The sequence below is a fragment of the Cupressus sempervirens genome, chromosome 5 (assembly GCF_028749045.1).
Source record: "Cupressus sempervirens isolate cs-2001-9-10 chromosome 5, ASM2874904v1, whole genome shotgun sequence".
Taxonomy (NCBI): domain Eukaryota; kingdom Viridiplantae; phylum Streptophyta; class Pinopsida; order Cupressales; family Cupressaceae; genus Cupressus; species Cupressus sempervirens.
This window is the reverse complement of record NC_143122.1, coordinates 709,581,484-709,653,572: the sequence shown is the minus strand read 5'-3', so window position 1 is coordinate 709,653,572 and position 72,089 is coordinate 709,581,484. Positions and strand designations below refer to the sequence as shown.

The window sequence follows — 72,089 nt, the reverse complement described above, 5'->3', positions numbered from 1 at the left end:
ACTTAGAAGAAGAAAAAATCATAGAACTCCTACTACATTTATATTTTTTCTTATTCAAAAAAATAATATTTAAGTGCATATTATAATTTACAAAAATTGTCACCAAATCTAGTCACTCCATAACCAAATAAATTACCAACCAATGAGTCTCTATTCACCTTAGATGTAGTTTTGATTTCTTCAATTGAGTCAACCTTTTTGTCATAAATAGGAGGAAAAGATCTTTTCATCTATATTCACTAGTTATCTTGTGCATGTAAAACTTGTGATAATAAAATTGTTGTAACATATAAATCTGATATATCACATGCATGAAAATAAACACATAACACAATATTTGTTACCCAAACACCCTCCAAGGTGAAGGTGAAACTGGGGTGGGGATGACAGCCACAAATGTTCACTATTGTAGTAATAAAGTTAACCTATTAAGGTTACAATTTTTTATCATAATATATGATCTACCATGTAAGGGGTCTACCTTGTAAAAAGAATTTGAGACTACTAGGTCTCACCTTGTTAGAGGATTTAACACTTACAATAAAGAAAGGACTTTGTCAAGAGATTTACAAAGATCTGTTAAGACCACTTTATTAAGAGATTTTTTCTAATTTAAGTTAGTTAGAACTTATTCAGCACCTAACTCTCGATATGCTTTGTAAGATGATTATGAGTCTTCTCCTTGCTAACTGATCCTTTCTTCTGATCTAATAATACTTTTCTTCCCCTTCACTTCTCTAAATAGGTCACTTTCTCTATTAAGAGATAACATAACACTTCCACTTACTTCTAATTTAATATTGATGTTTCACTTCACCATTCACATATTTTTCCTTGTTCACACACTCTCTCTTCTCCTCTCATCCCTTCTCTTCCTTCATCATTATATAATCTAGGTTAATATCTTCTCTATTTAAAGAGTTTTGTAAAGAGTTTTCTAGATGCTTCCATAATTAGCCTCTCCATAAGAATAAGTGATCACAAAACATAGGGATCTATGATCCATGTCATTAATGTGTAAAACTCTTTGTAATAGCCTATAAAAATATTAAACATTCTTTCCATGTCATATTGAATATGATTTACCTCAAAATATGTATCATTTATAACTTTCATGTAAACTCTAAATTGCTCGACACTTACTATTTTCTGATACTTGGCATTATTGTTGCTCAGCTTATATTATGCTTGACACATACTATGTAACTTGACACTTGTATGCTTTGAAATTGATTGATAGGTGTTGAGCTCAACTTGTATAGAAAATACTCAGTGACCACACACATACCTTGCTCCTATAGAGCTTAGTACATACATACTTATGTACATGACTTGACCTCTATAGAGTAGCTCAGTCATAGTGATGGTCGTCTCACTCTACCTTGTAAATGAGTATGTGTTTAAAATTTATATACAACAATAGTTAGAAATACCAACAAATATCATCTTCATCCATGGTTCACTGATACATATGATTCTATCTATATCACCTTCTACACATAGGTACTAATAGTATTATCTTCTCACTAGGAGGTTTGTAATCTTTTTCTGCAACCTCCCAAAATTTTATTCCCACGTATATAAAATAAGTAATATTTTTTCATTTTCATAATATGTAATTTATTTCATCAAAATGTGGAATTTCCTTCTTAAATGTTGTCATCAGATCTCCTCAAGTGATCAAGCTTCTAAAAGAGGACTAGGATTTGATACCAATTACTAGGAATAATAATGTGCAAAAATAGCAACTTTGGTGGGCAGGGGGTCAGGGGTGTGTTTGGGAGAGGTGAATTAGTTGTGTAATATAAATTAATCCATTAAACCATCATAAAATAGGCTAAACATTAAGGTATCAAAATTAATAGCACCATAACACATAATAGTAGATTTTTTGCGTGGAAGCCTTGTAAGGAAAAAACCATAGTGGGGATCAAAACCACTAGATAATGTAATAGCACATAAACCTTGTTAAAGGTACAATGGGAATCCACTTTCATTTAGGATCACTACCTAGATCTCACTACTCAAAGGATAAAATGGAAACAACCTCTAAGATAAAACCCTATAATGGACAATTGATGCAGGCAAGGGATGAATAACTAGGGCCAAAGGCACACCTAGCTATCCAAACCACCCTGCAAGAGTTAACACAATGGAACCAAACACGAGGAACAACACCAAGGAGTGAGAGAACAAGGATATATTTATTGATTCATCAAATATTCAGCATACATGCCCAGCTGTAAGGCCTTCTGGGTTATGGCCAATTACAAATGTACAACTTTCGAATCTCCAAATCAACTTTTTAAATCCACATATCTCTTTTCTTTTGAACTCTCCCCAAAAATTTTCCCTAAACCTAAACTTAAACACCCTACTTATACTTGCCAAAATGGCTTATGAATAATTCTAGAACATAGAGAAACCACAAGTCGGCCCTCATCAAATATAATTAACTATACCAAAATTAAATGTGAGCAAAGTTGGCCCAATTGGAACTAGGCAGAATGAACTAATGTGCAGGATTACAAAGAAACCCAGGATGCTCTTGCATCAGACAACCAGGGTTGGGAAAAATGATTTTCCTAAATCATGCAAGTGTCACACCCTGAGCTAAATCCAACTCAGATTGAGAAATCCATGTAGCATCTTCAACTGGTCTATTCTTCCACTTCACCAAATATTCATAGCAATCTTTTCCTCCTATGCTCTTACTAGCTCTTTGATCCGATATCTGTTCAACCTCTTCGATTTGCTTCTTAGGATAATCATCAGGTACAACAATTTCATCCTTTCACTCATGATACTTATACAATTCAGAAATATTGAATATAGGAGATGTACCCATGTCATTAGGTAACTCAACTTCATAAGCATTACCACTATCAAACTTCTTCAAGATCTTACAAGGTCCAAATTTCTTCATCTTTAGCTTACTGTATGTTCTAGCTGGGAATCTTCCTTTCTTCAGATGAACCATCACCTCATCACTAACCTGAAAATCATGGTGTCTTGTAGACTGATCAGCATTCTCTTTTTACTTCTAATTACTTTGTTCCAATCTCAACTTCACTTCCTTATGCAAAGACTCCATAAAATCAGCAAATTCTTCTCCTACAACACTTCTCTTTTCTTCACCAACAACATCTCTCAAATCTGATATGCCTCTAGGATTCATTCTAGTAACAATCTCAAAAGGTGTCTTCCGTGTACTCCTATTCACAAAATTGTTATATGCAAATTCAGCTTGTGCCAATACCATCTCCCAATTACTTGGCTTATTTCCAACCAAAAATCTTAGCAAATTCTATTCACAACCTATGTCTGTCCATCTGTTTGTGGATGGAATGTAGAACTAAACTTCAACTCAGTACCCATCTTCTTCCACAAAGTCTTCCAAAAATATCCAACAAACTTACTGTCTCTGTCAGAAATAATACTTCTTGGTAATCCATGCAATCTCACAATCTCTTTAAAAAAAAGTTCAACAACATGCTCAGCATTTGATGTCTTCTTACATAGTATAAAATGAGCCATCTTATAAAATCTATCCACTACCAAAAATATGGAATCATACGCTTTCATTGTCTTAGGCAATCCAAGAACAAAATCCATACTAATGTCAGTCCAAGGTTTCTCAAGAACAATAATAGGTGTATACAAACTATTATTTTGACTCACTCCTTTTGCAACTTAACAAACTCCACAACTCTTTACAAATTTTTGAACATCCTTATACATTTGTGGCCAATAATATTTTTTTTCCAGCAAACCCAATGTCTTATCAATTCCAAAATGTTCAGCTAATCCCCCACTACGCTTTTCCTTAATTAGATTCAACCTCATAGAGATTCTAGGAATACACAACTAAATGCCTTTGAACAACATACCTTCTTGAATGAAATACTCATCATACATACTTATGTGATATATTAGATTTGGTGCCTCTGCACTCTCTCCATGCCTCAGAAAAATCAGGATCAACATCGTATAACTCTTTCATCTCATCAAAACCAAGAACTTCAACCTTCATTTCAGTCAACAAAGAACGTCTTCTACTCAATGCATCAACAACTTTGTTAGTAACTCCACTCTTATGCTTAATCACAAATGTAAAACTCTACAAATATTCAACCCACTTCATATGTCTTTGATTCAATTTATGTTGACTTCCCAAGTATTGTAAAGCTTTATGATCAGTATACAACACAAACTCCTTAGGCATCAAATAATGTCTCCACTTCTTCAATGCTTGAACAATAGCATAAAACTCTTGATCATACACAGAATATTTCCTTCTAGCATCATTCAACTTTTCACTAAAGAAAGCAACAGGCTTACCTTCTTGACTTAATACAGCTCCTATTGCATTACCACTTGCATCACATTCAACTTGAAATACTTTTTTGAAATTAGGCAAAGCCAATACCGGTAATTTTGCAACCTTTTGTTTCACAGTCTCAAAACTCTTATCAGCTCCATGTATCCACTTAAATTCCTTTTTATCTCCCCTCATTGTCTCAGTCATAGCATTGCAAAAAACACCTAAATTCTTTATAAACTTTCTATAAAAACTAGCTAAACCATGAAATGATCTTACCTCACTCACATTCTCAGGTGTAGGCCATTCCAAAATTGCTTTAACCTTCTCAAGATCCATCTTTAAACCATTAGCTGAAATCAAAAATCCCAGATACATAATCTCCTCTTGCATAAAAGAACAATTTTTCAGATTAATCAGCAACTTTTCCTCTTTCAACCTCTGCAATACTTGTCTAATATACTCAAGATGTTCTTCCTTAGTCTTACTGAATATCAAAATATCATCCAAATAAAAAATCACAAACTTACCCAAAAATCTTTTCAGAAATTCATTCATTAACCTCATGAAAGTACTAGGTGCATTAGTCAAACCAAAAGGCATAACCAACCATTCATACAAACCATCTTTTGTCTTGAAAGCAGTCTTCCATTCATCACCTTATCTGATTCTAATCTGATGATAGCCACTCTTCAAATCAATCTTGGTAAAATACTTTGCTCCACTTAAACAATCCATTATGTCATCCATCCTTGGCATAGGAAACCTATATTTCACTGTTATCTTATTAATGGCTCTAGAATCAGTACACATTCTCCATTCTCCATTCTTTTTAGGTGCTAATACAGTAGGTACAATACATGGACTCAAGCTTTCTCTGATAAAACCTTTCTGCAACAACTCATGCACTTGTCTGTTAAGTTCAATCTATATGGTGCTTTGTTTGGCAAACTTGCTCCAGGAATCAAATCCATACAATGACTTATACTTCTTACTGGAGCTAATCCATCAGGAAGATCATCAACGATAATATCTATATATTTATTGAGCAATTCTGCAATTTCTTCTGGCACTTGGTCAATACTACCATCTGTCACTCAATCACCACTATCTGGCACTCGATTAGCATTATTCTCTTGCACTTGGCCTTCATTAACAAAACTTGGTTTTCTTGAAATTATGGCAAAGCAAACCTAATTCTTCTTCACTTCCTTTTCAAATTGTTTCCAATTAACCATACAAATCTTTACATTAGTACAATTAACCTCATCTGGGACTTCAATCAAAGGCAACAATGTTTGTTTTTTCCCATTCACCCAAAGAGTATATTGATTCAATCTTCCATCATGTACATCATGTCTATCATATTGCCAAGGTCTACCCAACAAAATATGATAACAATCCATGGGCATAATATCACACAAAACTTTATCAACCTAATGTCCAATTTTAAATTTCACAAGGCATTGCTCATTTACTAATATCTTATGCTCATCTTTGATCCATGAAACATGATAAGGTTTGGGATGTTTCAGCCTCTCTAACTGCAACTTGGTAACCAACTCTTCTGATGCAAAATTTGTAGAACTCCCACTATCAATGATCACTTTGTAGCATTTTCAAGCCATCTTACATCTTGTCTTGAAAAGACTTCTCCTTAAAATAGGTTCCTCATCACTTTTATTACATAAGGTTCTTCTCACCATCAGATTTTCTCCAACTTCAGGTCCACTTGGTGAACTTTCAATGTCTTTTGAATCACAACATTTCTATTATTCTGTCCACTTTCAGAGGATCTACATTCAAAAGATCTATGCCCTTCTTTGCCACATCTAGAACAATTACCATGAAATCCACTTCTAGAATAGGAATTACCTCTTCCCTAGTAAGAATTAGTGCCTCCTTGGTAAGAATTACCACCTTTCCATTCGGTCTTGCCTTTATCATCACTCTTCCGTTCAGATTTTCCTTTAACTTGCATAGAATTTTAAGATCTACTACTTTCTCCATAAGATCTACCTCTACCTCTTTGGAATCTACGACCTCTACCTCTTTGTCTTTGTTCATGCTTCTTTGTCAAGATCTCCTTAGACTTCAAGGCATACTGGTATGCTTCTTCCACACTTTCCAACTTCACAAAACTTATCTCATTTTGAATTCAATATCTCAATCCATTAATGTACCTTGCAATTTTCTCAACATCATCATCCACATGTCGAGATCTGATGTCCAATCTATAGAATTCCTCGATATATTCTTTCATAGTCATGTCCTTTTGTTTCAAATTTTGCATCTTTCTCAATAAGCTAACTTGGTAATTAGTAGGAAGGAATTTGTTCTTTACCTTGTTCACCATCTTTGGCCAAGTTCTTATCTTCTCCTTTCCTCTCCTTTGTCTATCAGTTTGCAGGTGCTCCCACCATAATGATGCATGACCTTTCAACCTAGTGACTGCAATCTTCACCTTTCTGTTATCAGGAGTGTTTTCATACTCAAAGAACTTCTCCATATCTGAGATCCAATCCAACACAGTATTTGTATCCAATTTCCCATCATAAAGAACAACTTCTATAACAGGCTTTGAATTTTCCCTAGACAATAATCACAACAATCTTTCCTTATCTCGATCTTCTTCAAGTTTTGGATTATGGTTTGGTGCTGCTACTTCATCATCATTTACATCTTCAAGATGCACTCCTCTCCTCTGGGCTATCTCCACAACATCTAATCTGGCTGCAATTTGTCTTAACTAATCTAATATAGCATTATCAACATTATTTCCTCTACCATGAACCATCTTTACAAATCAGGTTCCTGCAAGATCGTAACCCTCTGCAAGTTATAGGTCAAATCTACAGATCTACCACCCTACAACCAGATCCAAATCAGGGTTCTACACGATCCAATCTCCACAAGGATGAACTTCAGGCTCTGATACCAACTGATGCATGCAAGGGATGAATAACTAGGGGCCAAAGGCATACCTAGCTATCCGAACCACCCTGCAAGAGTTAACACAACGGAAGCAAACACGAGGAACAACACCAAGGAGAGAGAAAACAAGGATATATTTATTGATTCATCAAATATTCAGCATACATGCCCAGCTGTAAGGCCTTCTAGGTTACGACCAATTACAAATGTACAACTTTTGGATGTCCAAATTAGTTTTTTAAATCCACACATCTCTTTTCTTTTGAATTCTCCCCAAAAATCTGTCCTAACCCTAAACCTAAACACCCTACTTATACTTGCCAAAATGGCTTATGGATAATTCTAGAACATAGAGAAACCACAAGTCAGCCCTCATCAAATATAATTAACTATACCAAAATTAAATGTGAGCAAAGTCAACCCAATTGGAACGAGGTAGAATGAACTAATGTGCAGGATTACAAAGAAACCTAGGATGCTCCTGCATCAACAATAATCCACTATGGAAAACAATCCACTGAACTATGAAATGACTTATAGAATATTTGATAGGCCAATACAACTCCAATAAAGTACATCGAATATATATCTCAATAGATTCCACTCACACTCATTTAGATCATTGATATAACATCCTTTCACACATCTGCATCTTATACACTCATTGCATCATCAATCACTTCTAATTAAAAACAAAATTTCATAATTTTATATAATTCCTTAACATCAACTAGGTTAGACAAGAGTAAGATCTTGATTACAAAAATGTGTTACAATAACCAATGCTATCATAGATTTGTCAATTAAGACATAGTTAGGACGTAAACAAATAATCTCCAACATTCCATGATCTAATAGTCACACTCACAATCCACAACACACTAACTCACCAAGTCAATTAGAAATACATCAAAATACATTTCATGAGATCTTTTGATCTAATCACATAACTCAATGTGATCCCAAATCAAGAATTGGGAACCATTAAAAAAATATAAATGAGCATCATGTAGTACCACAAAAACAAGAATAATGTCTCTACCTCATAAAGCACAAATAAATCTACACTATTCCTCATGAACATCACATAGAAATATGTGCCATTAATGAAAAATTTCTTGAACATGTCTAAACCATTAACCATTACAAATGAAGGAACATAAATAATTCCTAAACAATTAACTAGTTTAGAAACAAGAATAATTCATATGTGATCTACATCAATCCAAATACCACAATACTATCATCGCCAAAATAACCAGATAAAATCTATTAACTAGAAAATAATCAACTTGTTGTAGCTCATTCAAATCACAACACCAACCTCTATGATCCAAGAATGATCATATATAGACATCTATGAAACAATTTTCAAATGCACATAAGTTAATTATCAATACAAAAAAAATAACAATCTATTCTCACCATAGAACAAATGATCAATAATCTTACCACAAAATTTCCAAAACTGCCAAAACATATTATGCAATATTCTCTAAAATAAACTAAATAATATAACATAAACATATCAATCAAATGAGAATATAGGATCTCTTTTAGCATATTTTGGTGCAAATATAAAGAGAGGATGATGATTCACATGGCTTTTCAATGTACACATCCCTTTTTTTATCAAATGCTCATCTTTTTTTTTATAGTGGATTTCTTTGGTGGATTTATCTATTGCTAATCTATTAATAAAAGAATATATTATCCATGCCTTAGTGTAAACATGTTTGCATTTCATTGGTTAATGTGTATGAGCTAGGCTTTCTCTTTGGCATACAATTTTTTTTTGGCCCATCTTCTAGAATAAAAGGCCCACCATTTTCATTTGGTAAAAGGCTCTCTTTTATTTTCTTACCAAATAATTTCATGCACTACAATTTTACTATTGTAAACAAGCTCAACATTGTTGGGTAAATTGAAATTTCATTATTTTACCTCTTTTCAATTATTTTATTTTGCATAGTTCTTCTTATCTTTGTATACAAATAGTTTTACTCCTTTCTAAAATTGTATGTTATAAAAAAATAATTTGTAAGATATATCTATATTTTTCACTCTTCTTGGTGTCTACGAAATTCATTACCTACATACATGTAGGAGTTGTTAAATGAAGACTTGTATTAATTAAGGTCCTAAATTATGATGTAACCAATATGAATTAGTCCATGTGAAGTATTATATTACAAAATTTGTATATGACATTTTTATCATCTAGTAGAGAAGTGCCAAATAAATTTAGAAAGATATCTCTTAGAACTTTTATTCCCTATTTTCAAAAGTATCACGAATCTAGCCAATAATTTCACAAACTCATACAGTATTCAATCAACTAGATACTTATGCTACTCCCTCCAATGAGATAAATAAAATTGAGACTATAGTATAAAACCTATAAAAATGATATATAAGATTTAAATAGGTAACAAGAATAAACAATATAGGTTGCATCACCTATACAATCTAGCCTATAAAATATACAAACAACCTTATTTTGATAATTTTGAAGAGTAAACCAATTAAGCAATGAAAGGCCCTAAAATGTCATTAATCTAATTACTATAACAATATCAAAGACTCTTGCTCTATTAATTTTTTTTTTAATCTTAGGAACAAGAGTTTTATTATTCATGAAATTTGGTCTTATAAAAAAATCACCTCAAAATGGGGGCTTAAGCTAAGCTCTAATGAGGTCAAAGAACAACACCCCTATAATGACAAGTGACATAAAATTAGGGAGAAGAGGCAAGATTGGAATATGTATTAGATGCACTAGTATTAATAGATCAATATAATGGTGTAAAATATCTTCTTGTTGTGTATTAGAAACCTGTGGATTAATAGGGTTTTATGTGCACAATAGGACATTTAGATGGAATAGTTTGAATACAATTGATTATTTGCACTTCATATTAGCTTGTGATGAAGGTGAATTGAAAATTTATTTTCCCCCATTTTTATATGTTTCCTTTGATTTTTTCCTCATATTTTTCATGTTGAGGGCAGCAAAGATATTTTTGTACATGTTGCCATTGTGAACACTATTGTATATGAAGATAAAATCACAAAATTCATGACCTAATTCTGGTAATAGACATGGAACATAATTTATGATATGGGTTTGGATGTGTAATAATTAGTAATCAAGAAGAAGAAATCAAAATAATGAGATAACTTGAAGAATTTAGTTCTTCATCTAAACTATCTTGAGGTTCTATTTGTTTTTGTTGGTGAAGGTTTTCATAAGTATGAATGAGAATGGTCTATGCTAGCTACTTGTTATCCCTACAATTGATAAGAATAAGTAAGAGGTATTCATACAAAATGGATATGTCATGTATTGCACTAGTAATGACAATGTGCCTAAATTCAAGTGCAATATTGAGGAAATCGAGTATAATTACATAAATAAAGAAGAAGATCAACACATTACTTGACCTGATATTGTTGGAGAGTTTCAATACTTTCATTTAAAGTGAAGATATTCCATGTGTAGATTAAAATGTATTCATGACATAATAAATGCACACTACCATATGATTTCTAGTCCACATTTCTTTTTTAATTTAGCTCATATCATATCAAGGCCAACTATTACAATAGTAATGTAGGTCCCATGTGAATTTTTTTGTTCCTGTATAATTATTTTTAAATTTTTATGTCAACTTATCTTTAAATATTCTATCCATGTTTCTATGTATACACATGATGTATGATCAAATATATCTTTCACTTATTTTCTACAGATGTTAGGTGTAATAATAAAATTGAGAGTAAGAGGAACCTTTACTATGTAGTATTTATAGTTTAATGTTGTATACATATGAATTTATTGTTTGTAAATGGTCATTGCATATAATATTTGTATGAGGGAGATCAAATCCTTAGGTAGGATTCTCTTAGATAGAGGATAGATATGTCAAATTTGACATTTAATCTATAAATCATGTACATTTATTTTTCCCATTTTGTTGTGTTCTAGGTATTTGTATTTTTTTAATAAAAAAATTCCTATTTGTTTGTTGGGCCCTTTTATTGTGTGTCTAATGGAATGATAAGGCTAGTGATCAAGTTTTTTTTTTTGTAGATATCACCAAAAATAATATCATTGCATGACTCTTAATTTCTCATTAGTGATAACTAATCTAAGAGAGGCCCTAGATGATTTTCCATGATTTTGTGCCTTTTGTTTCTATAAGTGTCTCCCTTTCCAAAACTAATCAAATATCCCAAATTGAAATCCCTAAATTGTTGATATCTATGTATTGTTGAAGTTCCAAATTTTTATGGTTACTTATGTCATGATGTTTTTTCTATCATCTTTGAACCCTCATCTCGAACCTTAATAAAACTAGCTAAGTATACATTTTTTTAAACATTCAAGCTATTAGTATCTTTGTTACTTTAGTATTATTTTTAAGCCTCTAATACTAAAAGTTTGAAGTTACTAAATTATGCCTCTATTTTTTTGTTAACTTTTGACTTGTTAGTGATTCTTTTAATCATTCCAAGAACTTCTAATTAATTTCTATTCCACCTCGTCGACCCTTTATCCTTCCTAACATAATGATAATGGCATGTTAATATCATCATGATAACATGATTATGTCATTAAATTTTACTTTGCATCTTTCCTTTTATGGTGTCATTTTGGCATCATCGCCATCTTTTTGTTGATGTTATATTAAAATCATATGCTTTTTAATCTCTAGTTTTTAAAATCCTTTTCATTCCTATAGTTATTTTGGATCATTTTATCTTATTACATATTCTCATATTTCTCTAGTATATTTATTCTTAATTTCCATTTCTTAAAACATCCAATATTTTGGGTTTTGACATTTCAACATTCTCTTGATTTCTTGATATGTATTTTATTGATCCTAAAAAAATGAATCATATTCTTTTATATGTGTTATATTTGTTAGTCCATCAAGTTATGCTTCCAATTCCTTATTCTCCTCCCTCTTTAGGCATTCCTTGCATTGTCTTGTCAATCTCCAAAGCCTAGAATGATTCATCATATTTTAATTTAAAAAATTCCTTCATTCCCATTAGACCTGTCACTCTAGCATTAACACAACTAAAAGTTTAACATATGTATCCATTTATTTATCTATCTTTAAAAGTTCAATTTTTCTCTCATTTCTACCAACATTTTTCTTCTCCCTTGTTTAGATTCATCTAAGTTATTCAAACATTCAAAAAATTCTTTGCTTCACACATTTTCTTCCATCCTCAAAAGCACATAGCTCCATCATTTTTTAATTGAAATCTTCATAATATCATCCATCCTAAATAATTTTTGTCCATGTTAATGTCATGCTTATGTCATCTTCTATTGAAATCATCATCAAGTGTCATGATTTTAGAGTATCTCTTTCTCTATTTATGGTAGGTGATAAGAAAATTCCTTCACACTAAATGCACTATAACTGGGTGCTTCTCAACACATTGGAGATTGATGCTCTTAAATACCAATTCAAATCAATAAATAATCCAATAGAAACCAAAGGCTTTAAACTTGATAAATAAAGTTTTTATGTCATCTAATTTACTTTTTAAAGGTTTGGTGGACAAAATGGTACACGAAGGCTCAAAACACTATTGGTAGCTCTATGAATGCTTTTGACGATTTATTTTATCTCACACACTTTGCAATGCTCTCAATTTATATAGATCCATTAGATCTTGATTCAAGGATACTATAGAACGGGTTTTTATGCATTTTGCCACAAATCTAAAGGGAGGAGAATTCCACTCATAAGTTTTTGAATTATGTGAGAGCCTCATTCACAAGTCATGTCCTATGATAGATTTCTTCTCCATACCTCTATCAATTGGATCAAGTGCTCACATATCTACATTTTATTTGTTAACTGGTTTCTCTTAGTTTGCTATATCATCTTTAGTTTGATGCCTATTTTACAATGAAAGGCCTACCATGATTATTTTGTAAAAGCATCTTCTTTTGCTTCTTTCCAAATGCTTGCATGCACTATAAATCTATTACCTTCATGTTTTTTATTATCTCTTCTCAATTCTTGTATGTTGTGTAATTTATTATCATTTCAACATAGGCTCATTTGGATTCTTTTCCTTTAATGCATTTCATCCTATCCCTTATCCCTATTAATATAGTAGAATGCGATTTTATCTATGCTAATTATTTTACATTTAGAAAAAATAGTGATTATTGTCTTTTTTTTTTGTTCATGACTCTGTTAGATAATAAATTATATTCATTTTATTATTTTTCTTTACTTTAATTCCTTTCACTATTGACAAAATTACATTACATTATATATATTATATATTATTTTTAAAATAAAAAATGATTGAAACAAGGGGGTCAGCCCTTACAACCAAAACGCTGGATATCAACACACTGCCAACATAAACAAGCAGAGAGCAACCACTACTATAGAGAACAACAACTAGTTTGCAAAAAACACCTCACGATAAATCACAACTAATAGAGTATCATCTATACTAATTCTAAAACTATAGTACTAAACATACTATGATTGTTCAAAACATAAACTGTTGGCATAAACAAGCCATCCCAGCCAAAAAACAACACATGATCATTTACAACTACTACAGTATCATCTATACTAATTCTAAAGACTTTAGTACTAAACATACTATGAATGTTCGGAACATAAAAATGTTGGCATAAACAAGAGAACCCAAGTTTGAGAATAAGCTGTAAACCAACAAACAAGGCAATTGCAAAAACAAATAAACAAACTAGGGCTAAAAACCCCTAGAGACCACCACATTATTTGTCATCCTTATCTTTTCCTTTCCCAGCCAAAAGCATCCTAGCTCAATCCTCTGCAAGAAACTTATACAGGAGTTTTTTGTCCTCCATGTCCAGCCCCACCTCGTCCTTCTCCTATGCTAATAATTGAAGGGTAGTAGCAGCAACATGGGTGACCTTCAAGGAAAATTTTGAGTAAAACCCATCCTCTAAAGATTTGACCCTTTTCTCCATCTGTGCATTCTTCTTGTTCTGTACCTCCTTCTCCTTGTTTCCTTTTTCTACATTCTAAGGCATCTCCTTAATCTTTGTCAATGGCCGGTTCTCGTCCTGTAAAACTTGGGGGTTAGTAAAAAAATTGGTTTTTTCCTTTGCTGGAGAGGAGATGGTGATAGGGGAGGTAACCACTTTATTGCTGTCCTCACAGAAGGTGATAGGCTGCAAGGTAAAAACTAGCTGACACATGAGTAGTCTCAGTGGTTTTGACATTACTAGCAGACACCCAAGCGTTATCAACAGAGTTTTCACTTTTCTCTCTCTCCTCATTCCCCTTTTCTCTCTTGGAGTTAGAATGTTTCTCCTCCTCCAACTCTCTCCCATTGTTCTCAAAATTCTCCTCCTCCACCTCCTCGACACTAAATCTATTTGCCTTTTGTTTACACCTTGCTTATGCCTTGGCTAACCTCCCCGATCTTCTCCTACCATTTCCTCCCTCCTCCTCCTCATCCCCAATGTCCACCTCCATTGACTTTTCAATATATTATATATTGTTATTAAATATTGTAGACAAATATTCTAATAAACACTTACAACTAGTTAACCTAGAATAATACTTTCAATTTTAATGAACTAATATTATTCGTTAAGTACATTTTCTCAACTGAATATTTTAAAAAAATAAAATTATACCTTTATCCATACATCAAGAATTGAAACCATCAAAACGAGTGAAAAAAACAATACTCCAACGACTTTATATCTATAGTTAAACTTATCTATACCCCACGAGACAAACAAAAATGTTGTAAACATGCAAAAGTCCAAAATAAATACGATGAATTTCATTGATTCCAATTTTTGTTTTCACCTTCAAAACAATCAAGCTTTAGGAAGACTAGAGTAAGAGATCAAATCAATTGTTTTAAAAACCATTTTAAAGGCAACCAATGACAATAGCCGATTTGTCAAGGTCAATGACAATTATATATATTAATGATTACCTTAACGACTTATTCCGGTTCAAAAAGATTTATAGATACACATTCCAAGACTTATTAAAAAAACAAAAAACATTCGAAGACTTTAAAAGTTCAAGTCAACCACATTTAGATGTGCTGATTAGAACATGTCAATCACAAATTTCTTTTCGTGATTGTGATATCTTCACACCGACCATTTGGCCGCCCACAAATGATCACCGTCTTTTATTAAATCTCTAGATTTTTTTAAATTTATATATTTGTTCTTTTCAATTTGTTTTTCTTTTAGAGCTAGTTTACCTAGCACAATGTAGTGGCACAACATCAAGCTGGTTTTCATCAACTTCATATGAGAACATATTGGCATCTTCTAAAGAGAATATACTATACATATGATGCTTTTATTTTTCATATATTTATTGTTTTAGAACTAATTTATTTGGACATAACATAGAGCTGTTTCATCAACTTTACATGAAAACATATTGACATCCCTTTTAGAGATACTCTAAAATATAGTAATGATTTTGTTTTCATATAGATGACTTAATTTCAAATGAGAATATATTTAAAGTTGTTTTAACGAACACTTCATTTTCAAAGTAATATATTATATATTTTATAAACATCATAAATTAAGTTTGGTTGGTAGGAATGTTAGTTATCAAATATAAGTTCTATATATAAGGATAATGTTTGACTTTAATTAATGTCTAGTTAAAGTTGTAAGAGAAAACATAAGGGTTCACAAGAGTCAAGTATTATTTGCAGTACCATTGACATTCCATACACTGGAGGGAGGAAATGATTATACATTTTTTTTTTCTCAAAACACAAACAAGGTATACAAAGATTGATTATATTACACAACTTGATTTAGAATAAGAGAACCCTTATACCTATAGATAGGGCTAAGACATAAAACAAACCAAAATGAAGAAGTGTGCCTTAATCTTATGAGATGAGACACAAAATACAAAATTTGTAGTACTTCTCCAATTTGTAGATTCTTGTGGTGCTTGTTTTGATTTTGATTTTGGGATTAACACTTTGGATTTTTCATATTGTTGCTTCTTATGCTTGGATTCTTATTTTATGTTCTACTCTTATATGTATTATGTAATCACAATGGCCTAGTAATGTGTATGGATTTTTCCATGGTGATCATTATATTGTTGTTGTATTAAGACACACACATTTGTTCTAATACCTAGTTGTGAGAACCATTATGTTGTTGTCAAAATAACATTCCTAATTTTAATACTAGATTTATTGGGATTTTTCATGTTATAGTTATCATAAACTAATTGTGTGCTTTAATTCAAATGATTGTTGAGTTTGAATTATGTCTAATTTGTAATTATCATATTGAGATGCACATCAATATAACTTGATAATGTAATTTTGGACATATTAACCTTGATGTTGAAATGTAATGTTAATATGATTAAATGATAATTAATCATTCTCATTTATATTTAACCATATTTCATCTAGTTAAGGTGTTTAATAATTATTGATGTAGATAGAAATGCATGTTAGGATAGTAATTATTATATTCATGATGTTATGGTCATCTTATGATGTTGACCCTAATTAGGTAATATATATTTATATGCTTTGGTTATATATGTGTTAGATTAAATCATTAAATCAATTATTAAGTTATCCTAACTTGATCATTAAATGACTTTCCCTCTTAAGATCTCACTTTATGCATTAGGGACTTTTAATAATTATATTAATTATCAAATGTCTTCCTTTTTTAGAGCTTCTTGCTTTAGGTTACTTGATCTCCCATATAAGTATTGATCATTGTATATTTTATCCATTTGTTTGATCTAATAATATAATATTTCATATTTTTAGAGCCCAAATCCTTGCTTTGTTATTTCATTATTTTTAGTGACAAGTTATCTTTGCATGTAGGTGCTCTTGGCTTCATGATGTTGGATCAAAAACTTCTACATGACATCAAAGTGTTGACCTGCTACAATGTATTCTGATTTTTTGAAGATTTTGGATAATAAGGGTTTGCTCGGATGGATCATAGTTTCATTTATTGTTTGTTTATGAAATAGGGAGCCACTGACTTTTTTGTGCACTTTGAGTCTAATTAGACCTCACAATTGAGCTTATAGCACCTAAAAATCCCATTTCCATTTAAAAAGTATCAAATTTGTACATCGTTGACTACTGAGGAAAAATAATAATTTTCCCCCAGGCAGTATGATTTGGACACAATTACCAAGATGACGAGTATTAAAAAAGAAAAAAAAGAAATATCGTGCCTTTTTAAAATTAGGCACATGACTTTTTTGTTTTTATAAATTTAAAATAAAGTTGCTACATGTATTTTTTTTAAAAAGGATGATGCCCTTTTATTTCAAAGGTATTGCATGTACCTTTCATACTCTGTGGGTACTCTATCAATGCAATACTTCCTACCTTGGGCCTTCCTCCTTATGGTCCCTACTCATTAGGCCCTTCACTAGACACTTTGATAGATTCAACCACTCACTACTAACAACACAACCTCAATGCTTGGAAGTGCCATCTCATCACTTGCAGTGCCACCTCAACATGCCCATGTCATGTAAACATTACAAGACCCCCAAAATTGATTTTTGGCCACCCTGTTTCTTTTGATGTATAACACAATTTTTTGGCTTACTTTTTTTTTTCGGTTATGATTTTTTGGTGACCTAATTTTTTTCCTATAACGATCATAGGGCCATCAAATTTAGGTTAGTCACTTTTTGATGTCAACACCGCATCATTACTTTTCAAGCACTTTTGGCCCTTAAGGATCACCTTTCAAATTTTTGGTTGTATCTTGCTCTTATTGACTCCATTTCTTGCGAACAAGATATCATGGGAAATATGGTTTTGAACCCACCATCGTGGTGCAAATATTTTAGATATTTTTTCTATTTGGTTGCCCTTATAGGTTGTCAAAGTCAAAGAAGTGTTTTGCATTCCCAAGGCCATATCTTGCTCATTGTTTCTCCCATATTTGAATTTAAATAGGTGTTAGAAAGATCTTCTTGTATTCTATTCAAATCCTTTATTATTTGTGATAGAAATTTTATTAGGTACAGAATATTTTATCTAAAGCTATTTTGTGCCTTTTCTAAGTTTTCATTGTAGAAATCACTTTTGGGGTTTGGTTTATTGCATTATGGGGGAAATTTTCTTTCTTTCTTTTTGTCATTTACTTCTAAAAAGCTAAAACTTTCTCACATTCAAAAATACTACAAAATGACCAATACCACTTCTTCTCATGACCTTCTTACACCACACAACTACCATACAATAAAGCCTTCCTGAATCAACTTCTAACACAATGCAAGGCAAGAGGATCCCAAAGGAGATGTCCAAACCCCCAACAAATAACCACACAGTGGAAATACAATAACAAAGCAACAATAATGCAAGATCTGATACCAAATCAAAACTCTTTATTCATAAATATAATTGATTACATGCAATATGCCCAATTGTAAAGCCTTCCAGGTTAGGGCCAACTACAAACAACAATTACACAATTAGTTTTGCAAGACCCAACAAGATCCAAATTACAAACCCAATCCTTGCTAGTCCAAATACACAACCGGATAAGAACACCAAGAAAAATTGACACTTGTACCCTCAGGTCCACCAAGCAATCCTATGGTTTCTAAGCTACAACCCTAGCTCTTCAAAAATTTGCATATAACCTTCATCCCCTTCTCAAAATTGGAATGATAAATACTTCCTAAATACTCCATAGAACCCCTTACTTATACCCAACTAAGCCAAAAGTGTACTCAACTCATTACAAACTAAATTAAATCCCTTACATTAAATATATGTGAAGCAATAAGTCAACCACAACACAAATTAAATACCTATACATAAATTAAATGCCAAAAGTTGGTTCATAGACAACTCGATATGAAAAAAACCAAAACTGATACTAGCACTTGACACATACATGAACACTCGACATCCACTAGAAAATTTGGCACCAATAGGTTCACTTGACACATGAAGGAACACTTGGTCAACATAAGATCCCTACAGTAACTCAACATCCACTAGGAGCTACAGTAACTTGGCATCCACTAGAGCTATAGTAACTTAGCATCCATTAGAGCTATAGTAACTTGACATCCACTAGAGCTATAGTAACTCAACATCCATTAGAGCTACAGTAACTCAACATCCACTAGAGCTATAGTAACTTGGCATCCACTAGAGCTAGAACAACTCAAAACCCATTAGAGCTATAGTAATTTGGCATCCATTAGAGCTATAGTAACTTGACATGCACTAAAGCTACAATAACTTGGCATACACTAACCTGCTTGGCAACACCAGAAAAATGGAAACCACTAGCACTCAACTCCAACATGTAGGATTTCAAGAAAGCCTAGGATGCTCCTACATTAGACACCTAATGTTCAAAAAGATGTTTTAGTAACTAGAAGAACATCTTCTGGGATTCAACATATAAATCCCAAACTAGTTCTTCACATACACAACTTCCAAATCTTCAACTTGTACACTCTTTCCCTTTTTCTTATTCTACTTCTTCACATCCATCTTAGGTGTGGTACAAGTATTCTTTCCACACTAATCTCCAACCTTTTTAGAATCTACCAACTTAACTCAGCTACCAATAATCAGGTTCCTCCTACCAAGCTCTTCATTCGGCAAAGGAATCAGGGAAAACTTCCTACCAACTTTCTCAACAATAAATACATTCTTGACACAATCATGCACATCCCTGCAATCACACTCCCAAGGTCTACCAAGCAACACATGACAACTATTCATGTCCACAATATCACATAACACTTGATCCTTATACTATCCAATTTGGAAATCAACAAGAAATTGCTTCCTCACTTCCAAAGCATGTTCACCTTGCAACCAACCAATCTTATAAGAATAAGGATGTCTCACTCTCTTCAAACCAAGTTTCTAAACCATCTCCTCAACAACAAGGTTATCAGTACTACCACCATCCACAATCACCTTGTAGACTTTACCACTAGACTTACAACAAGTCCTAAACAAACTAGTCCTCTAACAAGGATCCAATGTCCTCTCACTAACTAGTACTCACCGAGCAATCAAACTTTCTCCTTGCTTAGGCTGACTATCCTAGATTTCAACCTCATTCACAATAGCAGTTGTCCTATCAATCAAACATTCAAAAGATCTATGCCCTTCTTTCCCACATCTGAAATAATTATCTCTGAACTCACCTCTACCTATCCTCCTTTTCTGATTAGCAAGTTTTAGTTCACCTTCAACACTAGGTTTAGCTTGTGTCAAGCTATCCTGCTTCTCCTTCACTCTAGCATTACCTTGACTTTTCCTTTTCAACTTATCTTTTGCCTTCAAAGCATACTGATAAGCATCCTCAACTAAATAAATATTTAGCTTACTAGCCTCATTCTAAATATTGAATCTCAAACAATTAATGTACCAAGCTACCTTTTTCTTTGACAATTCTCTATGACCAAACCAAATAGTCAACTTGTAGAACTCCTTAGTATAATTTTTCATAGACATATCCTTCAGTTTTAGATTCTGTAGTCTTTTAAACAACTCAACTTCATAATAAAAAGGAATGATCTTAGCCTTCAACTTAGTCACCATCAATCTCCATCTAGTGATCTTGATTTCTCCTTCCTCTTCTCTGTCTCTTTGCAATTATTTCCACCAAAGAGAAACATGTCCTTTCAACTTAGTTTGTGCCAACCTCACTTTAAGTGGATCCTCAATATCTTCAAGCTCAAAGTAGTCTTCCAATTCACCAATCTAATTAATCAAGTCTTTAGGAATCAAAGTACCTGAGAAATTAGAAACCTCCATCTTATTCTTTATCTTTAACTGACCAGCCCTAGTTCCAATATGTCTCTCTACATGATTAGTTCTATCCTCACCACTAGATCTAGTAGCTTCAAAGTCTTCAACAACTTCCTCATAACTAATTTTAGTACCCACATGCCTACGTACACCACCTAAAGCACTTAAAATTTTAGCGATCATGTCACTCTTCATCAAAGCAATCTTAGATCTAAAACTTGCTCTTATATTCTTTGAGATTCTTTCTTCCACAACATTACTAAGATCATCAATTTCTTGGAGGCATCTTCCAAAATTTTAGCAAACCCTAAGCAACAGATCCACCAATCTAGAAGATCAATCAGCCACAAGATCAACCTTCTCTACAAGTCCTAATGTAAACTACCACAACTTTGATGATGTTATCTAATGTAGTGCAAGGTAGGAGGATCCCCAAAGGAGATTTCCAAACCCCCAAAAAACAACCACACAATGGAAATACAACAACAAAGCAACAATAATGCAAGATCTGATACTAAATCACAACTCTTTATTCATAGATATAACTTATTACATGAAATATGCTCAGCTGTGAGGCCTTTCGGGTCAGGGCCAACTACAAACAATAATTACAAAATCAGTTCTACAAGACCCAACAAGTTCCAACTTACAAACCCAATCCTAGATAGTCTAGATACATAACTAGATAAGAACACCAAGAAGAATTACACTTCTACCCTTAGGTTCACCAAGAAATCCTCTGGTTTCTAAGCCATAATCCTAGCTCTTCAAAAATTCTCATCTACCTTTCATCCCCTTCTCAAAGATGGAATGATAACTACTACCTAAAGACTTCACAAAATCCCTTACTTATACTCAACTAAGCCACAAGTCAACCCAACACATTACAAACTAAATTAAATCCCCTACATTAAATATATGTCGAGAAACAAGTTGACGACAATACAAATTAAATAACCATACATAAATTAAATGCCAAAAGTCAGCTCATATAAAGCTCAACACAAACAAAACCAAATCCAATACTAGAACTTGACACATACATGAACAGTCGGCATCCACTAGGAAGCTCAACACCAATAGGTTCACTTGACACATGAAGGAACACTTGGTCAACACAAGATTGCTATAGTAACTCGAAATCCACTAGGAGCTATAGTAACTCGGCATCCACTAGAGCTATAGTAACTCGACATCCTTTAGAGATATAGTAACTCAACATCCACTAGAGCTACAACAACTCAACATCCATTAGAGATATAGTAACTCAGTATCCATTAGAGCTATAGTAACTCAACATGCACTAAAGCTACAATAACTTGGCATACACTAACCAGCTCAACAACAATAGAAAATTGGAAACCACTAACACTTGAATCCAACATGTAGGATTGCAAGAAAGCCTAGGGTGCTCCTGCATCAACTTCTCAGATCCAAGTGGTTATGGTCTTATTTAGATGGCATTCAACCATTACTGACATGATCATTTGAGATTATGAAACATATAAATAAGATGGATGAAGCTATGATTTTGATTTCCTTACATGTTTTAGACATTTTTTATTTCATATTGATGGGTGTAATAATTATCTTGACATGTGGACCAAGTTCCATACTTTATTTGGTACCATTAATAAATTTAGATATATTCACATTGACGTTGAACTTAATTCACTTCTCTCTAATTATTTACATTCTATTGAGGACTTTTTGATTAAGTTTAAACAACATAGATAATTACTAAATAGTTATGGAAAGACTAAGACTGATAAAGAGTGTATTTTCCTAATTTTGTCAAATTTTTGTGGGTGCTTTTAAAATTTCTCATCAACCTTTCATTTTACTATAGATTCCTTAAGTCCTACATTTACTGTGTCTACATTTAAGGTTTTTTTGTGATTTCTTGACTAGATAGTAGGCCAAGCTTACATAAGTGGTTGTTAGCTATTTTTGCCTTCTTACCAAATTGAAAATTTTTAATTTAAACCCTATTAATATTCATATATTTGAATATTCAATTATCAAGGCATGCAAAAGTAATGTTTTAAGACCTTAGGCTATACCTTATTTCCTAAGTGACTGCACATTTTTTATATTTATGTGAGCCCAAATCTTGTTCACTATTCGATGCAACAGGATCTATAGGCATCACATTCCTACTTTTGAAGATGCAAGTCCTTTAACTAATGTGGGGAAGAAATGTACCAATACATGGAGGTTGGTGGTTCCTTTCTCAATCTTCATGCTACATAAAAGAGTTGTCAGATTAGTTGGCATATGACAAAGCCCTCATTGGCCAAAGTACTAACATGGGTCATAAAGTAACCACGTATTTTCGAGCTGTCAGATCTCAAAAAATTGACGATTGTCATATTTTTGCAATTTAAGGATGTGAGGTTTTTAAGAAATGTGGGGAAGTGACAAGTTGACATGTGGATTTCGTGATGTCACCTCCTTGGTGGGCTATAAAAGTAGAACTTGTTAGACCAACATGGATATGTCAGAGCAGTGTGGTAGGATGATGGGTTTTGATTGGTTAGGGGTCTATGTGTTTGATGGTGTGGATGCTAAGTGTTCAATGGGCCTAAAAATATTATATGCAAGCACTAAAATTACTAAAAAAATTATGATCGTGGATCTTGTGGAGATCGACAATCATCACTTTCCTGCTTTATGAAGATGCTCGAGTATTGGTGAGTGTAGGGAAGTGACAAATGACCATGTGTTCAGGTGGTCCTCATTTTTCCAAGATCGAACCACAAATAGTTAACAAAAAACTAACCATGAGGTAGTAAGGGCAGTTAAGTGAGTTTCTAGCCATAGTTTTGCAAAACATAAAGGTTAATAAGAAAAGGTTGCAAGGTTGTGGGCTAGTTAGCAGGTCAAAAAGTTACAGGGTGGAAAAAATAAATAATACCATTTGTCCACGTGGTACTTTCTAACATTTTGTCTCATTGACTTGCTGATCTTTATTGTTTTGGCACATCAAGAAGGTAGAAGTTAATAGAAAATACAAATTTTTTGATCAATTATAACCACTCTATAGTTTTCCCTATCCATAGTAAATATAGAACTTCCAAATGGTTGTCTAGGTTGCCCATTTTTCTCAATTGTGCATTGATGGCTATCGTCTCTATCTTCTCAAGGTTCCATTTTGTTCATTTCCTACATCTAGATTTGTACCAAAAATTAGATCTTTCCCATATTTGTAGTGATTGTTCTCTATTGATCTTAATGGCAGTGGTTGAAATATGACTTTCAGTTGAAGCTACCTTAGTTATGCTTGCACTATAAAAGTACATTTTGTAATCTTTCTAAGGGTTGACCTTTTTCTAATTCTCTAGCATTGTGTTCCATACTTGATACTATAATTTCCTATGCCTCTGAGCCATTGCAATTCTCTATTGTATCTCTTTCAACCATTAATGATTTGTGTAAGACTCATTTGCCTTTGGCTAATGTTTTGACTACATTCTACAACTGTATGACTATATCTATTTTGGCATTGGAATGATATTGAGTGAAGTTTCTTGCTATAACATTTCTTTGTTTTATGATCTACATGTGGTTCTTGGAGTAAACAAGGTCTAAATCTATATTATTTGAGATCATAATTGGTTAACTGTGCATTTATGGGAAAAGATAAGATCAATCCCTCTATTTTGGTGCATCACCTCCTTTAAAAAGATCAAGTAGTTTGCTTTCATGCATTCCTTCTCCCTTTTCCTCTCCAAGTGTAGTTTAAGTGCACCTTGATAGCAAAGGAAGCCAACCTTCTCTGGAGACTCAACCTCACAATTGAAGTCCCACAACTTGGAGGTTGTTTCCATGTTTCACAAGGTTGCCTTTAGGTAAAAACTTCAGGCAAGGGTACAAAATTTTGTGACAATATTTTTTGGCATGCCCAGTGGGACTAATATTTAGAAGATTTCAAAGTCTACTGGTGTTAAAAGAGAAGAATTTCAAGTTGATGCTGAGAAGATAGTGCTACTCAGTATTTTTAGGCCTTCAAGAGGCTCATTTCCACAAAGCACTTGGTGAATCTACATCATTCACATATGGTTTTAGACCATAGTTTTTTTTATTCATGCCAAAAGTTGAAACACAGGCATCTTCTACAGGCAAGTTTCAATATCAAGAGCTTTCATTTTCCAATCCTAGAAGAAGAAAGACTAGATTATCTCTGTCACCAGTTAGGAGTGCAATAGTAACACATACAATTATAAGATCTATCTCCACTCCTCCTATTGTTAGATCTCAACCTAGAATACCATCTACTCATATTAATAGATCACTTTCTTATATGGCTAGAGCTCATACTTTTTCCACCTTTAATGGTGTATGTCCTCTCCTATTAACCCAAAGACATGACATACAAGTATCAACTCTTAAGAGAATACTTGAGTTTATTGGTGAAACTTACATTTCCCCTTTAGAACACATCTAAGAGGTTTCAAATTTTTGTAATATACATGGAATATTTGAAGATGATGTTTCTATCAGGTTTTTAGCCTCATCCTTGAAAGGAAAAGCACTACAATGATATAGAGGATTTCCTCACAACTCTCTAATAGATTGGGATGGGTTAGGAGAAGCCCTATGCAAATAATTTGAATATAAAAGTGACTACCTTTCACTTTTAGAGCATTTGACTTCTATAAAAGCTGCCCCCCTTCAATACATGATAGATTTTAACTACATATTTCAAAATACATGGGATAGAATACCTACTGCAGTGAAGCCTACCCCTAGTAATGCATTCTTACATTACCTTAGAGTTTTTAACAATGATATTGCCACTAAAATCCAAACCATGGGAGGAGATACATTACCTGATGCTTATGAGATAGTAATCAAGGTAGAAAACATATTGATACAAGGAGGTAAGTTAGCTCCAAGGCCTCCTATGCCCTTCTTCCATGATATTCCAAAGAACCAACCAACAATAGCCCCTATTCTAACACCTTCCACATCACAACCCTTTTCTCTAGCCCCTCAAGCTTCCACATTTTCAAATGGAATGGATGAAACTAAGCAGATGATGTAGTCTATGATGTTGAACATAGATAATAGATTGCAAGGTCAAGAGAAGAATTTGGAAGCTAACTTCTCTATGATGCAGAAAGTGAGCAACAAAATGATGACTTTGGAGAGACATCAAGATTAGGGTAATAAGGATTCTCAACTATAATATCAAACTCCAAACAATGGTAGGCCTCCAAATCATAATCATGGGAATACTTCTTTTAATCAGAATAGACAGAATAGTCATGCTTCTACTTCAAATGCAAATAAAAGTAGGACTTTAGTCCCTCAAAGTAATATGGCTCAAGATCAAGATTTTTGTCCCTCCTACAATTACTCCTATGCCTATTGTATTTGTCAAAAGGTTGAATCCTATTTAGCTTTGATCACTCAAGAGCCTGTAGTATGAAAATCATACAAGGAGAGCCAATCTAAAGATGACTCACATTTGCAACGACAAGGTGATTTCTCCTTAATGAATCACTAGGTGGAGGAACATTGTAATGTAAACTAGAATTCCATTGCTCACAACATAGGAGCAAGAGAAGAGCCATTGAAGATGATGCCCCTCCTCCCCCTAATTAGGCCTCAACATCAAATGCAATACCTCATGTACACACAATAAATGATCAATCAAATCTCCCTCTACAATAAAGGAAAAATAATAGTAGAGGAGATGTGAGTGGCCCTCAAGTTATTCCATCCACCTCTTACGCATGCAGCTCCCAAGGCTTCTACTAAATCACCTAATGCCTTATTTTGTGTGGTAGAAAAGATGAAGAAAACAAATGTGAACATTTCTATGTGGGATGCTATTACTACTATACCTATGCAAAAGAAGTTGCTGCAATAGGAATTGGAGAACATTGAACCAAAGGATCAACCATCTAGCATGGAGAGTGCTACAAGTCTAGTACAACCATAAAAGGAGGAAAAAATAAGAAAAAATGTTAGACCTCCATTTTATGTTTCTCTGATTATAGGGATAAACTAGTCCACAACTGCATGATTGATTCAAGGGCTAGTAGTTTAGTGCTACCTAAGTGTGTTGTTGATGTCTTAGGGATGAAATATGAGCCCATTGTTAGGGATGTATTGCAGTAGATGGTAGTACTATCAAGACTATAGGAATCCTTAGGAATGTTGAAATAGCCCTACATGTGTGTGCTGGTTGTACTATAGTCCAAGACATATCAGTTGTTGAATTCAAGCCACACTTTTCCATCTATCTTTCAAGAGATTTCACTTCCTAAATAGGTGGTTACATATCCTTCAATTGGTCATACATGTTTTTTAGAAGAAGATATGGAACTAAAGCTTCAATCATGTCATAGACCTTAGTCCTCAATCATATTAAGCCCTACACTCCTAATCTCATCAATATGAATTGCACTGTCCTAGAGATAGATGAAAATGATATAGTGTAAGAACCTGCCACTTTTTTGATAGAGGTTCTTGATTATCTTTTGGATGAATGAATTAATGAATATCAATTTGATCCTATATCAGAAACTCTTGAGAAAAGCCTTGGTACTTATTATATATCAGAGAAGGATGCTCTTGTCCTAACCTTATGAAGAGGAAAGAGGATACAAGTGGGATATGGAGTATGTACTTTGATGGATCAAGAAATAAAAATGGACTAGGGGTTAGTGTGATGTTGATTTTTCCTACACTAGAAAGGTACTACTTCTCTTTTAGGCTTCAATTTAGTTGTACTAGTAACACAATAGAGTATGAGGTATTGATTCAGGGTCTCCAACTTGTTCAAAAAAGAGGAATTCAAGCATTAAGTGTATATGGAGATAATAAGTTGGTAGTTAATCAGGTGAGAAATCAAAATGTCACCAAGAATGATTTGCTCAAGTCTTATAAACATAAAGTATAGGATTTACTTGAAGGTTTCAATGCATTTAATATTCAAAGCATCCCTAGGAGAGAAAGTAGACATGCTAATAGACTTGTAGTAGTGGGTACATCTTATGATGTGCCAAGGAGCCTTGAGGATAAGAAGAAGCAAAAAATTAGAGTGGTGGTTAGGCCAACTATCCCTGATAATAATGTCAATTGGTAAGTGTTTGAATTTGATGCACAAATTGTGAGTTTCTTATAGAATGAAGCTGAATTCTTAGATAGAAATCAGTCAAGGCTACATTACTAGTATGGGGATTAGATCATCAATCTTAGTTCTAACAAGTTACCTAAGTGTCTCATTACTTAGAGAGTGTCTTCAATCTTGATAAGCAAGCAAGAGATAGAGGCATGGACCTTGCTACAAGCAAGGATGATCATATACTAGTCACAATTTCTACTGGGAGAATTATCAATATGGGAAAGGTATATTATGAAACTAAACAAGAAAGTTTCATTCATCTATGCTGAGAATTTAATGATATATTTTCTTGGACATATGATGATTTAAAGGGTTTTGAACCAAGTCTATTTTAGCATATGATAAATTTAGAAGAAGATGCCAAACTAGTAAGACAAAAAAAAAGGCCATTGAATCCCAAAATTGAACTCTTAATGAGAAAGGAGCTATCCAAGTTGATTGAGGCTAATATCAGTTTCCCTATCAAACACTCATCGTGGGTATCAAACCTTGTCCCTATTAGGAAGAAGAGTGGAGAAATAAGATTATGTGTAGAATTTAGGGATCTTAACCAAGCCTCCCTAAAAGATTATCATCCCTTTCCTTCCAATGAAAATATCTTGTCCAAGGTTAGTGGTTTAGAGAGGTTTTCATTCTGTGATGGATTCTCTAGTTACAAATAGGTGTTAGTTAAGGAGTCTAACAGATATAAAATTGCATTCACAAAAAAGTGAGGGACATGTGCCTACAATAATATGCCATTTGGGCTAACAAATGCAGGTGCCACATTGCAAAAGGAAATGGAAATGGCCTTCAAGAATATGATTGAAAAATTTGTATTGGTCTATCTTGATGATATTATTGTATATTTAGAGAATGTGATCGATCATTTTGGCCATCTAAGAAAGGTGTTTATCAAATGTAGAGAGTATGGAGTGTCACTAAATCCAAGCGAGTATTTTCCACCAATCAAGGAAAATGATTAGGACACATTGTATCTAAGGATGGTTTGACTATTGATCTAGAAAGAACTAAAGTCATTATTTCTCTCTCAGTTCAAGGGTTGCAAATGTTTCTTGGTAGAATAAATTTTGTGGGGAGATTCATTCCTAATTTAGCTACCATGGTGAAACCTCTTACAACTATGCTCAAGAAGAACATGGTCTTTTCATGGACCAAGGAAGGGAAAGCAAGTTTTGAATAGATCAAAGTAGCCATAACCTTAGCCCCCACTCTCCTCAATCCAAACTTTGAAAAGGATTCATCCTTTATACCTTAGGAGATGAGTTAAGTATTTCTATTATTTTGACTCAATTGAATGATAAGAATGAGGAACAACCTATTTCCTTCTTTAGTGATGGGCTTAAAGAGTATGAAGACAAATATAGAAATGTGGAGAATCAAGATCTTATAGGTAGAAGGGCTTTGAAGAAGTTTAGGCATCTCCTATCTCACAAAAAGATCTATTTTCTAGTGCCCCATGAAAGTGTCAAGGATTTCCTTTTGAGCAAGGATATTAGTGAGAAAAGAGTAGGTTGGATCACTAAGGTGATGAAGTTTTATGTGGACATTTATATTACCAAGTTGGTAAGAGGGAAAGGATTGTACAAGCAGATGGTCTCATCTCAAAAATCTGATGAGGAAGTTGCTATGGTATTGACAGAACAAAAAGAAGTAGTTAACGAGAATTCAAGAAATTGGATAGATGACATGATGACCTTCTTTTCAAGCAATGGATATCCTTAGGGATTAGATAGGGAAAAAGGAAGACATTTCATATTGTAGTCAATCCTTATGCCATTGTTGATGGTGTTCTTTTTAGGAAGGACTTTAATGGAGCTTTGTTAAGATGCATCGATGCAAATCAAACGGAGAGAATGATTAAGGAGCTTCATTATGGTCTTGATGGTGGCCACTTTCTAGCAAGAATGATTGCAATGACGATAATAAGGGTAGGATATTATTGAAAATCCTTGTTCAATGATTTCCATAGGTATGTTAGAAAATGTGAAAATTTTTCTTTCTTTTTAGGTAAGCAAAGGCTTGTAGCCCTTCCACTTCATCCTATCCAAGTGGATAAACTTTTTTCTCAATGGGAATTAGATTTCATAGGTCGTATTAATCCTCCTTCTAGCTCTATACATAAATGGATTCTAGCTGATATAGATTACTTTACTAGGTGGACAAAGGCAATTCTATTGAAGATCGTACAAAGAATTCAGTTGTTGAATTCTTAGATGGAATTGTTACAAGGTTTGGTGCCACTTCCACAATAATTTTAGACAATGCAAAATAATTTGTAGGAGCTTAGATTTGTATATGAGTAGTGGATCATGGTATTTATTTGAGTACTTCTTCCAACTACTATCCTCAAAGTAATGGCTTGGCTAAGTCCTTGATGAGGCTAATTATTGCCTCTATTTTATGATAACTTTAAACACTCTATTTTACTTCCACCAAGAAATTTGTGAACTTATGTTGACTTGAATTGATGATTAACCTATGGGTAGATAATATTGTTGGAAATATAGGAGTAACTAAGAGGGGGGTGAATCAATTACCACTAAAATATATCCCAGATCCCTTAGATGTCAATAATAAACTTTAGACTAAGAAAACTGTTTTCTTCTATTACTCAGTAAACATGCAAAAAATGCTATAACTCAATAAATGTAGAGTGTGAATTACTTTTAGAAAATCTTAAAACATTAACAATAATTAATTTACAAGCATAAAAGAAATAACATGAACACAAGCCACACTAGGATTTTACATGAAAACCCAATATGGAAAAAACCACCAATGTAACTAGTTACTATTTTTCACTCTTCTGAAGTGAGCCCTATTAGGAGCCAACCTAGTTAAAGGTTACAAAACACAATATTAAGTGTGACCTTGTTAGAGGATTTAATCACCCTATTAAGATTAGCCTTGCAAGAGGTCTTAAAACAATTCAATGAAATTTCCATCTTGTTAGAGGATTTACAACTAGTTGTTAAACTAACTCTGTTAAGAGATTTTAGATCACTACTATAAAGGTTAGTGAGTAACAATGAAATGACCTTTATAGTAGTGATTATAGATCTCTATTCTACTTCATACTTGATCCTTCCTAATCAAATAACACTTTTTTTCTCCACAAGGATACCTGCTTATCCTTCAAGTTCACTCTCACTCTTTCCTTCTTAATTCAATCAACACACTTGCACACACTCTAGAAATCTCAACTTGACCTTTCATTTATACCATCCAAATTGTCAAGTCAGCCCAAATTAAAATTACAATAACCAATAATCATCACCATAGTCAGCTAGAAATAATACTTGAAATAATTAAGCTTCTTATGACAAAATAACAAAATCCTTCATTAGCCAACCCTGCTTGGTAAACACTAGTTCTAAGATTATTTCCTATTTTAAGAATTTGTCTTAGGGAAAAATTCATCGAAGACCAAGGAATTCAAACACAAGCACAATAGTAGAGCAAAGAGAGAGTATGATCAGAATTATGATATATTCATTCAATATGCCATATGCAAGTACACTAGGATTGCATGTATATAAAGGCCTCTGGAGAGCTTCTAGAATGCATAGAAGTTAGCAACATGATAAGTCGTACAACCAAACACATGTCCACTAGGTATGGGTTATCCTCCATTAAGCACAAAAGTAAGTGTGATGATGTGCGGATAAGCCTACAATGGTGTAGCATGCAAATCAGTGGTGTAGACAACATGTGCTAAATTAGGAGTACGAATAAGTATGTTGTCAATACAATGACTTAGTGAATGATGCAAACTCCAATGTTGTAGATACCATGTGCTGAATTAGAGTTGTGTATTCCAGTGTTGTCAACATGACAACTCAAAAAGGTGCACAAACTCCTAAGTGTCTCACCTAAATAAATAATAAAATAATGCATTAACCTAAGTAAACTTAAGTAAAGTGTAAATAGTAAATACTTATTTACACCAACACGTCCCCCTTAAGTGAAACTTAGGTGAATTCCCTTAAGCTTACAAAATCTAGGATGAAGTACATGATGGGTCCCAGCTACTAGGCCATGTTATGTACCCATGTATATAATGAAATGCAATCTCTCATAAAGTGGAGAAAGAGGGAAAACCTCATGGGAAGAACCCTCCCCCAAAAAGAGAGATGAAAAACACACATGATGTATGGATGGATGGAGTAATCAAGACCCCCCAATTATGACATACATCCAATATATACATAAGAGAATGATGAGAAGAGGAAGAGAGATAGGATAGGCTCCCCCCCAAAGAAGAATGCCAGCTACTAACTGCTCTGATGAAGAAGCTGATCCAAGACTGTAGAATGGTGTTCCTCCCCTTAGGAAGAAACAATACCAAAGGTACGAATGAGATGCCTCTGATGTGTGTGGAAAGAATCCCATGGATAAGTGATGTCTCTAAAACTCGCTCAACTAGTTGAAGAACTTGTCTCAAAGAACTGTTTATCTACTCAACTAATAAAGAACCCTTTTGCAACTGATGATCATAAATATCCATAATCACTTTGACCTATAACAATTGATCATGTAGAGAATGAACAAGAGGGTTGGATGGAACCCTTGTGACAATTGAAGAAGGTAATTTTACATCAAGAAGAGGAGGCAGATCATCAATACTATCCCCCAAATCTATCATTGAAGCTGGATTTGGAAGAGTTAATGTACCCTGCTCTGTTGGACCTATCACTATGGTGATATATCCATGTGGACTAGACTGATGTAGTGACCTCTTGCTGTAACTATTGATAGAACACCACATGTTTGAATCTGTCAAAAAGCACTATCACTGCTGCCACTAGCAGTTTCCACATGATATGATGTGTGGAGAGGATTAGAGGACAAGTTTGGTGAACTTTCCTCAAATTTCACATCCTTCTCCACAAAAAATTTGATGTGTCTCTGGATCTAATAGTCTATATGCCTTCACACGGTCTTCATAACCAATGAAGTTACAAGGTTGAGGTGACTATGCCTTACATCCCCTAGAAGATGTGTTTGCCTAGGTAGGACAACCAAAGTCTTTGAAGTGTGTCACAATAGGTTTTCTACTGCACCATGCCTCAAAAGGAGTCTTTCCATCTAAGGTTGGATGAGGAGATCGATTAAGAATATGAGTGGCACTACTAATTGCATCAAATTCAAGTGATGGATCTAGAGACTTGGCTTGTATCATGCAACTTGCCATAGACTTAAGAGTGAAAATCCTCAAAGTTGCAACATCTATCTTATGCAAACTAAATATTGGTGGAGTTTAAAGATCAATTCCCTCAAGTTTGCAAAAGTCTTTTAGTCTTCTATTCAACATAAGTCTTGAAGGCTATAAAATTGTCCAACACTTCATTCTAATTACAAAGAAAGTGGACCCAAGTGTACCTTGAAAAGTCATCAATGAAAGTTAGTATGTAGCGACCCTGGTTGAGTGCAAAAGAACCTGCTAATACCATGTGAACCATTTGTAGAACACCTGGTGCTCTTGAAGACTTCCCTTTCTATAACTTCCCCTTTGGATGCATATCCACTAAATCTATTGAACATTCACTATGATAAAAGTTGATTTTAGGTAGACCTTTGACCATTCTATTTGTGTAAAGTTGCTAAAGGTAGCAGAAGGAAAGATGTCCATACTACTCATGCCATAGTTGCATTGTTGAATTTGATTGTGATAACAAGCCCTTTGAAGGAGACTTGGGCAAAAAATGGGAGAAAGAGTACAACCTTTTGTCATGATTCACTTTCCCCACTGCAACCAATGAGTCATCTTTTAGACTGTGCACCTTTACTGAGTCTGGAAGGAACTCAACTCTATGTCCATATCCAAGGTGAGTGATTTGGTAGATTGAAAGGAGATAAGAACTTAGGTTTGGAACATAGAGAACATATTGAAACTCTGTATTTTCCATTTCCACATTTCCTTTTCCTTCAACTTCCATTTTAGTATCATCTCCCATGAAGATGTGCAGTACCTTTGATTGCTTCATTGAAGAAAAATCCTCCTTTGAAGAACCCATGTGATAGGAGGCACCTGAGTCAAGTATCCATTCTTTTGAAGAATGTGAATTTTCCATTAGTGCTTACCCTTTACCCTTTGAATCTAAAGAAGACCTTTATCCTTATAAGCATTAGGTAGTGGAAGATTATGTTTCTTTATGATGTTGGTCAACTCATCAATCTTCTTATGATAACACTCATGTTCTTCATGACCCATTTTCTTGCAATAGGCACACTTTTTCTTCTCCTTATTGTTGTCCCCCTTCTTGTTGGAATTTGAGGAAGACTCACCTTGTTAATTAGATTGTGGTGTTGTCTTTTCTGCATTCTTTGATTTTTCCTTCTAGTTCTTATTCTTACCCTTTCCTTTATTTGAAGACTATCCAACTGAATTTTGAGAACCCTCATTGTTGGCCACCAATTCTTTACACTTAGGTGAATTGAGAATCTCCATTGATTTCAACTTCTTTTCTTCTATATCCAATAGATCAGCATATTCATCAAAAGAGATTTTCTTATAGGCAGACCCTAATGTAGTCTTTGAGGTGTTAAAAGAAGAAACAAATGTGGAATACTCTGATGGCAACTTGTTATGTATGAGATAGATCAATCTGTCATCTTTGATAGAACTCCCACAATCAATAAGCTTTGTCCTTAGTTCATTCATCTCAATGATGAAATCTTGTAAAGAATCAAATGACTTAGGATCCAAGGAGACAAGCTCATCTTCAATTTTGGAAACATCTTCTTCAAACACTTTACCATGTAGGTTTTTGAGGGTATCGCAAGCTTCCTTGGATGTAGAAGACTTCTTAAGTTGATAAATGATCTTGTCATCAACTCCCAAACATATATCACCTAGGGCTTTCTTATCCATTGCCACCCAAGCTGAAATGTCACTTGTTGATACATTATCATTTAGGAAGAGTACTATCTAGATATTGAGAAACTCCATTATGCATTAAATGATACCACATTTTGATGGACCATGTAGCACAGTTATGTGGAGTTAATTATGGAAACTTAAAATTTTCCATAATGCAGACACTAGTACATTTGACCCCATTTTTTGACCAAAATTTTTGACCATCTATTAAAGTGGGGTTGAATTGGTCGAAATAGGCAAGAAAAAATGTGTTTTTTTAAAAATCCATGCTCACGTTGGTTGAATTTTTGACCAACACTAAGAGTTGGTTAAGATTTTGACCAACATGGGCTTCATATTGTTTTGAAAATGTAAAAGACTACATCCTATTTCATTTTTATGCACACTCTACATCATTATGTCGAACACGAGCTTCATATCTAGTCTATCAAATGCTTAATCTCAAGGCAATAGTTGGAAAGTTGGGCACTTTAAGATCAGAGGATTGATCCAACTTGAACAATATTGGTAATGCTACTATGAGTATCTAACTAGGCCTTTTCTTTTAATATTTTTTCTTTGACAACCTGAGCGAAACCCATCTCAACAACAAGATAGAACTTCAAATAGAGACACTTATTCAGAGTTTGGTCATGACTTAATAAAAGAGCTATGGCAAAATAATGATAAAAAATATGTTTTGCGGATACCTTCCCATCTTACAATCTATAAAATGTAATGTATATATATTTCTGAATCATTTTGTATGTGCATTTTTAGCATCAAAGTTTCACATCATATTTTAAGATTCAATAGAAGTTTCAAATCATACTCATGATTCATCTTTAGATTTAATGAGAATGAGAACTTATCATGAAGTGTTGATTCCAATCATCGATGTTTTAATTATGTCTTGATGTTTTTAATTGACCAGAATAGGGTTTTGTTTAGGGTTTTTTTTTAATGACTGAACACTTGAATTGATCTCCTGTGTAGACAAGTCTTCAAACAAAGTGAGTATAGTTTTGGGTATTCTTGGGGGCTTCTTGTTGATGTTATTGTTATGCCTATTTGGATTCAGAAGAAGATTCAAGTCTGCAGCATTAAGGAAAGGTACTTTCGAGAAGATTGTTTTCTGGTAAATCGTTCTTTCAAATGTCAATGAAAATTCTAGCTAGTTGATTATATAAGAGCTACTCACTCGAAAAGGAAATAAGGGGGAAAAACTTCTGTTTATTTTTTATTGTAAAATAAAATCTTCTCTATACAAAATGTGTAATATTTTCCCATGCATCAATCAGTAGAGAATCTTGGTATAGACGTGTACATTGCTATTGGGAAGGAGCATGGAATTTTTCTCAACTTGGAAAATATAAAGGCTGTAACTAGAAATTTTCATGATGATAACAAGCTTGGAGAAGGGGGATTCGAATCTGTTTACAAGGTAACATAACTCTAAATGACCACATTAAATATGCTATTAAATTGAACCAGGTTACTTCTTCATTCTCCACTAAACAACAATCTATAGACTATTTCATAGATAATGAAAGGGTGGGGATATGTCCTGAAGTCACACAAAGCAGACATTTTAATTTTGAATTTCAGGACTTTCATATATTATTAGAATACACTCTTGTACAATTGCTTGAAGTATAAATTCTCAAATGTCCACCGGTATATGTTCTATGGATATCTTCCCATACAAAATAATTTAGAACATTGATAGTTATGAGAGCTCCCCTACCAATGTGTATGTGACACAGAGACAAATTGGACATCTTTGTTTGAATAGAGTGCTAAAAGCTATATCAACAGCTTGCAATGAGAGTCATATTTGGACATCAATGTAAAATACCAACACAATGTACAGAAACATATGTAAATTCATCCATTATTGACCATAAAGGTTTTGAGTCAGTGAAAAATATACCTTCTTTTTAGTAATCAAATGCTCAACTTCAACAAGTGACAAGTTGACAAGCTTTGAAATCTCTGGTAGCCAAGTCAGCTTTAGCTTTGTTGTTTTGACTGATCCTTCAAGATGGAGCATGCCATGAAGCCATACAATAATACCCTTTGAGTCCTTCTCAATATTTTTTTTATGGCATTGCCCAAATTTATTAGTGTTACCTCTTCTCCTTTTGAGACAAGAGCAGCATTAGCACTCTCTAACCAAATGTATTTTGTGTAAGTAGTTGCTTTCTTGCTAGCACCTTCATATTTTTTATGCCTAGCTAGAATTTTGACAAAAGGTTCTTTAGGCCCATTTGCTAAGCATAGAAGAACATGATTTTCAAAAAGAGCAGTGTGTCTAGGACAGACAAGGTCAATGATTTTTTTATTCATTGTCCAAAGTCTGTCCCACTCCATTAGATTTAGATTTTTTGATGCTCCTTGAAACAAAAGTGCTAAAGAAAACTTAGATTTATAATTTTAATTGGTATAGGTTATAAGAATCTGTATGGAAACTATAGAAAATTAAGTGAAAAAAAAGGTTTTCCAAAGAAAAAGTCCAACATTTAAAATTGTGACAGAATAAATTGCTTTAAGGCCTCTATTGTCAATCCCCTTCACAATGTTCCTTGCACTGTTGGGAAGCGAGGATCATCCCAACCCTCCACTTTTTTGTTATCTACAAACCACTGTAGTTTTCACTTGCTCGAGAGAGTATAAACAAAATTCAAATGGCTAAAATCCCACATATGCACTTTCCGCAAACCCATGTCTTCTAAGACCCTATAATATTGTTCATTACGATCATGGTACTCACTTGACTGGAGAGCATGTGTCACACCTTCAATGCTATCCACATATGGGCATGAAAAATCATATGTTGGATATATCTTGTATTTAGATCTAACATGGTGATGGCAGACAGGATTACATCTATAATAAATAGGATCTTGCAATGTTTTGTTAACATCTTGCATATCTAGCTTACCTCTTAGACAACATTGTATCCCCCTCTCAGTAGTAGCAATCATTTCTTTCCATAGACACATATTTTTCTGCATAGAGTTATTCCTATTGATGGACTCAATTCCATCCATTCTCTCTTTTTGCATCTGCTCTTGAGGTGTATCATCCACATATGCCTTCCCCTCATATATCAATTTCTCATCCATTTCTACTAACTGTGGAAAATAATCTTAAGTGTATGTAGGTCCTTCTCCTTTAATGCCTAGCATATCAAGGTCATTCAATATGTTCTCTACAATCTTGTTGCTTTCTTTAGTAGGGTTTGTGTCATCAAAGCGTATAATCAAGCACACTTTATACCTTTGAGCAAAGTATTGGTTTAAAAAATAAGCTTTTGCATGTCCAATATGAAGATATCCACTCGACTCAAGAGGAAACTGAGTACAAACTTACCCAATTTCTACATCTGGTAGATCAATTTCAAAAGAACTTTCCTCCTTTGCTTTCTCATTGCTTTCACTTTTGATACCATTAGGCTCACTTTCTTTCAGACTAACTAGCTTTGTCTTACCAATTCCTCTTCTACCAACATATTTATCAGCTACTTGACCAAGTACTGGATACTTTGACCAGGGATAACTTTAAGAAACTCCCCTTTAGGAAAAAGTATAAAATTTTGGCAAATTGAACATTAGTTTAGGGGAAAAAATTAATTTCTATTGGCGAATTATTATTTTTAAGTAAGAAATTTTTTAATTTCATTGGGGATTATTTTTCAATCATATGAAAATTCTATAAAATCCTAGCGAATCTTTCATTATTGATGATAATCATGGAAAAAAGTACACATACATAGAAATACTAATTTTATTATATTATTATTATGTTATTATTATTATATGGAGCCTAATTAACTTTAAGGTTAAATTTATGCCACTTTTATCATTGCTGTTTCCCTCCAAAATATTGAATGGTGGTTTGGGGGAAACACCCCTATTATTTTTATCCTCCAGATGATCCTAAATTAATTGCCTAAATCCTATTTGAAGTCAAAATTTTAAAAACGATACCAAATTTTAAAGAAAGTTCCCAAAGTAAAGACATGTGTCCCCAATCAAATCTATTTTTTGGCAAAGTGAGAAGGGATAAAAAGTTTCATGAAAAGTCTTCAAAATAGAGATACATGTAAAATCTACATAATTAATCTATAGTGTAACTTAAATTTTTACCGAATATTGGCAAATATGACCATCAATTATGACAAGCCTTCAAAATTGTAGGCAAAAATATTTAGTTTACTACATAGAAAATTAGATTTTATTGACGAAGTCATCACTTAAAAATAAATACTTTTGTATTATTATTGGAAATTAGCCTAAGCATGGGATCCAATTTTGGTAAAGTGCAAGTTGTATATGAACAATGTTAGTATGCTAATAGAAACCAAATTTAAATAAAGCTTCTAAAAACTAAAAAAAATTAATTAATTGCCTAAATCCTATTTGAAGTCAAAATTTTAAAAACGATACCAAATTTTAAAGAAAGTTCCCAAAGTAAAGACATGTGTCCCCAATCAAATCTATTTTTTGGCAAAGTGAGAAGGGATAAAAAGTTTCATGAAAAGTCTTCAAAATAGAGATACATGTAAAATCTACATAATTAATCTATAGTGTAACTTAAATTTTTACCGAATATTGGCAAATATGACCATCAATTATGACAAGCCTTCAAAATTGTAGGCAAAAATATTTAATTTACTACATAGAAAATTAGATTTTATTGACGAAGTCATCACTTAAAAATAAATACTTTTGTATTATTATTGGAAATTAGCCTAAGCATGGGATCCAATTTTGGTAAAGTGCAAGTTGTATATGAACAATGTTAGTATGCTAATAGAAACCAAATTTAAATAAAGCTTCTAAAAACTAAAAAAAATTAATTAATTGCCTAAATCCTATTTGAAGTCAAAATTTTAAAAACGATACCAAATTTTAAAGAAAGTTCCCAAAGTAAAGACATGTGTCCCCAATCAAATCTATTTTTTGGCAAAGTGAGAAGGGATAAAAAGTTTCATGAAAAGTCTTCAAAATAGAGATACATGTAAAATCTACATAATTAATCTATAGTGTAACTTAAATTTTTACCGAATATTGGCAAATATGACCATCAATTATGACAAGCCTTCAAAATTGTAGGCAAAAATATTTAATTTACTACATAGAAAATTAGATTTTATTGACGAAGTCATCACTTAAAAATAAATACTTTTGTATTATTATTGGAAATTAGCCTAAGCATGGGATCCAATTTTGGTAAAGTGCAAGTTGTATATGAACAATGTTAGTATGCTAATAGAAACTAAATTTAAATAAAGCTTCTACAAACTAAAAAAAATTCATAAACTTCAAGATAGACTAAGATGAGCTCTCAATTGAGAATATGAGCCATTAATGGGCTCTCTCAATAAGAAGCTCTCTTGTTGAGTGGCTTTGTCTAAATAGATAGGATGTATGCTCAAGCTTATGCTTCAAAAAGGGCTTCAAATGGAGTTGTAATTTGGGTGTGAGTTTATGGTATTGATGTAAAATGGCTTCTTAAAATGGCATTATGACTTTACTTCATGGATTGTGTTGTTTTGCAAAGGGGAAGGATCCAATTTATAGGCAAGAGGCTTGGGGGATTGAGGGCTAAGATGCAAGGATGGGAAAAAGCTCATGGAGGGCTCAGATTGCATGAGAGGAGAGAACATGGATTGTGCTTCCTTACAACCAATCAGGGAGTGACACATGTCACAGGGTGAGAGGATGGAGGAAAGGAGAAGGATGAGTCAACAAAGGAGGCTCAATGGGATAAAATCTTCATAAAGACCCTCATAATGGCTTGTAAGAGCAATAAAAGGGCTTGGAAGAGTCATTTATGGCCTAGTGGGCTTCATAAAGTTTTATGGTTGAGATATTTTGAGGAAGATGAGAGCAATTTCGACTTGGGCTTGATTAGAAGGGTTTAAAGCTTGCTTAGGATTGTGCAAATGATTAGAGGATGGATTAGGATGGTTTAGGATTAGCTTAGGGATAGGCAAGTGGATGGCATTTAATGAGGGTGGGTGAAGGAGGAGATATTTGTTAACTTTGGCTTGGGTTAGTAAGTTTTAACCCATGTTTAGGGAATGTGACAAGGTTAGGAGGGGATTAGGATTAGGTTTAAAGACATCTTCTAGAAGAGTCTAGACTTTGGATGAGGATAAAGACTTTCTAGAATAGTCTAGAACTTCTTAGGATGAGAATAAATTAAATTTTTAGGAAATAAATAAAGTTTGATTTATTTCAAAGGTTTGGGTTGAGGAGATATTTATTAAAACTTTTTAAATAAACATGAGGATTAATATTTAATCTTAATTAAATATTTTGAGTTGGGATTAGGGGTAGGAAATGATGGGATTAGCCTTTAATCAAAATTAAAGAAGGATTAGAAGATTTTGGAAGAGGTTAGTGGTCTTAAAGAAATTGGCCAAGTTTTGGGCAAAAAATAATTTTTTTATTTATTTTGGGTTTTTTGGTCAATTTATTAATTACATAATTAATAAATAAGGAAATAATGTTTAAATAAGATTTAAACATTTTTGGGAGGGATTCCTTAATTAAATATTTTTAATTAAGATAAAGGGATTTAATGGCATAAAAATAAATAAATAAATTAAATAAATGATGATTTCATCAGGAATTTTTCAAAAAATAAAAATACTTTATTTTATAAAGGTTTTTAGGTGTCTACATTTTTTCCCTCTTTGATGTGATGCCACAAGTGGCATGGCATCAAAGATAAGAAAATAAGATGCCCAAGGCTAGAGCAGAAGAGGAGAGAATGGACTGCAAGATGCCCCCTCAAGGAGGCGGCGGGGAGAGAAAGCAAGGCTTGACAACTTCTTGAAAAGTACAAGAATCTGAGATGAGCAAGAAGACTTAGATTGGCTTAAGAGAAGAGGTTTAGTTAGCTCAAACTCTCACTACGGGAGAATGATAAAGGGAGAATCAGAGGCACAAGAGGAAGCAAGCTTAAGATCTCAGGGATTGCAAAGGATGAAGGAGCGGAGTGCTATAAAAAGAATCCAGGATGGGGAGATGGATGAGGGGATTAAAAAGATAATGCAATAGGATTTCAAAGAGTTAGATTGGCGGTAGATGGGTTTCAGAGATCCCCAACACTAGGATTGTGGATATTGAAAGATGAGGCTTGGTGGATTGATTTGGATTGGTGGATCCCTAAGACTAGGATTGTGGATCCCTAAAGCTAAAGGTGAGGAGTGATTCAAAGAGATACTGATGCATAAGCTGGGGTAGGAGAGACGGATGTTGGATATGGATGGGGGATAATGGAGATGAAGGAAAACCATTGAAGCTTTTTGAGAAGGGGGATACTTCAAAGAGAAGTACCACCATGTAGTTGAGCACTAGATTTTCTATAGGACTGTTGGTTAATTGCCAAGGTTACCAAGAACATCAAGGCCTTTTCACCAACTATCCAGAGGACTGACGGACTGACTCAAAACAAATACGCAAGGATTGCCCCAACATCAGACATGAATCTCAAAAGGAAGTAGCGTGAAACTGACACTAGGTAACCCACAAGTAGAAAAGAAAAACAAATGAAAGACCTGATCAAGACCTTATGCTTAGATTGCCCCATTCACAGTATACCATGATATGGAAGATCGTGGCAACCTTGAGGAGGGAACAAAAGGATTGCTTGGAAAAGATACTTCAAGACCCAAAAGGGAAGATTGCAAATCGAAAGAAAGTGAAAATCCAAAAGAGAACTGTTTTCCAACGAGATGGGTAGGACAAGGTACTAACGGACCAAGATCAGACATGAGGAAAGCTATATCCTGCAAGGATCTATCAAAGAGCACCTAAGCTGATGGATCTAGATGAGTGATGCATCTGGCAAGCTGAACTAAGAAGGATAACACTTTGGTGATAGGAGATCTAGTTAAAGGATGCATTGGAATAGATAACCAAGGGTTGTGTGATGTGTGCAAGATGCTGATCAAGGAGGAACTGAAACAAAAGTTGGATAGACACAATGGTACTAAGCTAAAGAGGATGTACAAGCTAACGGACCAAGATATTTGTAAGCAGGCTAATCAAGATATGGTACAAGCTAACAGACCAATGATAAGTATGATACAGATGGATAAAAAGTTTAGGATGAGAGGATAGCGAGATGGCTCAATTTGGTGCAAGAGGCAAAAGCTAAGGATGAGGTGATAATGAAAGATATGGATTTGACATGATGCATCCAATGATGATGTTGTGGACAATGCTAAGGTTGGTGGTAGCTGAATGGATAGATGGCACTAGAGTGAATGGGTAATGAGAGGATGACATTGGATTTGCATGAGGATAGCCTAGAGTAGGATATTAATGACAAGGGAGGATGGAAAAGATAAGATCTCCAAGGAATACAGTGCCCCCAGTCAGAAGATGACATGTGGAAGGAGGTCTTACAATGGATGTGATAGGATTCAAGCTAGGATGGAAAAGCGAAAGGCACTAGGGAGATGGATGATAGCTAGGATGATTGGCTGAAGCTGCAGAAGATTAGTGGATGGTGTGAGATGGAAGCTGGAGGATGGATGATAAGTGTATAGATTGGAAGATGGAGTTGGATGTCAAGATGCGACCAAAAGAATGCGGATGATAGGCTAAGCTGGGGATGGCTGGATTGCACATGATGCTTGTTTGCCAAGTTTTCATCATGGTACTTGTCCAAGGTGCTTGAATTGCCAAGTTTTCACCAGTGGATGCTTTATTTTTCTTTAATTTTTTTTTTTTTTTGACTTTTTGACTTTGGACTTAGCTGAAATGATTTTGGCTTTCTTCATCTATTTTTGGCTCATAGATGTTGGTAGGATGGATGAAAAAGGATTGGATTGAACAAATGGAATGGTGGGTGGGAGTTTGACAGATAATGGATGCGAAGACATAAGGTTTTTGGGTAAATGGATGAGGAAAATGGAAAGATCATCATTGGCACACACCTTGAGAGGTGATAGAGTAGTGGGAAAGATGGTTTTGAGTGAGGTTGAGGAGAAAATGGAGGAAGAGAATGATAAGGACTAAAAGTAGAGTTGGAAGATTGAGGATGGGAAATTTAGGATAAGAAGCATATGGACTAAAAGTGGATTAGGGGGATGAAGGATGCTTATATGGGGATTTGGATGAAGGATGGATGGATGAGGCTTTTTGAGTAGCATGAATGGATGCCAATTGAGATTTTTCTTTAAGATGCATTTCTTTTATGAGCATCTTGGGTATCCACATGATTTTTGACTTTTTTAGCTTGGGCTTTTGTGGCCTCTTGACTTTTTCTTTGATTGGGATTAAATGTTTCTTGTTTTGAACATGTATTTTAGAAGGGACATGTTGAGACTTGGATTTTTGTGGATTTTTGGATTTATGCTTTTGTATTTTGGCATCCAATATGCTTCTATTAGCCATGGGATGGGAACAAGAGCATGGAGGATATGGAGGGATAATTGATGGAGTGATAGGGTTTAAAGGTTGGAAGGGATTCAAGGGTGAGTGCCTTTGATGATCTGGCTGGTGGATTTGAGGGGATGGAAGGATAGATTGGAACATAGGATATGGATGGATATAATTTCCCAAAATGGATGGAGGGAAGGAAGGATATGGGCCCAAAATAGATGGAAACGGGGAAGGTGTAGGTCCCAAAATAGATGGAGGGGATAAAGGATTCATATTAGGTATGTAAGGACCCAAAATGGATGGAAAGGGTGTGGGATTTAGATAAGGGATATATGGACCCAAAATGGAGGGTTGGAGATAAGGAGTAGGATGAGGGCCCAAAATAGATGCGGAATAAGATGGATGGGAACTTTGGGGTGGAGATGAAAGGACTTGGGACTATGCAGGAATAGCAGGGATACCAACATCTAGAAATACATTTTCATTTCTTTTTTCATATTTGGAACACAAGATGTGAGTCCATTATTAGTTGAAGGAGTTGGAGCTTTGGATATGATAATTAGTTCTTTTTTGATGGATCTATCATCATGGATTATGGGAGATGTATGATCATGAAGTAGAGGAGATCGGAGGATAGGATCTTGAGTTGGGTGGGATGAGGGAAAGGGATCTTGAGATGGAGTAAGTAAGATGGTGGGATTTAGATATGGAGGGGATGGTAAAAGTGGATCATGTAGGGGAATAAGTGGGATGGCGAGATTTGTTGTTCTATCGAAGGATATTTCAACATGCTTTTGGACAAGATCTTGATAGGAATGGATGGGAGTGGATGCATGAGGTTCATTATATGGGATTTGGATTATGCTTGGAGGAGGAGATGTGGATGGGATTTGGAGCGATTCGATGGGTGGTGGGAATTTTATGCTTGCAGGAAGTGGAAGGATTTTAAGCAACTTGATGGATATAGTATGGGGATGATAGCTATGAGAGATGGGGGTGATATTATAGACGGGGAAGCTTCATCACTAACTACTTCACATGGTTGGATTAGATGACATGGCTTATCGACTGTTGGAGGCAACTTTTCTTGTATTTCCTCTAGGAGATTCCTTGGAGACTCGTGTGTTAGAGGTGGAGGTGGTGGATTGATAGGAATAGCTGGTGTGATGAGGGTGGAAGATTGGAAGCTTGGTTGATTGGGTGATGGAGGAGAAGCTGGGATATTAGATGGCATGACTAGATAGTTTGGAATAACTCTTGGATTTTGGGGGATGGTTGGTGGAAGGCCTGTAAGGCTCTCAAGATACTCGTCATAATCAACAAGATTTTCATCATCATTGGAATAGGAGGTGGCGGGAGCAAGGACAATATGATCGAACACATCATGATAGGTTTGGGATTTCATGTTTTGATGATGAGTTGGATGGGGATGGGGTCTTGCATATGGATGAACACAGAAGCTCATGGTTGGATTTGGATTAAGCACAAATTTTGGATTGGTTGATGAAGGATTTCCTAGGGAGAGTCAAAGCTATATGACAGACCTAAGGAGGATTGCCTAGAGATTTTTGGGTTTCCTATGGATGGAAGACTTCAAGGGCATGATGTCAAAAAGTGAGAGTTTTGCTTTCCTATGCGTCGGATTGGTGGAGATTGTGTCAACTTAAGGATAGACTAATGATCCTATGGCCATGACACAAGATTGACCACTTGTGGATCCCAACCTTTAGCTCAAGGTGATGAGGGATAGCAAGTGACAAAGCTAGATTACCCTAGAAAAAGCTCTGTCAAAGGGATAACCTTAGTGAGGCTAGTGGATTGGTCAAATTGATTGGATAGCAAATTCTAGCAGAATGACAACAACTCTCTAAAGGCTTGGGTGTGATTCTGGATTGGGTTGCTAGCTGGCTAGGGGGGATAATTTGGAGAGACTTTGGATTTGGGATTGTTCTAAAGCAAGGAACTAGATAGATTCAGTTGTAGCGGGAGAGATTGGCTGATTTTCTAATGAGGCAGTGACTACGCTAAGTATGCCTTGAGCTGGGATATTTTTTCTTTTTTGGGATTTTGACCAAAGTAGGCAAGCATTCATTCAAAAGCTATGAACAAACAAGTAGACAAAAGTTTGGAGCAAGCACATCAAACACACCAACATCCTAGGAAGCTTTCTACAAGGATGAAATTTGTTATAGCTAGGGAGTCCTCGATATATGCAAGGTACGTGAGGCCCAAATCCGTAGATGAAACCAAAAAGATGTCACACAGTCGAGAGGAGCGGTAACCCACTTCTCCTCTTTCACTTCTCAAGGGTATAAAGTTCCTTGAGGATTAGCCCGAGTGACAAAATCTTGATTGCAAGAGAGGTGTCTTTGGATTCACCTCCCGATTTTTATACTCTGTCGGAACACTGGAGTTGAGGTCGTCCCAAGGGGTGATGAAATCCCCAAGCAGGCCTCCTAAAAAGTGTAAAACAAGACCACATACATGATCTTGGGCTTTAAAAGACATGCGTTTATTCTGATTGATGATTTAGATTTTGTAAGCTATGATTGAAGACACTTGTGATTATGGCATACAATGTTCATTCCAATTTGATAGCATCGTCAGCATAATGAAAGTTGAGAGATCGTCAACATAAGAAATGTGAGAGTCATTGAAACTGCGTCCAAACCATGCAATGTTCATTGATTATTAGGCATTCAAGATTGAGTGTGAGTTTTTTTTAAGCCAAAAATAAAGATGTGTGAAACTCGATTTCCAAGCGCGCGCTCGGAGGCCCTCCACGTCAAGATTTGTCCAATTTTTATGCCCAAATGAAGTGTGAACGAGATTAATGTGCATTCATGGAATTTTCTAACTTAAAAAAACCACTAAAGACCCAAGTGAGTGGAGTTTGATCTTTGTGGAGCACTTAACACCCTCTTAGGTAGACCCATCCCCATAGATGGCGCTGAGATTGCAACCAATGGTTAAATTGATGGGTGATTAAAGAGGGTGAGTTCAACTACAAACTTACTCAAAGCATCTTTATTAGTTTTTATAACTTAGAAGATTTCAAAAATGTGGATTCTTTTTATGCCCCAAAAGATGATTATTTGATCTATGGAATTCAAGATTGGATTTGTTGTTTTAATCATGCATTCATAAAAAAAAAAAAACTTGATTTTAATCCATGGCACTCAAGAGTGATTTTAGCAACATGCATTCAAAGACAAGTGATTAAACATTCAAGTTTTTTCCTTTGAGCATTCAAGATTGAGATTTTGTGTGTTGTTTTAAGAACTTTGAAGTGCTTTGTTTTAACCTTAGATCATTCAAGATTGTTTTGGACTCAAAAGTGAAAATGACTCTTTGGACTTTGGTTTTCATTCAAGATTTTGTGTTCTAGTTTGCATATTTTAAGCCCAAAAATGATATTCCTAGATTGTTTTGATGCATGAAAAACCTAAGAAACTTAGTGTTGATTTTGAACCTTTTGAAATGGAAACTTGAAGTTCTTTTTAAATTTCCAAAAATGAAGTGTTCCTAACTTTGCATGAATGCATCTAAAACCTTGATGTTGCAAGGATGCAAATGATTGAATTGGTTTAGTTTCACTTGTTAAAAGGCTTTTTTTTTTTTTGCAAATTTTTAGTTTTTAATGGATTTAAGTATGATTTAGGGGTTCATTTTAAGCACTAAAAACAAGTGTGTATGATTTTGCTTCCTTCAAAAAAAATGGCCAAGATCTCCCACAAGAAGAAGAAGAAGTAGATGGAATAAGAATAATATAGACAAGAAGAGGAAGAAGAATTCCAAGTGCTTTGTCCACCTATAAGCTTGAAAAATCTGCAAATACTATGAGATAGATTATGAGTTCCTTTGTCTTTTTCATGCTCATGTGGACCTACAAAACCAATTTATACAATCCTACAAATCACAAAAACAAACAAAATTAGCCAAAATTAGCAAATGACATACAAAATTTGACTAAAAAAGCTAATGAAGATGACCCATGCGGGGTCCCACCGGATGTGCCAAAATGTATATGAGCAATGTTAGTATGCTAATAGAAACCAAATTTAAATAAAGCTTCTACAAACTAGACAAAATTCATAAACTTCAAGATAGACTAAGATGAGCTCTCAATTGAGAATATGAGCCATTAATGGGCTCTCTCAATAAGAAGCTCTCTTGTTGAGTGGCTTTGTCTAAATAGATAGGATGTATGCTCAAGCTTATGCTTCAAAAAGGGCTTCAAATGGAGTTGTAATTTGGGTGTGAGTGTATGGTTTTGATGTAAAATGGCTTCTTAAAATGGAATTATGACTTTACTTCATGGATTGTGTTGTTTTGCAAAGGGGAAGGATCCAATTTATAGGCAAGAGGCTTGATGGATTGAGGGCTAAGATGCAAGGATGGAAAAAAGCTCATGGAGGGCTCAGATTGCATGAGAGGAGAGCACATGGATTGTGCTTCCTTACAACCAATCAGGGAGTGACACATGTCACAGGGTGAGAGGATGGAGGAAAGGGGAAGGATGAGTCAACAAAGGAGGCTCAATGGGATAAAATCTTCATAAAGACCCTCATAATGGCTTGTAAGAGCAATAAAAGGGCTTGGAAGAGTCATTTATGGCCTAGTGAGCTTCATAAAGTTTTATGGTTGAGATATTTTGAGGGAGATGAGAGAAATTTCGACTTGGGCTTGATTAGGAGGGTTTTAAGCTTGCTTAGGATTGTGCAAATGATTAGAGGATGGATTAGGATGGTTTAGGATTAGCTTAGGGATAGGCAAGTGGATGACATTTAATTAGCTTAGGGAAGGAGGAGATATTTGTTAACTTTGGCTTGGGTTAGTAAGTTTTAACCCATGTTTAGGGAATGTGACAAGGTTAGGAGGGGATTAGGATTAGGTTTAAAGACATCTTCTAGAAGAGTCTAGACTTTGGATGAGGATAAAGACTTTCTAGAATAGTCTATAACTTCTTAGGATGAGGATAAATTAGATTTTTAGGAAATAAATAAAGTTTGATTTATTTCAAGGGTTTGGGTTGAGGAGATATTTATTAAAACTTTTTAAATAAACATGAGGATTAATATTTAATCTTAATTAAATATTTTGAGTTGGGATTAGGGGTAGGAAATGATGGGATTAGCCTTTAATCAAAATTAAAGAAGGATTAGAAGATTTTGGAAGAGATTAGTGGTCTTAAGGAAATTGGCCAAGTTTTGGGCAAAAAATAATTTTTTAAATTTATTTTGGGTTTTTTGGTCAATTTATTAATTAAATAATTAATAAATAAGGAAATAATGTTTAAATAAGATTTAAACATTTTTGGGAGGGATTCCTTAATTAAATATTTTTAATTAAGATAAAGGGATTTAATGGCATAAAAATAAATAAATAAATAAAATAATTAATTAATTAATAAATGATGATGTCATCAGGAATTTTTCAAAAAATAAAAAATATTTTATTTTCTAAAAGTTTTTAGGTGTCTACACAGGCGACATGGACACCCGAAAAGTACAAAAAGAGAGAGTCAAATATAAGGTCCCTTATGAGTGAGATTAGCCAATTGGCGAATATTAGCCACTAAAGTTATCCTTGACTCTGACAATATTGAGTTAAACCATCTAGCTAAACTTTGATATTTATTTGATTTGCAGATACCTTCCCATCTTTGCCCCCTCCTATTTGATGACTTCTTCTGTATATGTGTGCGAAGGGATAAGGAAGTCCAACCTTGATTATCTGTTATTTACTGATTTAGTTTAATAAATATTTAATATTGGTATTTTGTAATGACCAGCACATGCACCTATAAGGTGCAACGATGGTGCTGATAGTTAGATTTGTTGTGTGGTATATATATTGTTCAAGTTAGCTATGTTGTGTGCTATGTATCCTTCAACAATGGAGTGAAGTTTGGAGTTTTGGTTGTTGCTTTTGTTTCATTCAATTATTTTAATTATAGATGATGCAAAAGTAAATTAAATATGTATGGGTACAAGTTACAATTTACACCTATAAATTTATGTGTAATGTCCTCACAATAAATATTGCTTACACATAGTGTACAACACACTTGTTGTTCTCATTTGAATTTATCACTCTATGTTGTATAGTATGTTTTCAAACATTTGTAACTCGTAAGGTTGACAATCTATTTTGTGCCAAGGAAAATACAAAAGCTAAATTTGAATATTTATGGATGCAAGTTGCAATTTACACTGGCAATGTCCTTTCAATATATATTGCTTACACAATATTTATAGTAGACTTTCTGCTTCAGTTGAATTTGTCACTCTATCTTGTATGGTAGAGTCTTAAAAAAACATGTGACATGAGTAGGAAAATTATGTCATGCTTAGATTATTTGTAATCACCAAATTTTTTGGTTCCCCATGCAACACTCTTACATAGCATGGAACCACCACAAAAAATTCAATTTTTCCAAGTCTAGGTTCTCAAGATTTTGCAATACTCCTAGTATCTTTAGAAAAATGAATAGGCCACTACTGGGCCATTCTTGATTGGTCAACTGATTATAGTATCTTTAGGAAAAATGAGTAGACTGCTACAGGGTCCATTCTTAATCGATCAACTAATTACAGTATGTTTAGGAAAAATGAGTAGGCTACTACAGGAGCCATTCTTAATCGGTCCACTTTAGCAATGGTCCTAGGTAAGAATTGCCTCTTAATGGAGAGTGAATTACATATGGCAAAAGTTAATCTAGACAAAAGTTGATGTTCTTGGTTTATATCTATTTTGTGATTTTCCATTTTTGAGTTGGAATGAAATTCTGGTTGTAGTTCAAGAATAATATGCTGAACAAATGATATTGTTGAAACATATCATAATCTAGCTAGAAAGGTTTGTTACATTTTCTTGATTGAGAAGCAAAGATACGATGCATTTCTGGATCTGATATTTTGAAAGTGATTTTTTTTCCTTTCACCTGTTTTCTTGATTATGTGCATGTTCAATGCTTCACATGCATCAACTATTTAAAAGTTACATGTTTAAGTCTTTTGGAGAAAAAAACCTTAAGTATAGTTTTGAGAACTAGAGTTTACAAGTTTAGTACATATACTTTTAAAAAAATTAATGAAATTGGAAACGCTCATCTTATTGCCCCTTTTTTTTCGGAATTTTTTTAAAAAATGAAGCTGTCTTCTTGTACTTTTATGATATACTTGAGCTCATAAATATTTAATGTTTATGGAAGCCAATCATTTTGATCAGCAGCTACCTATTTCAATGCCTTCGCATATTGTTGTTAGATATCATAGTATTTTTCACGGAGCTTTGCAAAATGTACATCATACAACATGGGAAGCTGCATTCCTATTGTAGATATAGTGACAATTATACTTCCAACATGGCATCACTACCATAGATGTTTTTCCTTATTGAACTCATATTTTCATGCAAAGTCTCTTCTTCTATCGTAGGATTTCTGGTTTAAACTTCAGTTCTTCTTTGATATTGACTTTGAACAATATATTGTGGTGCTTTAGCTGGAACTGGCCAACGCTCTAATTTTCAGGTGTCACATTCACTTCTTGTTGATGGTATATTTCCTAATAGGGAAGGTTGCGTTTCTTAGCTAATTTATCTTTAGTGTTCTCTTTTGTCAACTTACCTCTGTTAAAGTATAACCATATTGTATAATGATCAATTAATGTGTAGACTTAGAGTTCTCAGCTTACCACTATTAGAATATAATTATATTCTTTAATGATCAATTAATGTGCAACTTAGAGTTTAATAAAGTCTTTTGGAGTTTAGATTAGTCTGAAATAAGTCTTGATGTTCTATTTACTTTTTAACTCTATGTAAGTCTATATAAGAAAGTTTTTGTTTCTTAGTTTATCAATTGAATATCTTGATAATTTTTTTGTTTTTTGTTTTCTTAATCTGGTATCGAAGCTTAAGTTGAGCTTCAAGATCTAAGAAAGCAAATCATTGTAGGGATTACAGTTGATTTTGATGTGTTGTCAAATTAGATGTGAACACCAGTGAAGATTCAAGATCCAAAAGAATTTGTATGCAATTTTACAAACTTGTTAAGGGTAGAAAAATTGTGAGATTTTTAAAAATGTTGTGGTGCCAGCATTTGTGAATTTAAGTGGCAATTTTTGTAGTAATTGCAGATTTTTAAATAGCTAAAAGTTGTGCCTAGGTTTACTTTAATTTTTCCCATGATATTTGAAACAAAATCAAGGGTGTTCCTTTAGTGGCTAAGGTTGGTGATATAGTTTTTGATGATTGTTAGTTTGCTAACCAGAATTTGACCAATTTTGTTTAGGAATCCCTCTTTTTTTTATTTTGCAACAAATCTCATATTTGCAAATTTAGGGTTTTACACAATTATCTAGGGTTTAAAGTGTGTATAAATTTCCTACACAAGGTGGTTCTACATATTTGAATTCCTACTTAAGAATAATTCCTCACTTTAATGCATTTGAAATTGAATGAACTCATATGATATCTATCTTTATCAAAGTAGTGGAACAAGTTAACATGATTGTATCTTAATGTCATGCTTTCAATTGTTTTTGTAATTCTTCTATTGCTATGGATATTTTTTAAGTCTAGGTTGTGTTAAGCCATTAGATGATAGAGGAAAGTTGGTATTCTAGAATCCAAATGATGTCCTCATGTCCACCCCACAATTAGTATTATTTGAAGTTGGACTATCCTGATATACGTTTCTGAAAGAAGTACCGATATTTTGTCATCCTTTGTCAGTAAAATTTTTTTGGGTTTCAATGACATCAATTTTTAAATTTTTTTTGCTCATATATCTATTCATGTAAACTTGGCATGCCAAAAACAATGTGCTCTAGTAGCATTCAATTGATGGATCAAGGGTTTGTGTGATTTGCCTGAAAACAAGATACACAGTTTTGGTGATCATGTGGTTCTTTTGTAGGATTTAGTTAACTTGCAAGACAGCTCACATGGTGTGAAGTAAGTTCCTCAATGTATTTTCATATGTGAGGATATCTCTTTTATTATTCTCAGAATTTAGAATATCTAAAGGACTTTTGTAAGACTGAAGTGCAACAATGCTTGTGATCTGATTAGAAACAATGGAGTTATGAAATTTAGTAGGGAAGCATAAGTGAATATTGTCTTGTTCCATGTTGCCCATCCATGATTGTGGTTTATTTATTATTTTGAAGTTCTTTCTCATCATTTCAGGGAATTTTCAATAATGAACTTGGCAGGAGGGTAGAGAAGATTATTCCAGAAGCCAATTGATTATTTGTGGTATGAGAGGACTTCATTATTTTTATGATTTTATTTTCATTTCATGTTTTCATTGATGGGATCACTTTGAATTGATGGTTGTACTTGTAAATGACTACTATATAAGTTTGGCTTCGATCCTTTCATCTGCTAGATGGTTATTTGTTCTATAGTTTTATAAGTTAGCTTCTGTATATAGGTCTTACTATCCTTTAAAATAAAATGAGTTATTTTCCTTCTGACATGATTTTCTCTCTTATTACTATTAGTGGTAATATTTTGCAGGAATATCACCAAGTATGAGGAACCTACACAGTAGTTGGTCACAATAGATCTTGATGAACTAGCTAAATGTAATAATGTAAATAATAATGTGTTGCAGGAAACATCAAATGAAAAATCAACTAAACATGAAAAATTTTTGGCTTTGGAAGGAGAGCAGAGCCCACAGAATAATGTAGTTGAAGGTTACACTGAAGAGAAATTGAAAACAAATGTGAAGGAAGTTAATCATGATGGTGGCTCTGAACCTTCATCGCATACTACTCTTCAAATAAGCTTCACCCTTCCCACTTCATGCTATGTAACAATGCCTATCCGTGAACTATTGAAAACATCAACCTCGGTATGTATTAGTAAATTTACCATCCAGTGATATGTTATTGCTTTATTTTGGGAGATTTGTGTGCATAATGTTGATTTGGATGTCATTGGTTTCTCAAATTGACTAGTTGTCATGCTTTTTTTGCATTAATATGGGATTTTTCGTGGTAGACGACTTTTCACAAGACCTTGAATGACCGAGTGGTTGATTGATATTTCAAACTAATACCCCTTTCCTATGGATATCAAGAGAAGAGCATTTGCAAACTATTCTGCTACTTCACATGTCTACAAAACATTATTTAGATAAATTGGAACATTTGTTAAGATGATTTGTATAAGTGAAGCATGGACCTAGATTGTTAGTTTCCACTCATGATTAGCATCTATGAAGAGAAAATAGTTAGGGGCAATTCTTTTTGGGGACTGCATCTCATCTTTGAGCAATTATCTAGTTATATACTCTCATTTTACTTGTACTTATCAACATTAAAATGGTGTTGCAAGGAAAATATGTTCCAAACTCTAGCTTTTGGGCATGCCATTTACTTGACAATCTACAATACAATTTGGGCACTATATCAAGACTCCCTTTGAGCAATTACCTCTTACACAAAGGATTCTCAGGACTATATGTTGAGTATATTATCAATTTAATTGAAATCTGATGCTCATTACTTGCTTATATGTAGCCCAAGTTTGTGTTGAATTTAGATGCAACATTTTGTTTGATTACATTAATTTCCACATGTTCATTTTTTGGCTGATCAAACTTATTTTACAATAACTAGAGTATTTTATTGAGCATGCACAACATAACCATTAAAGAGCCTTAAGCAATTTTTTGCTAGGAAAAAATTGTCACGAGCTTGGAGTTTGGATCTTGAGATTTGAACATTCTTTCATCAAACTATAGGCTTGTGGACCATGGTAAGTTTGATTTCTAGATCTTCAAACATTTCTGTTTAGCCCTTGCTATACATTTAATGAAAAAAATTGTTCCAACACTACTCAATGTAGGATATTATAGTGGAATTAGAGCTAGTTTACAACCTGTCAGGTCATGGACTCCTTTGCCATTATGAATCCAAAGTGATTGTGAAGAAAAACTTATCGCAAATTCTTAAAAATTTGATTTGGAAATTTGTAAGAGGTTAATCTTATAGTTATGGGAAATATGTTCTATTCAGAGCTTCGCATACATAGGTGGTTTCATCTACAAGGATCATCTCAAGGTTGATCAATAGGCAAATTTGAAATTGATGAGACTACAACTATCAAGGATCTAGATCTGGAATTTGTGTTTCAGCATGAGCCAAAATGGCGCAAGGCACTTCTAAAGCAAGTTTCTTAAGCCCTTGCTATAATTCTTTTAGGATGAAATGCATTAATATTTATTTGGCTATAGATTGCAATCATGAAAATAAATCAGTGTCAATTCAATGTACAAATTCCCACATTTCCTCATGCCAACCTATTATTGGCTTGTGAAACATATTTTATTTTAACTTAAATGTTGTTTTCTATGGATCAAAAACATATTGTCAAATTATGATATAAATATTTCAAGACTATAGATGTCAAGTAAGAGCTAGCTTGCATTCTTAGCTTAATGTAAAATTTTCCACAATCTTAGCTTGATTATATCAGGTGTGTGACAATTCATCCAACCCTACCCTATGTTTTGTCATCATGAGATGGCATGCTAATCAAGCTTTGGGACTAGGATAAAGGTTGGCAATGCACACAAATATTTGAAGGTCATTCACATTATGTGATGCAAGTTACCTTTAATCTGAAGGACACAAATACATTTGCGAGTGCCTCACTAGATCGCACTATAAAGGTGGGAATCAGTGTTCTCTTACTAGTTTAAAAAATTAGAAATCAGGCTTGATTTGACAAGTTTCTTTGTACCTCTTGTATGCCAAAATTGGAATTATTTATCAGATATCATGTTTATTTGAACTAATTTTCCTAACTTGAATTTATCATCTAGATCTGGAGTTTTGGTTCACTATAAGAACCAAAATTTACCCTTGATGCCCATACAAATGGTGTAAATTGTGTTGATTACTTTATAGGAGGTGACAAACCATATTTGATTTTAGGTTTAGATGATCATACAACAAAGGTGCTCTTTACAAATTCCTTCATAGTTGATATTTGTTACATTTTGTATGGATCTTTTTGAATAATAGTCCATGACTCATTTTCTTTGGTGTACTTGTATCAGGTGTGGGATTACCAAACAAAAGGTTGTATCTAGACTCTTGATGGACATACCCATAGTTGGCTTTCATCCTGAACTTCCTATCATTATCACAGGTTTTGAAGATGGTACTATACACATTTGGAATTCAACAACATATAGGCAAGTTTATTGATTTATTTTTTTCATTGGATTTTGTAAACACACAATCTATTTCTGGATGATAGTTCCAGTTGCATTTGGCATTTATAGCACATCCAATGATGTATACTTGTTATTTTTAGTCCATTGCTGAAAATATTGGATAAAATCATAAATGTATGGTCTCCTATTATTTTATTTATTTATTTTATAAAATATAAATTTACCTTTTTACCTTTTTACTCATATTTAATTGTAAAAAATAACTTCAAGTGATTGTTCATTGCCGACAAACATCTTCCCATACAGTAAATCTTGAAGGGAATAGCTGTAGGATAATATCTCTACTAGTGCTTCATGAAAGGTAAATTGGTTTTCACAAAGTCAAAGGTCACACTTAGTATGTAATGGCATGGTCATATAGCAAGCGATCTAGTAATGGCCCTAGCATAGGTGGCAGAATTGGTGTTGTAGGGGAATGTTTCCTCAAGGCACAAAAATGTCCTACACTAGGGATGTGCTTTCTTGGAAGGGACACATCACTATGGAACACTAAATTCACTTCTCAAATGCAGCGACTCCATCTCCCTCCTATTTAAGCACAATCTTTCATGTGGGCATTTTTCACAATCTATATAAATGCTAATTTTTTTGCTAAATTTAGGTTCCGATAAGTAGGATCCTTCATAGGAATGATAGATTTCAGCTCTTATTTTTCAAATTTACTTAAAATACCTCTCAAATTAGTGGAATGACAAAGTATTTCTTATTTTTGGTCTTTATTGCCTCTGATCAGATGAGGAAGCTATAGGAAATATTTACTAGATTTAAAACTTTCAGCAATAAGACACTGATAGTATCTGTCAGAATCATACATGAGGGATAACATAATGTTGTGCCTAAAATGCTTCATATTTTCTAAAAAATGCTACATCTTGTGAACTTCAGCCTCCTCAATTTATAATTTTGGATAATGGATGTCAAATATGATTGAAGACGCCTAAGATGCTAGTTTGAATCACTAAGATAAAAGCAGCATTTATAGGCCTAAAAAAAACATTAGTTACATTGATAAGGACTGTAGTAACTAAAGATTTCCTACTGATGAAGGCTTTGTTAAGCCTAAACTACATTACCTTTTAAAAAATTTATCTATAGGCTTGATGCTTAACCATTAGCACCTTAAATTTGGTAGGCCAAAGACATATGCTCCATGCTCTCAGCAATGAATTGTTTAATAATGTCGCTAATAGGGTTGGCCTACGATTGCCATACTTTTATAGGACAAAAATACTCAATATAAACAATAAGATGATGATGACATAATTAGTTCATTTCTCTTTATAGCGATCTTGAAAATTCTTTTTAGCAGTCACTAGTTAAAAACTGCTAACATGCAAGTGATATTTTTAAATTTTAATATTGCTTCTGAGAGTTGAGTTAAGGAGATATAATTGAGCCTCCTTTCATTGATTTTGACTTTTCCACATACTATTAGCTTTGATCAAGTTAAATTAGGCTCCTTCTATTAGGCAACAGGTACTGGTCCTACTATTTGCTAGTAGCATCTTTTAGGCATGTCATTTTCTATTTTGAATTTTGGATGACATTTTTCTTACTATACTATTTTTATTGAGTGATATGTTTAACACTTTGGCTCACAAGGTGTTCACATTTCTACTTTTTTTTGATTTCAAATAGTTGTCAACTTTTGTTTTCTACTTATAGACATTATTTTCTTATTTCTTTGCCCAAGTGGTTAAAACTAGCTTGCTCTCACTTGATGCATTGAGAATGGACTATCAAGCTTGAATATTATTTGGCATAGAAGTCATGCTTGGTGTATATATTTTCTATCAAAAGTACCTATGGCATTTTATTTTAGCCTTGTCTTAGTGGACCTGCATTATTGTGGTTGTTTTGAAGCAGGTTGCCTGTCTGATGCAATTTGGTTTGTGCCAACAATCTTGTAACCACTAGATTGTTTTCCGTTTATGTATTGCATGACTAAAGGATTTTGGTACATGCCAATCAATCTTACCACTAGACTATTTGCTGCTGGACTATTATTTTAACACTCTTATTATGTTTTGCAATTTTACATGTAAATGATTTTATGAATACTACATATCATATTTAACCTTGACATTTAAAGTGTCAAACTATAAAGAAAATTAAGGGCCATGCCTAGCAAATTTAAAACTTGGGTTTGGTTATATTTGCCTTTATTTTGAATTTATAGCTAAATCACATCACATGGGAGTACATCTCATATTATTAACAAAAGAGTTCATGTTTTATTTTTGGTGCTTGTTTTCTTTTGTTCATTTATATCCTTAACATTATCATGAATGGTTCATAGTTTGGACTTTTGTATTTGTACCATTACAGTTTGTGTGTTAAAGTAACATATAGAATAGATTTTGGCAGTGTAATTAGAGAGCTCAGAGACCACCTTCTCCTTGGTGGCCCTCCCATGAGTTGTCCCAAAAGTCTAATATGTTTCCCTTTGTAATATTCCACGAAATGTGATTCACAATGATGCTTCTGCACTCCCACATGAACTGCCTAATAGCTGATCACCTAGTTGAAACATAGCTGCAATTCTTATTAAATCATTTGAGTCCTAGTATTTATTATGTATTACTTTGTACTAATGTTTCTTTGAGCTCTTGAACACTTTCAAGACAAGTTTTTCTCCCAGCGTCAAGTATTGCCAAAATTTGCTTGACAGCTAGGGTCCTATTTCTCTTATTGCAAAAGATACAATCCTAGTTTATTAGAGGGATTCAGTGAGACTTGTTTGAGCCACCCAAAAAACCATTTAAAACTTTCATCCAGTTTTGCCACTGCATTTTTTTTCAAATTCAAACAAGAAATAGAATTGATGGGCACATCACACAACATAGCTTTCAGCATGGTAATGGAGCCAAACAAAGAGAGCCATTACCTTGTATGCATGTCTTTAACGTGCCAAACTAATGAAAACCAATTATCACATCAAAAAATGTGCATAGACTCCCTTGGATTGAAATGGGGAAAAGGTACTTTCTCAGATGTAACCAAGAACTTAGTTTTGGATTATTCCTCAAGAGAAGTAGAGCTCCATTGTGCAAGAAACCAAATCTCTTGTGCCAAAAATTAGACAATTGACCAATCATGTATCAAGGCTTCCCATTTGATTGGATCAACATTCAGCTTATAAGAACCCTATCTTCCAAATACTTCTGGCCAATACTTGACAATTTTGTTTGCTATGATTTTTTATGATAACTTCTTGATTGTCAAACTTATCCACACATATTAAAATTGTTGTGATTAAAACTAGTATGGATACTATTGATGATTATGTTACCTCATAATCCCTAACTATTAAGTGAAAATGTGTTTTGCTTCTAGAATGAAACAGGAGACTATAGTATAGAAATTGAAAAGAACATACATACAGGTTGAGTCAGCAGAGTTATTAAATTTTAAAATGTTATCCATGTAAGCATATATGCTGATCTATGTTTACACCCTTTTTTGATCTATGTTTTTGTCGTTCATAAAAATTATTGTACTATCTTTCTCTCTTCAATTCCTACATGGAGTTCCCTCAAAGACACTGCCATCCCAACCTAGGATATGAAACAAGTATTGTTGAGAAACTTTATAATCATATGTAACAAAGATAAGTGGTAGACGATGGTTAGAAATAGAAACCTGTTAAGTAAATTCAAAATATAAGGTCTAGAAATATTATAGTGTTTTGAGGGCTCTTTTAGAGACTTGAGCACTTTTGCAGTGTACACAATTTAATATAAGTTTTTAAATAACCACAAGAACAAAGATAGCCTATGGGATAGAAGAACTATTATTTAAGATTTCTAAAGTGATGATTTGTCTCAAACGTAAAAATTTTGCACTATGCATTGTCCAACCTTTAGGCTTATTTGGATATACTAAAAGTCTAGAACAATAAGAACATTCTTAAGAGTGGATATATGACTTGTAGTCTCAAGAATAATATTGGTATTGAATAAAGAATGACCCAGATCAAATAAAATAAAAAAGTCATACTTTTTTTAACTCAAGTTTTAGGGATAAAGCTAAGAAAGACAATTCAAATAGATTAGTGATAAAGAAATTCATTGGCCAACTAGAAATCAAAGCTAGGACCATCTATTTTTTGTTGGGTTGCTCTATCACTATACTAATAGCTCTCTTGTTTACTAGTCCATCTATGGTTCAGGTGTTTCCTAGATTCCCTTTCATCCAAACTGCAAGTGCTTGGGGCTCCTATCCTGGCCTCGATCTACTTTACCTTGGCTTTGATACTAGGGTAAACTTTTCTATATACCAGCTAGGAGTCAAACTGATGACCACCAATTTGATGCTGGAATGATCTACCACTGAGTTACAAGCCCTTTTGGTGACCAATCCATCTATGGTCACTAGAGACTAAAGCTTCTAAATCTTCCAAGTTTTATTCAGATTTCATTTTTAGGATGTACGTGTGAATGTCATGATCTCAACTGCCATAGATCTAGAATCTAGTATTTAAAGAAGAGAATCCCTTAGGAATAAAAAATTACCAAAATTTTGATCGCTTCATTGCACTTCCATCCCAAGGGATTATACAAAACAATTGCCTAAATATGTAACAATGAAGAAACTTACAATTCAGTTAGTCAATGTAATATGATTAGAATGAAAACCCACTACAGATGAATTAAAACTATGTTAAATCAAAATATAAATGAATCCCTTGAAAGGTAGCAAAACATTTGTGAATTTCTAGTTGTTGCAAATTTTAGAATTGTTGATGTCTTTTTTTTATATTACTTGTAATTGTTGACATCTTAATTTACATGCTCACCTATCCATGGGTATTAATTTTTTTGTTAGAACTATTTAAGGAAAAATAACATTTAAGAATACTATGGGGGTTGACACATCGTATGGTTTTATATGACAGGTTGCAGATCATTATAGTTTTGACACCAAAACTTTATATCAAAGTATTTGCAATTGGTAGATGAAAAGGCTCTGGATGTAAAGACACTTAACCAGTGAGGATTGACCATACCTTCTTAATTATATTTTTAGTGTGCTATATTTTTCTAGTATGATTTCTTTATTGTTAGATCTTGATAGAGTTTCGTGGGTTCACAAGGGAGCATTTATAAATATCAATGGGTGGTACAAAATCATATGATACTCATAAGCATCATATAGCTATCATGGATAGGTGAGCATGTTACAAGGTATAAATAACATAATTCTCTCCCATATTTTTGAGATATGTCAAAGACTAATAACTATGAGTAGTAGAATTGGGATAAGGTTCACAATTTAACCCACATTGATGTATCTATTCACTTAAGATCCTTATGCTCTTTGTCCTTAGTTCACTATCACATGTCACATTGTCTAGTCATCATATGCTCCCAAATCTCTACCCTCTATCTCAATCTAAACTTTCATTTCTTCTTGTAGACTGTCTTGTCACTTAGTATTATAAATAGTCCTCTTTCTTATATTATAAGTAGGGTTTTTAAGGAAAGGACAACTTTAGTTCAAATAGGGGTTTGACAGCTTCACTGATGCAACCTCTACAATAGTATTTTCAGTAATGATCTTTCCTTAATTGTGTTTTCACAGTAAGTCTTGGAACAATTATGAAGTTGGAAACATGATTAAATACATTCCAATGATTTAATTGCATATCTCTATGTGCAAGTTAAGTTTTATTGTAGTGTCAAGGGAAAAACTACATATCTTTGGCTTGAAGTGTCAGATGGATAGAAGAGCATACAAAAACTTCGTCCATATTAGTCTATTTGAGAAACAATCCATTACTTGTTAGGCATATCTTGATTAAGACCAATGTTACCAAATAGTGATTTGCTAATCACTTAGAAATAGGATGAAGTAATAACATTTTTCATGGATTTAACTTTTGAAATCATAGATAGATGGGAATTACTAAACATTATTTGCAAGTAACAATTGAAAGATGAATCTGGAATACAAATATTATTTTCAATAGAGAAAATTATCATGTCTGTGTACATGGCTTGGACAAAAAAACATTATTCTACTTTTTTTGCTGGTTTATAATTTCGTGTTATTTTTCATACTATTAAAAATGCAAGTTCAGATATAATCACTAGATACCATTATATTTGCCCAAGATCCAAACATAAGGGCATGTTTCTTTTCTTTAGTTTCTTTAAGCACTTTCATGGGCTTTGACTAAATATCAATATAGTTACCTGTGCCATTTTGGAGGGAAATTGTACAATTCATTCTTTGAGAACTTTAATGGCATTGGCATCCATCATAGAAAATGTACTTTTAGCGGTCATGAGATGCCATAAGAGAAATTAATCACTTAATCTAGATCCATTGGCCTACTCCAGGCATTTAAGTAGGGAATAAATAAGCTTGATGCACATTGTAGTTTCATTAATCACTTTCTGTGATTTTTATTGATGCTTTTTGCAGCATAGATGAAGATGGTACTTCTTGCAACTCTGACCTCTAGATCAATGTATCTTATGACTTGTTCTGCAATCACAATAATTCAACCATTTGTGACAGTGGTCACGTCTCCCAAAACAACTTGATCTCAATGAAGCTTTGAATGAGTTTTGGTAGCTTCCTTTTTACCCTTTTTCTTTTTTATGCAGTAAGTATTCTTGCTATTCCATCTCGCTCATAGAAGAAGCATTCTTTCATTTGATGGCAAGAAATAAATGCCAAGATAGGTGTGAATGTAGTTTGCACCTGTCAAGATGCCTACTGGTTGAGGGGGGAGAGATGCAGCATGAACATGCAAAATAGTTTTTAGAAGGCTCACAAATGTAAATTGGGGTGAGAAGCATGTAAAATGCTTATCAGAGATTTAGAGAGAAACAAAGTTAAGGTGTAGCCTAGCCAGGAACAATCATATGACAAGGGCAGTTTAAAATGATATTCCTTCAATAAATTTTTATCATCATTGAGAGAGACAGTTGGGTCTACTAAATGTTTGTAGGTTTCAAGGGTCTATTGAAAGAGTTCTAAAGTTTGAAGGAAGGAAAATTAATTAAGAGTAGTTTAAAACACTTTCGCACCTCGCCCCCCAACTTGCCGTGTTGACTAGAGGTATTATTGAGTATTATTTAGTAGTATGATTATCAACTAAACCCTAAATTTTTGTCTCAATAATTTATCATGGTAATTTTCTATCCAATGTTAATTATGTTGGTCAATTATTCATAGGCCATAATGAAGTAGCCTTTTTAATATTTTGAACATGAGTTTAAATTGAGTGCAAAAAGTAAGTTGTCAGCTTAGGATTGTCATTTCAGAGTTCATTCTCCTAATATGTTATTCAGTAATATAGACAACTATAATCTGAACCATGTATTTTAATGCATTCTCTAATCTATCATTAGAGATGAAGTAGGGCAGGCCCTTGACACTGTTTGGAATGAGGTTTTGGGAACTGCTACCAAGATAGTGCTGAAAAAAGATTCAACAACAATAGTTAGTGATGGAATGACTCAGGAGGCTGTTGAGAGAAGAGTTAATCAAATTAGGAGCATGATTGAGGTATGCCTTTTTGTCTATGTGTGTGTGTTCTTCAGGCCTTAACATGGACTATCAGTCTTATAATTTGTAATTAGAGCACTTTAGTTTTATTCATTATGTTATTTCTCCTTTGTCTGCACCTAGCATCTCATCATGGTTAACACTCTATCTTTTTTTGATCATATCAATATATTGGCGAAGAATAACTCATTAGAGAATTGTGCTATTGTCAACCTAGCTTGTAGAATGTATTTGACTTAACTTGCACATAGAATATATCTCTATGTGCAAGTTAAATTATATTATAATGCAAAGGGAATAGCTGCATATCTTTGGCTTGAAGTGTCAGATGGATAAAAGAGCATTGAATCACTGGCCTTGCATCAAACTCAAGAATTAGCATGGGGAAAAGATGTCATCTATTCCAAAGACTGATCAAAGGTAGTATTTTATGATGAATTTTAATGTCTCTTTTGCATATGGTATCCATGTGGTGATACATAACATAATTAATTATACTTGGCACAAATACAAATGTTAGTTTCACTACCATTTTCGTCAACAATATATTTGTTGTGCTCGCAATCAATGTCCCTTACTAATGTTTTTCATCCTAATTGTATAAACTTGTATAAGTCTTTTCTTGTGAACCATATTGAATTAAAGGATGCTTTTCCTTGAATAGGGCTGTTATGATGGGACTAATGCTTCATGAAAAAGGTCAACATTTAATTGAAAAGTCACAATATAAAGAGGCTCTTGAAATACTTTCCATGGGAGAGGTATCTTGTGCATAGACAAGCATTTGCAAGACAAGCATTTCCAGTGAACATAGATGTTGCATAGACAAGCATTTCTAGTAAACATAGATGTTGTTGTTGGTGTCCCTTGCCATTTAGCTTGCCCTTCTCAATGTGATTTTAGCATCTAATGTAATAGTAATAAGTTATAATTGAACTAAAAATTTATTTATATGCTTGTGACAGATGACTAATTCTGTCACAATAACCATGATTGAAGTTTCCTGTTGCAGTCTAGGAAAATTTGCACTAACCTACTTTGGCATTGTTTGAAGGTTGATAGATGGGGAAGTCATGGATGTACAAACTTTTTGCAATGACTTTATTCATCTAGGTCACAACATTGGAGTCTTTTTATATGATGATTTATTGTCAATCATGTCCATTTGCTACCAAACAATTCATATTCTACAAATTTGAGATGTTGGAATTTTTGTGGATGTGCAAGCCATCGGAGCATACTGCAAGGAGGATGAGAACTTATTCTCAATAGTCAGACTTAGGCAAGTGATACAAATTGTAAAATATTAACATATGGTTGTTCAAAATTTGTATCTCCTAAATGATTTCCTTTTAGCATATAACTTGTGCATAGTTGCCAAGTTCAATTATTGTATCAAGCATATTAATGAAGAAGCATAGTAGTTACTATCAGTGTTTACAATAGTTTGATTAGTTACTGTTGATGTTTTTCAGGCATTCTATAAAATAGTTCACATGCCTTGTGTATGATATGACATTTTGCATCCATCCTGCACTCTCTCATCCGGCTGATGATGGATTATGGAGAGTGATCTAAAACCATGATGCTAAAAAAGACACACAGTCAAATCCAAAACAAACTTGCATTACAAATGGATTGTGGAAATCTGATATTGTTGATTTTGCATGCATGTCTACCAGGACAATCACAACTTAAACATATCAATAGATATGTTCAAGTTGTGATTGTCCTGGTAGACATGCACGCAAAATCAACAATATCAGATTTCTTGATGGGGACACAATTCAAGCACATAATGGACACAATAGGAAAGGAAATTTTTTATTAACTTTGTAAATAAGATAATACATTCAGTATAGAGAAAATAGACTTCAAAACATGCCCTATGGGCTTACAATAGTATAAATTTGGAGATAATTTCTCCTTTCAGTACCTCCTCTCAAACTCCACTTTGAACTGCCTTTTACAATGCCAAAAATGTTCTTAAATAGACCTCAGAGGGTTAAGTATTAGGAAAACATTCTAGAAAGTGCTAGTAGGCATCCACTGACCAAATAGAAGGCTCTAGAAGTCACATTAGAAGTCAGCACAAAATTAGAAGAATCCAGAAATGGTAACCGAACTTTCGAGAGGCATAACTTTTGAACCGTAGCTCTGATTGATGAACTGTTTACATTTTTTGAAAGCTCTCGAAGTGCTCTATAGCCCTATGGACCAGCTTTTCTCATCCCCCATTTTTTGGCCCTGTTCTAGGTCATTTAATGCCCCTAACTTGACTTTGAAGCATTCTTAGGAGGTCTCCAAAAAATGAAAAATTGCAATAACTTTCAAACCGTGGGGCCTTTCGACCTGATTCTTTTTCTAGAATGCTCTAAATTGCAATTACAATATTCTAACCAATTTACACCTTCTAGTTCACCGAAATGATGGCTCAATTACATACTCCTATTTGTTTGACATTTACACGTATCCCAAGGTGATTAAAAACTCTAACCCAAAACACTATTAGTGGAACTGTGAGAGTTGGAACCTTTATTTGACCCAAATGGGTATCCAAAAATGAAAACACATGAAATAGAAACTAAGTCTAAGTACATTTTGTTGGTTGACACAAGATTGCCCTTATACCTCTAAATGCTCCTGCATCAGACACCCAGAGCAGATTGAAAAGTGACCCTGTCACTTTATGAATGGTAGAGGAAATTCCAAATGGGAAACCTCAGTTGTTGAAATCCAAGTTGAGTCCTCTATCGTTTGTCCTTTCCACTTGACCAAATACTCTTCATACTACCTATTTTTGGTACTCCTTCCCACACAACTATCCAGAATCTCCTCTATCTCCTCCTTAGAAGTAGGAATTGGACATAGCTCTAACATCAGCTCCTCATTTGCACCATCATAATGATACTCTGTTAAGTCTGCAATGTTGAAAATAGGAGAAATGTGAATTTCATCTGGCAACTCCAGCTCATATGCATTTCCTGAGTCATGTTTCTTCAAAATTTTGCAGGGTTCAAATTTTTTCATCTTTAGCTTGTTGTAAGTACCAGCTGAAAATCTTTATTTTCTTAAGTGTACCATGAATAGATCCCCTACTTGGAATTCCTTATGTCTTCTCCTTTGATCAGCCCTAGCTTTATACTCTTGATTCATCTTGGTAATGTTGCCCGAACCTCCTCATGTAGACGGTTGATATGTTCAGCAAACTCTTCAACTTCAACACTTGTCCTCTCCCCTTGCTCTATCTTCCTCAACTTTGGTGCAGTCCTTGGGCTACTTCCATATACAATTTTGAATGGTGATCTACCAGTACTCTTATTTATAGAGTTATTGTAAGCAAACTCTGCCTGTGGTAGAATCAAATCCCACCCCTTGGGCTTATCCCCAACTAAACATCTCAACAAATTGCCCAGACTTCTATTTACCACTTCTATTTGGTCGTCAGTCTGTGAGTGATGTGTGGAACTAAATTTCAAGTCCGTTCTCAACTTCTTCCACAATTTTCTCCAGAAATACTCTACAAATTTAGTATCTCTGTCAGAAACTATACTTCTTGGAAGACCATGTAGTCTTACCACCTCTCTGAAGAAAAAGTCTGCAATATGGATAGCATCATGAGTTTTGTGGCATGGAATGAAATGTGCCATTTTGGAGAACCTATCAACCACCACGAATACTGAATCATTACCCCTTTGTGTCCTCAGCAATCTAAGAACAAAATCCATACTTATGTCCTCCCATGGCTTTGATGGAATAGGCAATGGCTGATATAGTCCAGTATTGTGACTAAAGCCCTTGGCCACTTGAAAAATCTAACAACTTTGTACAAACTTCTTCACATCATGTGAAATCTAAGGCCAAAAATAATATGCTCTAAGAATGGAAATGGTCTTATCTCGACCAAAATGTCCTGCCATCCCTCCACTATGTTTCTCTTTAATCAGATTTTCCCTCATGGAACTCCTTGGAATGCATAATTGACTGCCCTTGAATAACATAGCATCCTGAATCAAATAGTCTAACCACTTAGTTCTATCTACAACAATAGGCTCTTTACAAGCTTTTCATGCTTCAGTAAAATCAGGATCCTCAGGGTACAGATTCTTGAGTTCATCAAACCCAACTACTTCAACCTGCATTACTGTAAGCAACAACTATCTCCTACTTAGTGCATCTGCAACCCTGTTAGATTTTCCACTTCTATGCTTCAACACAAATGTATAGCTCTGCAAGAACTCTACCCACTTTGTATGCCTCTGATTCAATTTACCTTGGCTATTTAGGTACTGTAATGCCTGATGATCAGTATATAAAAAAACTCCTTTGGCAATAAATAATGCCTCCATTTCTTTAAGGCTTGAACTATTGCATAGAACTCTTGATCATAAACATAATACTTCTTTTTCGCATCATTCAATTTTTCACTAAAATATGCAATAGGCTTACCTTCTTGGCTTAATACAGCCCCAATAGCTCTTCCACTAGCATCACAATCCACTTGGAACACCTTTCTAAAATTTGGAAGTGCCAACACAGGTTGTTTTATCACCTTCTTCTTTGGCAATTCAAAACTTCCCGCAGCTGCCGCAGTCCATTTGAACTCTTTTCTTTTCCCTCTTATTGTGTCAGTTAGGGGTGCACATATACCACTGAAATTCTTAATGAACTTCCTGTAAAAACTAACCAAACCATGAAATGATCTTACATCAGTAGCATACCTTGGAGTAGGCCATTCCAAGATAGCTTTTACCTTCTCTGGATCCATTTTCAGACATTCAGGTGATATAACAAACCCCAAGTAGACTAATTCCATTTTTGTAAAGATACAATTCTTTAGATCAATTAACAGTTTCTCTTCCCTTAACCTTTCAAGGACACTACAAATATGCAATAAATGTTCTTCCAAAGTCTTTTTGAAAATTAAAATATCATCCAAATAGACAATAACAAATTTTCCCAAGAACTTCTTAAGTACCTCATTCATAAGCCACATGAAGGTGCTTGGGGCGTTCATAAATCCAAAGGGCATGACTAACCACTCATAAAGACCCTCCTTGGTCTTGAAGGCTATTTTCCACTCATCTCCTTCTCATATCCATATCTAATGATAGCCACTGTTGAGATCTATCTTTGTGAAGTACTGAGCTCCATTCAGGTAGTCCATAAGATCATCCATTCTTGGCAAAGGAAATCGATACTTGATGGTTATCCTATCTGTAGCTCGAGAATCTGTACACATTCTCCACTCTCCATCCTTCTTTGGTGCCAAAACTGTAGGTACTGCACATGGACTTAGGCTCTCCTAAATCAAGCCCTTCCTCAATAGCTCCTGAACCTATCTATTTAGCTCCTCAGTTTCAGTAGGAGTCATCCTGTGATCAGCCTTGTTAGGAAAACTAGCTCCTGGAATTAAATCTATCTGATGACTAATTTGCCTTACCAGTGGAAATCCTTCTGGAACATTATCAGAGATGATGTCTCCAAACTCACCTAGTAAATTTGAAACTTCAAATGGTATTTCACTACTACCTTCTTTATCTTTCCTAGGGATCAAAGCATAGCACATACGCTGATTTTTCATGCCATCTAAAAACTTCCTTCCATCAATAAGACAAATCCTAGCACTGTTACATACCTTTTTGCCTTCCTTTTTCATGGGCTTTAGTTTGTGGTGAACTCCATCCTTTGTTAGGGAGTAGGTGTTTGCATGACCATCATGTACTGCATACCTATCTAACTACCACGGTCTTCCCAATAATAGATGGCAAACATCCATTGGAATAACATCATAGAGAACTTCATCATGGTAACTCCCAATTTTGAATTTCATTAAACATTGTTCACTTACCAAGACCTTATGATCATCTTTCACCCAAGCAATCTGATAGGGCTAGGGGTGTTTCTCCCTCTTGAGCTTCAGCTTAGAGACCATCTCTTCTGATACCAAGTTATCAGTGCTACCACCATCAATGATCACATCACAACATTTATCCTTACAATTTCATTTGGTATGGAACAAAATCCTCCTTTGTCCTGGTTCAATCTCACCACTTTGTAGGAGCCTTTCATTTACCAAAGTCTCTCCTCTTTTTGCATCTTCTGAATGTGATGATTGTGCATCCTCATCCACATGAGCAACCCTAGCTTGACCCTCAGCTCTCCTATCTATCCTTCCTTGTCATTGAGGGCATTCAAAGGCACAATGACCTTCTTCATTGCAATGGAAATAGGTACCACGAAAGCCTCCTCTTCCTTGTCCATTTCCTCTACCTCTTCCTCTCTGATTTCCAAAGTCTTGATCTTAGGAGTGGTTGAAACCCTCGTTCCTCTAGTTCCTGCTAGAACCCACATCTTCATTTTTCTTTTGATTTTCATTTTGGCCTCCAAATGACCTACCACTACCCCTTCCTCCTTGACCACACCCTCTTTGTCTCCCTTCAAACCTTTGATTTAGCTTCTCTTCAACTTGTAGGGCAAACTGGTATGCCTCTCCAATGCTGGTCATTCTTACCAGACTTAATTCCTCCTGGATGCTAAGTCACAACCCATTGATATAATGAGAAACCTTCTCCTTATTTTCTTCTGCATGCCCTTCTCTAATTAGAAGTTGATAAATTTCCTCTGTATATTCTTGGACTAATTTTTTTTCTTGCTTTAACCCATGCATCTTCTTAAACAAATCAAGCTCATAATAAACAGGAATGAATTGCTTCTTCAATTTGTCCACCATACGATCCCACCTTGTGATCTTATCCTTTCCTCTTTTGTTTCCTTCCAATTGAACCTCTTGCCACCAAATTTTGGCATGGCCTTTTAGTTTGGCTTTTGCAAACTTAGCCCTATCTGGATCCCTGATATCGTCATACTCAAAGTACTCTTCTAGTTCATTGATCCAATTGATCGACTCATCTGGTTTCAGATTTCTTGAAGATACACCCACATCAATTGTAGGTCTTTTCCCAAACTTAGTAATGGCCTTAAAAAGCCTTTCCTCTACCTGATTCAGAACTTCCTTGTCAAATTCTCCTTCTAGTCCAATTCTTCTTCTTCATTATCATCCTCACTTTCGTCGCCTAAGGCAACATTTGTTCCTCTACAGAGCTCCTCCTGCAACGCTTGTACTTGCCTTTGGAGGGCTCTAACCTCAGGATTAATAGCTCCAGCCCTTCCAACATGCTCTCTTTATGGAGGTATCTTCTGAATTCAAACCCACAATCACACAGTCCTAGTGCAAACTGCCTCATAGTCAGCGCTTTGTCTACACACTTAGGAAAACTAGCTCTGATACCACTTGATGGGGACACAACCCAAGCACAAAATGGACACAACAGGAAAGGGAAAATTTTATTAACTTTGTAAATAACCTAATACATTCAGTACAGAGAAAATAGACTTCAAAACATGCCCTATGGGCTTACAATAGTATAAATTTGGAGATAATTTCTCATTTTAGTACCTCCTCTCAAACTCCACTCCGAACTACCTTTTACAATGCCAAAAATGTTCTTAAATAGACCCCAGACGGTTAAAGATTAGGAATACATTCTAGAAAGTTCTAGTAGGCATCCACCGACCAAATAGAAGGCTCTAGAAGTCACATTAGAAGTTGGCACAAAATTAGAAGAATCCAAAAATGGTAATTGAACTTTCGGGAGGCATAACTATTGAACCATAGCTCCAATTAACGAACCGTTTACATTTCCTGAAAGCTCTCGAAGTGCTCTATAACCCTATGGACAAGCTTTGATCATCGCCCAAATTTTTGTCCCTATTCAAGATCATTTAATGCCCCTAACTTG

General features: G+C 34.1%; 1 pseudogene; it reads right to left on the bottom strand.

The window, feature by feature from the left end:
• Nucleotides 1-36,985: 36,985 nt before the first annotated feature.
• On the bottom strand, nt 36,986-51,139 carry LOC149557959 (glutamate--tRNA ligase, cytoplasmic-like; annotated as a pseudogene).
• Between the last annotated feature and the right edge of the window lie 20,950 nt (nt 51,140-72,089).